Raw genomic sequence first — 68,121 nt, 5'->3', positions numbered from 1 at the left:
TGCATGTGTATTCGGTTAAATTGTATTTTGGTGAAAAGATCTTCGTAGTTTTGAACATGACATATTTATAGGGAGTGTAGTGGAGTCCGAGCAGTTAGTTCGCCACTGACCCTTATGGCCTCAGCTAGCCCATAGTCCATAACATCGAGTGTGGAGCCCGTGCACATGTAGGAGGGACAGGCATGACCAAGGAACTATAGCCGACCACCCATAACGTAGAGCGCGGAGCCTGTAGCATGTGTAGGGAGAGATCAGAGACTGGGTCTTCTCCAAACAAAATAGGGCAGGACATGTTCTGCTCGGCGGTTATCGAAATAACTTGGAGATATAGGTAGTATAAGCGGCATCTGAGCAATTAGTTCTGTGCTGAGCTCTCGGCCTTGGCTAGCCCGTAGTCCATAACATCGAGCGCGGAGCCCGTGGATGTGTAGGAGGAATGGGTGTGACCAAGGGACCGCAGCTGACCACCCATAACGTGGAGCCTATGGCACATGTAGGGAGAGATCAGAGACTGGGTCTTCTCCTAAGAGAACAGAAAAGAAAGTATGCTGCTCGCCGATCGATGAAATCTCTTTGAAGATTTGGAGTAAAGTGTTCGGCATTTTTGGAGAGAACGTGTGGTGAAATACGTTGGCAAGTTGAAGGAAACATATTCAGCGCTTTGGAGAAAATGTGTTCGGTGATTTGGAGAAAACGTTTTTGGCGATAATGCGTCGGCGTTTTGGAGAAATCGTTCGGTGATTTTGGAGAAAACGGTTCGGCGATAACGTTGGAGATTTAGAGGAACGTGGTCGGCGTAGTTATTGTGATTTCGTATTGGAGTTCATTATGAAGTAGCATAGAGCTCGGCGACCGCGAGTGGATGTTAAACCACAATAGAGACAAAATGGAGATAAGTTATGGAGACTAAAACTTTATTCAACATAAAAGTGGAGAGTACATATCTAGAGCGTTTCAAGGATATAAACGTATAAGGTGTTCGATGTGCCATGAGTTGGGAACATCGATTCCTTCTAAGTCACTTAGGCGATAAGACCCTAGTTAGGTAACCTCTTTGATGACGTAAGGCCCTTCCCAAGGAGAAGAGAGCTTGTGCATTCCTTTAGTTTTTTTGTTTTCTACGGAGAATGAGATCGTCGACAACAAATGAATGACCTTTAACATTTTGGTTGTAGTACCTCCGCAAGCCTTCCAGATATTTAGCTATGCGGACATAGGTGATTAGGCGTTCTTCCTGGGCCCTGACAATGTCCTTTGTCCAAATAGTTGCGGCCTGCTCTTCATCATAGTTTTCCACCCTAGGTGCTCGGAAGGCAATGTCCGCTGGTAGTATGGCTTCTGAGCCATAGACCAAGAAGTATGGAGTCACGCCGGTGCTGCGACTAGCTTGAGTACGTAGTCCCCAAATTACAGCTGGTAGCTCCTTGAGCCATCTGTCCAGGTGCTTTTCTTCTTTCTGATATAGTCACCTTTTGAGGGCATCAAGGATCATGCCGTTCGCTCGTTCGACCTGGCTGTTGACTCTAGGATGGGCAACGGAGACATATTTGACGGAGATGCAACGGTCTTCGCAGAAGTCCCAGAAGTGATGGCTAGTAAATGTAGTTCCGAGGTCGGTGATGATGCTGTTCGGGAGACCAAATCTGTGGATGATATCTTCGAAGAGCTCGACTGCTTTCTTTGCAGTAGCCGAGATGAGCGGTTTATATTCAATCCACTTAGAGAACTTGTCGATGGCGATATATACATACCGAAAACCACCTGGCACTGGCTTGAAAGGCCCGATCATATCTAGTCCCCAGCATGTGAAGGGCTAGGAAGCTGGGATGGTTTGCAGCTCTTGCGCCGGCTCGTGTATTTGCATGGCGAAAAATTGGCATCCTTCACAATGTCGGATGAGGTCTTCTGTATCAGAGATGGTTATGGGCCAATAGAAACCAGCTCGGAAAGCCTTGCTGACCAGTGTTCTCGAGGCCATATGGTTGCCGCAGGAACCAGAGTGAATTTTGAGAAGTAGCTTTACTCCCTCCTCTTGAGTAATGCATTTCTGCAATATCCCTTCCTTAGCACTTTTTCTCATCAAGTTGCCATCCACCAGCACGTAATGCTTGCTTCAATGAATTAGGCATTCAGTTTCAGTCTTGTCGGTGGGTACCTCAGCGCTGGTGAGGTACTTGATGAATTGCTCCCTCCAATCGGTGGCCGACGAAGGTACTGTAAGTACTAGCTGCTCGATGGGGGGAACTTCCTAAACTTCCTTATCTTCTTTGATGGATGGTGCTAGGAGATCCTGAATGAAGACCCCTGGTGGGATCATGGCGCGAGAAGAGCCCAACTTGGATAAGTGGTTGGTGAGCTGATTTTGGTCACGTATCACGTGGTGGTACTCGATGCCATAGAATTTTCCTTCAAACTTTCTGATTTCGGCGCAATATGCATCCATCTTCTCGCTGGAGCAAGACCAGTCTTTGTTGAGCTGGTTGATGACCAGTGTGGAATCCCCGTACACCATGAGGCGTTTGACGCCGAGCTCGATGGCTATATGGAGTCCGTGGAGACATGCTTCATATTCGACGTTGTTGTTGGAGGCCGAAAAGTGTATCTGGAAAACATATCGAAGCTTATCCTTGGTCGGCATAATGAACATAATGCTCGCACCAGCACCGTTGATGTTAAGGGCGCTGTCGAAGTACATCGCCTAGTGCTCGAGGCAAGTGGCAGCGATAGGCTCTTGAATCTCGGTCCACTCAGCGATGAAATCAGTGAGCGTCTGTGACTTGATGGTAGGCCTGCTTCTGAATTCGATGGAGTAAGTGCCGAGCTCAACAACCCACTTGATGATGCGGCTGTTGGCCTCCTTGTTGCAGAGAATGTCCCCTAGAGGGAACTCAGTGACCACAGCGATCTTGTAGTAGTCAAAGTAGTGTCGGAGCTTGTGCAACGTAATCAGAATTACGTATAACAGCTTTTGTACCTGAGGATAACGAGTTTTGGGTTCATTAAGGACCTCGCTTATGAAGTATACCGGATGTTGCACCTTGTAGGCGTGCCCGACTTCCTTGTGTTAGACGACAATAGCTGTGCTGACGATGCGAGAAGTGGCGGTGATGTAGATCAGTAGAGTTTCATCTAGTCACGGCGCCATCATGATCGGAGGCTTTGTTAGGAACAACCTGAGCTGCTCAAAAGCTGTGTCTACCTCCTCCGACCAGGAGAAGCACTCGGAGGCCTTGAGGAGCTTGAAGAACGGTAGCCCTTTTTCACCGAGGCGTGATATGAAATGGCTTAAGACAGCTACGCAGCCTGTAAGCTTCTGTATATCCTTGACACATGTTGGCCGTTTCATGTTGGTGATGGCGGAGACCTTGTCAAGGTTAGGTTCGATGCCTCAAGAACTGACAATGTAGCCCAGCAGTATACCGGATGAAATTCCAAAGATGCACTTTGAAGGGTTTAACTTCCATCGGTACTTGTTCAAGTTGGCAAAAGTTTCCTCAAGGTCGGCGATAAGATTGTCGACGGCCTTGGTCTTGACGACCACATCATCGATGTAGGCTTCAACGTTGCGGCCGATCTGTTGGTCGAGGCACATCTAGATGACCCTTTGATAGGTTGCTCTAGCGTTCTTGAGTTCAAAGGACATAATTGTGTAGCAGTAAGCGCCAAAAGGCATGATGAACGATGTCTTGATCTGATCTTCTTTCTTCAGGGAAATCTGGTGATAGCCGGAGTAACAGTCAAGGAAGGAGAGCAGTTCACAGCCAGCGGTGGAGTCTACAACCTCGTCTATCCGAGGCAGGCCAAAGGGGCCTTTAGGGCAGTGTTTGTTAAGATTAGTATAATCAACACACATTCTTCATTCTTTATTCTTTTTTCGAATGAGAACAGGGTTTGCTAATCAATCTGGATGATACACTTCTTTTATGAATCCGACAGCTAAGAGCCATTTTATTTCTACCCTAATAGCCTCCTTCTTGTCTTGCATGAATCGGCGGAGTTTCTGCTTGATCGGTTTGGCGGTCGGTGAGACATTCAAGGAGTGCTCGATCTTCTCCCGTGGTACCCCCGACATGTCTGCAGGTTTTCAAGCAAACACATCAGCGTTGGCACGTAGGAAGGAGACGAGCGCGCTTTCCTATTTGGGGTCAAGGTAAGCCCCAATCTTCACGATCTTGGAGGGGTCATCGAGGCCGAGGCTGACCTCCTTGACTTCCTTTGACTTGGCGAAGGTGCGAGGAGGCTCCACCTCTGGGATCTCCATGTCTTTAGCAGGCACCATCTTGGCTTCAGTGACCACACTAGCCATCTAGATGAAGAGGTCGGTAGCTTCAGTGAGGGTGAGACTCTCTATCTCGCGGGCATGATAGAGGGGTTGGCCTGTAGGGCCAAGACTCCAGTAGGCGAAGGCATCTTCAGCACCAGATAGACGTAGTGTGGCACGGCCATGAATTTGGCCAGAGTTGGCCGACCAAGTATGGCGTGGTAGGCGGTGTCGAAGTCGGCGATATAGAAGTTGATGTGTTCAACGCGGTAGTTGCTTGCCATGCCAAACTATACTGGTAGGGTAATTTCTCCAAGCGGTTTGGATGCCCTACCAGGTACCACACCCCAAAAGGAGGAGTCAGAGGGTGTGAGATCTGACAATCCGAGGCCCAACTCTTTTAGGGCTCCAGCGAAGAGGAGATTTAGAGCGCTCCCACCGTCAACGAGCACTTTTCTAAAGAGCACCTTCTGTACGGTTGCATCGAGGATGAGGGGAAAACACCTTGTGTAGGGAATATCCGCCCACTGGTCGGCCCTGCTGAAGGTGATGGGGACCTCAGACCATAGGCGATACCTAGGGTTGGTGATGGCGTCTTTCGTAGTGATGGAGAGCACCCGCCGTGCGGTGAGCTTCCATTCTCTTCTGCTCTTAGTGGAGGTGAGGCCCCTGAAGATGGTGGCGACCACCTTATCATGGTCCTGGAAGGCATTGTTATTGCCCCCGGGTGGTCAGCGACCTCCAGCTCCATCATTGGCGTCGTCGTCTAGCTTCTTATCGTGGAACTCCTTAGCCAAACCGAGGCAGTTCTTCATCATGTGTTTGGCGTTCTTGTGAAGATGGCATGGGTCATCGAGGATCTTTTGGTACTGTTCATCGTAGTTGCGCTTGGCGCGAGGTTGACTGACGGCGGCGATGATGTGGTCTGGCCGGCTCCAATGATTTTGGCCAAGCCTGGGTCCTTCTATTTGATCATGGCCACTGCCACGATGGTAGCTGTGGTCGTCGGGGCGACGGTCGCTGTGGCGTCGATCGTCGGGGCGATCGTTGTAGCAGCGAGATGGGCGATGAGTGCCCGCATCCTTGTTGAAGCGCACCTCGGCTTCCTCGGCGTCGGCGTACTGGTTGGCCATAGTGATCATCTCGTCGATGCCGGTGGGCGGCTTGCGGTTGAATTTGGAGCGAAGCTCGCGATGGTGGAGTCCTCGGATGAAGGCGGTGATGACCTCAGCTTCCGTGATGTTGGAAATAGAATTCCTCATCTCAGAGAAACGTCGAATGTAGCTATGGAGGAGCTCGAACGGCTTCTGGTTGATGCGGTTGAGATCATGCTTGGTGTCGGGTCGAGTACACATGGCCATATAGTTGTCGGTGAAGACTTTCTTCAGCTCTTCCCAAGATCCGATGGAGTCCAGCGCAAGGTTGGTAAACCAGCTCATGGCGGGTGCCGTGAGCATAACGGGGAGATAATTTGCCATGGCACTAGTGTCTCCTCCGGCGGCGCGAACAACAATGGCGTAAGCCTACAGCCACTGTGTCGGGTTCAACCTTCCTTCGTAGGGCTCAACCCCAGTGATTTTAAAACTATAGGGCCACCAAAGTGTTTGGAGCGCCCTTGTGAAAGCTAGAGGCCCCTCAGGTTGTCGACACTGTCGTCTGCAGCATTGCCATCAACGATAGGCTCGAGGGCTGAGTCCGAGTTGCCGTACTCCTACTTGTACTCCTGGCGGTGACGTACTTCGTCTTCATGGCGATCGAAGCGACATTCCTCGATACGCCGTCGTGCATCCCGGAGGTTGCTGAGGTGCACTCGAGCGTCCTGTTTGACCTCCTGGTCGTGTTGGCTATGGTGTTCGGCGCGGTGGCCCCGGCTCCCCCTAGGGAGGTAGCGACTAGTTGGCGAAATGGCTTTGGCTGGGGCGACGATTAGATCTTGGTGCAGCTGATCGACGAATCATGCTCGTAGAGCATGAATGTCTCTGATCCTCATAAATCTCATTAACCTGACAGTGTGCCGCTTTAAGCATGGCGGCGACCTTGGTGAGCTCGGGTGTCTGCGGGAGGCGAGCGAGCTCATTGGCGACCACTGCCAGATTGACGCTTGGAGTCTTAAAGACATCGTGGCCGTCAACGCGGAGAAATTCTTCATCGAGGTCATGGTGGAGCGGGAGTAGTCTTCCCTGTGAATCGAGCCGATTATTCCGAGCAGCCTCGGCCATCACAATGGCTGCCTCATTTTCTCAGCGCTGCACGCAGTTGACGTTTTGGTTCTCCTGAGCAACGCGCTCCTCCTCGGTTTCACCATTCCGAGGAGGGCTATCGATGCTGACGTTGAAGATCGCACCACCCCGGAAGGGTGGGAGAAGGAGTTGCTCGGAGAAGGTTTCGGCGAGGGTCTCCGTAGAGCCCTGAGACTCGGAGCCTAGATTTTCCTCTGGGATGGTCTGGAGGGGCACTCCGGGGCACCGGCCTAAGTATAGCATGTTGACGGCTGGCGGAGGTTGGACGGCGATCTGGTCGGCGAGTAGATGGGCGCATTCCACCTGGTCAGCGAATTTGCCCCTTAGGGCGTCTTGGCAAGTGGCAGCGATGTTGGTGAGCCCGAAGGGCAGAGCCGCAACTCCTGGAGTCTTCTGGGCAGCCTCCGATAGATTTGGATCGGAGGGTGGTAGGCGCTGAACCAAAGTGTCCAGAGCCGATTCGGCGATGGAGAGACAATCGACGAGCTTTAGACCGACCTGATTGATGGATTCGATCAGATCGTCGTTGTTGATCTGCCTCTTCTGGTAGTGAGGAAGCGGGCAGCGAGTTGTTGATGAAGGAGGCCTTGGAAGCGGTTCCGAGATTGGATCTGTGCAGTCGCAGGTGCGGGGATGATCGGAGCAGAATCGATCTGCACCGGCTCAAGGAGCTCTCCGAGTCCGTCAGCGTTGATGGTCCATGAGATCGATCCGACCGTGAAGATCTGGTCGGACCGCGGGAGGGACGAAGAGCCTGCGGAAAAAGCTATCTTGTTTGACAAGGAAACATCACGCTCACCCCTACCTGGCGCGCCACCTGTCGATAGAATATCGTCGGTAGTCCTCCGAGGGGTATCCCACGAAGGTAGATTAATCGGCAGAGGAGCGTGAGATCAAAAATAAGAAGGCAACAGAGACACATGAGTTAGACGGGTTCAGGCTGTCAGTACGACGTAATACCCTACTCCTGTGGTCTGTTGGTTTGTATTAGCTATCGTATGATATTACGTGTGTTTGGAGGAGGTCCCTGCCCACCTTATATAGTCCAGGGAGCAGAGTTACAAGTCGGTTAGATCTGAGAGATAATCGAAAAGTAATAACTGATTACAGGAATCTTGAGATCATACATATCCGAACAGATCTTGTAGTATCTTCAGGATATCTTTCAGATGTCTTGCGGAAGGCGTCGACCAGGATCGTGCCCCGCAAGGCTTCGTCTTGTGGACTGGGCCGCCCCTGAGGGCGCAACCCATATAGTTTACTCTGGGTATCCAGGGTCGTACCCCCACATGTACCGAGAACTCGATTGCTATATTTATTGATGATTGATGTTGCAATATACCGGTAACTAATTCAAGTCGCAAAAAAAAAAACCCGATAACTAATTCGATTTTTTTTTTTTTGAAAAAAAACCCTAGACAAACTACACATTCGCCACCACGCCCTCACGAAGTCCTCCGCCCCTCCCCCGGGGCCCTGCTGGCCCCCTCCTAGCCTACCGGTCACCGATCCAATCTGCGCCGTCCGTTCTCCCGCCGCAACCTTCGTCTTGTCCTCAAGGCCGTCGGCGGCCACCTCCCGCATACACCATGAAACCACCGCGGCTCCTTCCCCTCCTCCGCCGCCACCTCTCATCCGCCGCTGACGCCGCCGCTGACGCCGCGGAGCTTGCCAGCGCTCTCTCCGTGGCGCCCTCTCCCGATGCGAAGCGCGACCTTGCCATCCTGCTCCGCCGCCTTGGCGGCCGCGGCCTCGCCTCCGCCCTCTCGTCCTTTCCTGCCCCGCTTCCCGTCGCCTCCGCCCTGCGCCTCCTCCAGCATATTCTCTCCGACGCCCACGCGTCCGCCTCCCGCCACGCCGAGGATCTCCTGTCTCCTCGCGTCTCTGCGCTCCTCCTCCCATCGCTCGTCGCCGATCGCGCCTCGCTACCGTCCGCGCGACGCCTCGTCTCACGCCTCCTCTCGTTCAACCCTCTCTCCGTCGCCGCAGCGGCTATCGCGGACTCCGACTGCACTGCCTCAGCGGACCTTCTCGTCCGCGCCTGCCTCAACTCGCCTGCCCCCGGATCCCTGTCCCGTGCCGCCGATGCCTTTCTCGAGCTTTCCACACGTGGTTCATCGCCGTCCATCAAGACATGCAATATCCTTGTCGAAGCCCTAGGTTGTGGTGGCCAACTGGACGTGGCCCGCAAGGTGTTTGGAGAAATGCGGGATGGCAAGACTGTTGCTCCTGATGTGCACACATACACGGTGATGATTAAGGCACTCTGCAGGGCTGGAGAGATTGATGCTGCTTTTGCGATGCTTGCGGAGTTGCGGCGGTCTGGGATCCAGCCGACGGTTGTCACTTACAACGTGCTAATGGATGCTCTGTGCAAGAGTGGGAGGGTGGAGGAGGCCTTTCGGTTGAAGGGGAGAATGGTTGAAGGCAGGGTGAGACCAAGCATTGTCACGTTTGGCATCCTGATCAATGGTCTTGCAAGAGGCCAACGGTTTGGGGAGGTTGGTGCAGTGTTACAGGAGATGGAGGGTTTTGGGATCACCCCTAATGAGGTTATTTACAATGAGATGATTGGTTGGCATTGTAGGAAAGGGCATTGCTCAGAGGTGCTTAAGCTGTTTGATGAAATGGTCTCAAAGGGGATAAAGCAGACAGTGGTGACTTACAACTTGATTGCGAAGGCTCTGTGCAAAGAAGGAGAAATGGAACGTGCTGAGCAGATATTGGATGAGATGTTGTTGGCTGGGATGATGGTTCATTGCAGCTTGTTTAATAGTGTGGTTGCATGGCATCTTCGAGGAACTGGAAGACTGGATTTGGCGCTAAGGCTTATAAGAGAAATGCTTGCCAGATTTCTGAAACCAAATGATGCTCTGATGACAGCTTGTATCCAGGAGCTTTGCAAAAGAGGGAAACACGAAGAAGCAGCTGAAATTTGGTTCCAAGTATTGGGTAAAGGTTTAGGTGTCAATATTGCAACATCCAATGCGTTGATTCATGGGCTTTGTCAAGGTAACAACATGACAGAAGCTACTAAGGTTCTAAAGGCTATGGTGAATAGCGGGGTTGAATTGGATAGAATTACATATAATATAATGATTCAAGGCTGCTTCAAAGCCAGTAAAATTGAGGAAGCAATACAACTTCGTGATGATATGATCAAAAGAGGGTTTAAGCCTGACCTTTTCACTTTTAATACTTTCCTACGCGCTTACTGTAATTTGGGTAAGGTGGAAGAGTTCCTTCACCTGCTGGATCAGATGAAAAGTGAGGGCCTTAAGCCAGATATTGTGACATACGGCACTATAATAGACGGTTACTGCAAAGCAAAGGATATGCATAAGGCGAATGAATGTTTGACTGAATTGATGAAAAATGGGTTAAGACCGAATGCTGTCATCTATAATACTCTTATTGGTGGTTATGGTAGAAATGGTAACATTTCTGATGCAATTGGTGTTCTTGACACTATGAAGGATAATGGCATACAACCAACACCTATAACTTACAGTAGCCTTATGTATTGGATGTGTCATGCTGGTCTTGTTGAAGAGGCCAAGGCAGTTTTTGCGCAATGTATAGTAAAGAACATTGAGCTTGGAGTAATTGCCTACACAATTATAATTCAAGGTTTGTGCAAAATAGGAAAAATTGATGAAGCTGTGATGTACTTCAAGGAAATGCATTCCAGGGATATACCTCCAAATAGGATGACCTACACCACTCTGATGTTTGCCTATTGCAAATCTGGCAACAACGAAGAAGCTTCCAAGCTTTTTGACGAGATGGTGAGCATAGGCATTGTTCCTGATAGTGTTTCCTACAATACACTAATTTCAGGGTTTTGTGAGGTGGATTCATTGGATAAGATGGTAGAAAGTCCTGCTGAAATGTCCTCACGAGTTTTGAAACAAGATGGCTGTTTGTACAGTGCTTTTGTTAATGGAATAACTACACCCTGGTGCCAGAAAGAGGCTGTGTCTAGTGCTGAATGATGTGTAACCAAGGTACCATCAGACATGACTTCTTTTTGTGACAGTTATTGTCAAGCATGAATAGGAAGAACTCAGGAGAGTATACGGGCTTCCGCCTTGCCTTTGGTGGCTTATGCATCTAGCAAACATGTATTCTACTCTGCCTTGTTTGCCTTTCTTGTTAGCCATATATTCTACGCTGCCTTTTCTGCTCATATGCTCTACTGGTGCATCAGCTTTCGGTTAGCACTACGGACTGAGAATAAGAACCTTAATGTGCACCCTTTAGTTCCCTTGCATTCTGACATGGTAATGCCATGTTCTGCACACTGATTTTTTTATTGGTTGAAGTTGATAAGTTAATCTTCCTAATGTTGGTTTACTGCTAGAATATGTTTGCTCGCAGTACTGAGTTGTTAATGCAAGCTGACTGATTTACTCTGTGTATTTTACTTCTATACAAAATATGTGCCTAATTATTCTCATGGCATGCAAAGAAATTATACTGATTCTGGCGGTAGTATATCTATATTGTATGCTCCTTTGTAAAACGAACACTATAATTAATGTCTCACGGTAGTATATATATTGTATGCAGGATGATGTAAGAAAGGAGACTCAAACTTTGAGCTTGATAGATCACCCTAATGTCATCAGGTCTTACTGCTCATTTGTTGTGGGTCATAATCTTTGGTGGTAATGCCATTCATGGCAGAAGGTTCACGTTTTCACCTAATGAAGGTTGCATATCCAATGGTTTTGAAGAGCCAGTTATTGCCTCTATTCTAAAGGAAACACTCAAAGCAGAGACTACCTCCATAGGCAAGGGCATATTCATCGTGATGTGAAGGTTAGCTCTGTAGGATTTGTTTGAGATTAGTTTTGGCAGTGCTTTTTCTCAACATATCATTGTTGCAGGCAGGTAATATCCTTATTGTAATCCCGGTGTAGTCAAGCTTGGGGACTTTGGTGTCTCTGCTTGCATGTTTGATAGGGGTGATAGGCAAAGGGCTAGGAATACATTTGTTGGAACACCGTGCTGGTAACTATGTTTCTTTTCTATAAATTTCTTCTGCTAGTGGTTCAATAGAAATTAATTAGTTTATGCATAATTTGACATGTTTTTCTTGTTTTACTTGGTGTTTAGGATGGCTCCAGAAGTTCTGCAGCCTGGAACTGGATATAATTTCAAGTATGTGGTGAATATCAATACCTATCTTATATTTTTTACACGCACATGCTTAGTTCTGCGTCACAATTTGCATTGCTTAATAAACCTGAGATCGAGCAAATACTATGTTGGAATTTAGTTTTACTTGTATTTAAATATGAGTGCATCACATCATCAAGTTGGAACTCTTCCCAGAAACTAGGTGGTGACCAGGTTCTGGTTGGTTTCCAGTTTAAGGTTTATGGGAAAACTTCCCTATTATCATTTTTCACTTATAATACTGCTTAAGTTTTACTGATCTAATGATCATGTTTGTTCAACGCTTGCAGCTTTTTTATGTGTACTTTTACTTTTCTTAGTTGCTATTGTTAACGACATCTTCTAACAACTATCAGCTCTTTGTACAGAGCTGATATATGGTCATTTGGAATAACTGCACTCGAGCTGGCACATGGACATGCTCCCTTTTCGATGTACCCTCCTATATGAAGGTAATGGGTCATTTGCTCTTTGCAAATTAAGATTTTAAATCTTTTTTCCTTCTTGCTCTTATGGAATATAGCAATCTAATAATAGTTCCCATGGAGCGTGAACGCTTGATGATTGATTGCATCAGTTTTATTTTAATTTGAAATTTCATGAAGTAGCTTATTTTGAAAGTTAGAGTGCAAGCATATGTGGTCTTAATCATTTTGCCATCCAATCTTAGTATTACTAATTAGATACTCTTTTTGTAGCCTCCACATTAATCCTCACATGACACGATAGCGAAAGAGAGAAATCTTAGAAATTCTCCCATGGGCACACATTCTTTCGTGAATTCTTATTTAGACTTGCAGATTGTCACCAGCTTGCAGAACTATTATAGGCGTCAGATAGTCTTATCCATGAAGTTAGCTATCCAACTTTACAAACTTTCTGGCTCTAACTATTTCCATAGAGTTCACCTAATCACGTGTGTGAATTCAGTGTTAACTGGTGATTTCCTTGGTGGCTTAGGTTCTTCTCATGGCGCTCCAAAATGCTCCTCCAAGTGTGAATGCTTTCTGATTATAGTTTTCTGTCACAATCTTTCTGTTCTAGGATGCTGTTTCAGTCATTATTTGTACTGAGTCTGGACATTAGGTTAGATTATTGTGGTTGCTCTTCTAATCAAAGTTTTTCACTTGTAATCAGTCCTTCAAGGAAATGGTTGCAATGTGCTTGGTTAAAGATCAAACAAAGAGGCCAACAGCCGAAAAATTACTTAAGCATTCTTTTTTCAAGAATGCACAACCTCCGGAGCTAACTGTTTAAGAGCATTTTAACTGATTTGCCCCCTCTTTGGGATCGTGTAAAGGCACTCCATTTTTGTTTCTATGTATTTTTTTTTCTTATTTCTGTTTTACATAATGCTTCTGATAGTTTTTCTTAGTGAATGACTTTGTATTTCCAGCTAAAGGATGAAGCACAGCTAGCTTTGAAGAGAATGCCTGCTTCAGAACAAGAAGCACTTTTCATGCTTCGTGAAAGTGTACTTTGCCTAATTTTCTCTACTCAAACTTTATTTTTCTTCCTGAAGCAGGCTAGATGTATCCTTCATATTTGTGAATCTTACGCTTCATTTTATTTGGACCATGTTAACATTAACGATATGGCTTCAAAACAAATTTCGTAAAAGATCTACATGAGCAAAATGGTTGCTTTATAAAAAACAGAAATTTAAATTGTGATAGTATTATGTCAATGGCCGAGTATGCTAGTATTTCCTAATTTTATTGGTTGAACAAGGACTAGGGGAGAGTAATTAGGAACCATGCTACAAAATAAGACTCATTTCACAACCCATACGATGTTAGTTTCTTAGGGATAAAATTGATGCTATAAAATGATCGCTCGTAAGCTATATGATGCAACTCTTTGTGGTAAAGTAGATGACTGCTAAAACATGTTTTAGCAGAAGCAATGGTTCATATGAAATATCTTTTTAGCTCGTCAGGAAGTTGCAAACTCTTTTGTTCTGGGGAGACGCTTCTATTCCCTACAATGCGTATCTTTCCAGAGCTGCAGAAATTTGAAACACAAACCAAGATGGATTCTGAAAGCTAAGCCCTTGAACACCCCAAGATCTGTGTGACTCCAGTATATGGATACGGTGCTCACATGACTATCAACTACTCATTTCATATATAAACAATCAGCTAACATTATGTTTAGTTGCTTAGATAGTACCATGACTACTCACAAGATGTATTTTGCTTACTGTATTGTTTCGTTAGCACACCATTACGTATTTTTATAGGCATAAATGCAATATTTACTTTCGCCCTTCAATCTGTATATGTGACTATTTTTCTGAAGGTTTCATGGTTTATGTGACAGGGTGAGTACCAACGAGGGTCAGTGCATGGAACTTCGATATTGAGGATCTAAAGGCTCAGGCATCACTGGTTGATTTTCTTATCTTCTATCGTTGTGACACCTTACTCGTATGTTTTAAAGTCAGTGTTTTTGCCTTACAAGTAAGCTATATAACTGTTATGAACCTTAGTTCATATCGGGGATAGGGAGGATAACCATTGCCAAGAGGAAGGCCAGGCAAAGTCGGCGTGGAGGGAGACTAGAATATTTGGGGGTAACTGGATTGTTTGTTGTTCATTGCTTGATTCATCATAAGCTGATTACAGGGGTATAAATAGAGCTGCCCAGCCTCTAGGCGCCCAGCCTCTAGCACCTCGTTTCTCTCCCCACCATTAACTCTAATCTCTCAATCATACTACTAATTCTCATTGATTACAGCCGCATGCTCTTACTGCTGTGCTTCTGGCAGCTGCATGCGCCTCTATTGCTGCAGCCATAACTACTAATCCCCAACCATCTACTAATTGCTATTTGTTGACACAGAATTTCGTCCCGTGCCGAGGACACACGCAACAAGCCGGAAGGGTCCGCTTGATGGAGCAGATCCGCCTAGCTTCAACGCAGGGGTGGTCGATCCTGCGCAATCCTTCCGAGACGTGCCAGTCAATTTGACCCTGCAATTGACAATGAGAGAAACTTCATCAGTAATTAAGGGGAGAACTTACCGGTGTTGCCAGACAGTTCCGAAAGTACGGCTATGAGAGCCGGTATGGAAGGAAATCGGCTAAATAGCCGATCCCAGTATATCCATGAGAATAAGTCAGTTAGAGCTCATGGGGTCATGTGAAGAAAAATCGGTTATCATTCAGAATAAATATCATTGAAGCAAACATTAATCAATGGCAATAAGATATCGATGATGATTGGTTTATACTGAGCCAATGATTACAAGTAACCGAACTCCTGTTTATGTAAAGAAACAATTCAACACCGCTTAACCATCTAATAAAGATAAATCTAGTGAACATGCTAGATCTCATCTATTGCCATGACCAGTGGGGTATGAGGCAGAATCATGCAAACTCATTACTAATATCAGTGGGGCATGAGGCAAAATCATGCAGGCCGTAATACAATAACAAGATCATATGGCTAACACATCTTTCAACTTATCTCTACTTCAACGATCTCGTGATGTGAACTGTTTGTGAAAGCATTCGATATCGGCTAAACAGTTGATTCAGGCATAGCACACAGTTAAGGTCATGCCTTCTTAGGAACGGATCTACCAACTAACGATCCCCACTCCATGGTGCCAACAGTGGGGTGAGAGGCAGAATCCCATAGGCCATGATGACGAGTCATGGAACGGTTCTCGCTAACCAATAGATCTATTCAAGATCGAACATGCCTTAACCGCACGCTATGCACGATTAATATTAATATAAAATAGCCAATAAAAACATAACTCATCGTTTAAGATGAAGATTAGATCAGTTTAAAATTAGCAAACGATGGGTTAAATAAGATATAAGGCTGATCCAGATCAATCTCAATCGGGCAGAGTGATATTGCTGTAATTAGATAAACAATGAAAGCAATAAGCAATATCGGTAACTCAATGAATCTACCAAAGACTGCCATTCAAAGTTAGAGCCGATAACTTAACCTTGATCTAGGTGTGAGGCAGAATCACACATGCCATACTTGAATTGGGCAAGAGTCGATAACTAGCTTATACCAGAGCCGCAGTGGAGGTCGACCGGATCGATGCAGCCATACGAACAGAGGTATAAACCATGACGGTACTTACAACAAGCAGTGGGGGTCGACCGGATTGATGCAGTCGTACTTGCTGAAGCACTCGCCGAGATCTACTCTACTCCTACTCCTAAGGGGTGGCCGGAGCCGAAAAAGTAATTGACTTATATTTGATTGATTGGTTGTCTCTTACAATAGCCGGTGTTTGGTATTTATACCCGGAGTCTAGACATGAATCCTACTCGAGCACGATTTGTTACAATTTTTTGTATGAAAGAAATATTCCTATCTTAAGATAACTTGGACTCTAATCTTTCCCCTTTTTTAGAGTCCGATATGTATCCTTTTGACGCCAGTCATATCCCATCATCGTCATCTGCTGACGCTATTTGGAAAGAATCGATCCAGTGTCACATTTGATCCAGCAGATATCAACCATCGACTCCTTGATTGGCATGATTCTGGAAGCCTACGAGTTCCCGCGCTCTTCTCCCAAATTTTGGTGTAAACACATGCCTCCCAATTTTGGGATAAAATGATTTTATCCTGAAATTCCAGTTCACTGGTTTACCACGCCGCAACTGCACTATCCAAGATATACGCGTGACTCCTGACTCCCTGGCCCGAGCTCTATATAACATCCCAACAGTATCTTTTGCAATCCACACGGCCTGTCTGCTTTCTCCTTCCTGAACCGACTCCAACAGCCGACACCGTCATCACCAAGGCCTCAAACCCTAGCAAATCCGCCGTTCCCTCGAGCCATCTTTCAAGCTACCTTTGTCGGATCCGAACCTGCTCCAATCGTAATGGCGACCAACGACCACGTTTCTGAGGTATGTTTTCAAATTTCCACTCTCCAAGTGCCGACAGTTACCCTGTATTCCTTCTCCTCTTGAACTTACTTTATTCGATTTCTAGGAAATGAGGAGTGAGATCTTGATTTCATCAGCTGTTGTCCCCAATGCTTATTTCCTTGGGCCTATGGGTGATCCTGATCCATCCGATTTTATCCGTCAAGAAACCAACCAGATTCCCTTTAAACAGTCGGTAGTAGATTCATCTTCCTGGAACAAAACTCCCTTTAGAAACTGGCCCAAAGCGCCTAAGGGGTGGAGAAATTGGTTTTGCAGGGTATCCGCGAAAAAGGGCGGAGACTGGGAGCTTTATGATCTGAACCAGTGCTTAACACTTTCGTTGTCTGAGATGGAGAGGAATGATTCACTCTTGATCTCTGCTTCTTATTTCTGGTCTAATGCTCTGAATGCTTTTGCTTTTTTGCCACGGCCCAATGACCATTACTCTGGCCGATGTGTATATGTTGACCAGCCTTAGAATCACTGGACCAGTACAACCTTATGAGTACTTGGGTGCCGGCTCCAAAAGATTGGCCAAGATAACAGACTGTACCGGATGGGCAAGTTATATTCTGAATCATGTTGAAGACGAATCATCTATCAACGATTGTGAATACGTGGCCTTTCTGAATATGTGGTTGGAGAAATTCGTCTTTTGTGGGTCGTCTTGTGGTCCGACTTACAATCACAAACTTATGGCGGAGCTCCCGGCATTAGGCAAGGGTATCCCTTTCGGAAAATATCTGCTAGGAGCTGTCTATCATCTGATGTACCAGGTGACTGTCCAATTACTAAAGAATGAACCGATGCAGGCTATCAGCGGCCCCTGGTGGCTGATACAATTGTGGCTCAATTTGTACATGCACAAGATTGTAAGGCCTGATCTCAAAGACTTGAGCTTTCCTTCCTCTACTTTTGATGAAGAATATAGAGGCGAAGGAGGAAGAATTCGACAGTGTACGAGCTATGGTGAGGCTGCATCGGTCATAACCATTGACTTCGATGTTGGCCACCTCTTCAATAAGTTTTACAGAGGGTTTGATGCGGCCGTCCTGACTTGACTATCTTATAATGAGGATGATGAATTGACTTTTCCATTCACATTCCGATTTGAATCCGGTTGTTCAGATGAGACGGCGGCTGCGATCTTCAATTCCTTCATCAAGCCCTGTGTTCTCGCAGTCGAATTTCGTCACGGTCGTGGCAAGATCATTAAAGGTTCCTCCATCTCAGGTAATCCTCCAAATTATGAGTTTTACAACCCTTCTTTTGTGGCCCGACAGTTTGGTCTTGGTCAACTTCCTCCTTGCCTATTCTTTAAGAACATTCTGAAGCCGAGAGAAGATATCAGCGATGTGCTGGAAGCTTCCAGAATCTTTCGATTGGGATCAGACTTTCCTTCCTTCTCCTTACATGACTGGGTCAGGGTCAGCTTTTCTTCCAGTCTCTTTGATTCCTGGTGGCAAGATTGGTGTTCCCATCTCTTTTGTGGATCAGTCCACCCTTTGTGCATATCTCTGGACGGGGAATTCGCTTCTGATAGTGAGGTAACCTACCATTCCCTTTTTAGAGAAATCATTTTGATGAATTCTCTTGCCAATTGCTCTAAAATGACCCTTTCAGGACATCGAATTTGATTCTCCAAGCCTGGATAGGAGATGGCGTTCTATAGATTACCAGCCGCCATGTCTAGTTTCAAGGATGGGATCAACTGCACCTTCCCTGAAACAATTGATAAGAACCCATGCTGCTCCCACGATCATGACATGTCAATCCCCAAAGCGCAAGGCGGTTCCAGGGGCAACTCAGAAAACTACCACTGAAAAAAGACTTCGTAGAACAAGACCGTCAGTTGCTCAGGTAAATAGTTCATCTTCTTCTAAAAAATGAGATTCAATTACTGATTTCGTTCTCTTTCTCAGCTATCGAGCATTGCGTCCCAACCTGCCCTAGGGGCGGAACTGCTGTCTCAGGCGTTCGACTCAGTACTAGCTGAACCTTCATCGGCTGATCCGCGAAAGGAGCCGATCTCGGTTGAAACAACCGATACTTCCATAACAGCAGAAAACGTGAGTTTTATCCTTGACATTCAACTTCCCGATTTACTCAGTTTTCCATTCTTTATTCGACTATTCGTCATGTCAGATACTCTCTGAGGAAACACCTGTGCAAGAACAGGAACCTGGCAGTTCACCTACCAACAACAATCTTGCTGACGCTGGGAACAACCCTGTTGTTGATACTCATACTGCCGATTCTCCGATTCGGCATACACTTGATGGTGAGGAAACTATATGCTTTGTCCATTTCTCTGCAGCGAGCATAAATTAAAATCCTTTCGATGTTGCAGATACCGACATTGAGATTTCTGAGCCGATTCAACCAGATATTACTGGTGTATCGTCAGCTACTCCCCTTCTTCTGATAGAGGCTACTGCAGAGAAGGTACTGTACCTTTTCACCATTCATTCTGCGATAAGTCAATTCAAATATCTTAATCAAGACTTCCCCTATCTATATGCACTCGATCCTCCGGCCCAGAGTTCTTTCAATCTCGAGGAGTATTTTGATGAAGACGAAATCAGATCATCAGCCACTTCCTCTGCTGAATCTTTATCAGAGGAGACTAGAAATCGGTTGAAAGATATACTACCCATATTTGAGAAGAACATAGCCGATTTGGTCCAAGACACTGAATCAATATAGAAAGTCTTCTTGACCATTAAGGGTGATCCATCTCCAGCTCTCTCCAAGGTCTTGTCGTATTTGCCAAGTTTCGAAGATCAGGCCTTAAAGGCGAAAACGATCCAAAGGAACTTGTCCAATCGTGAAGCCTTGCTGGCCAGAAGGGACTCCAACATGCAAGAAGTCAAAGAGCTAACGCAGTCGATCGATGCTTTGAAGAATTCTTCCCTCGGGACCGATCCAGAGTTGTCCCAACTGGAAGTCAAGCGTGCAGAACTTGAGAGGGAGCTGAATAATGTGAAGGCTGCCATATATCATCGCAAGTCCATTCTGGTCCAAATACCCGATGTCATCAGACAGAAGAAGCAGGAACTGTTGGCCAAAGTAAAAGAGAGCAGAACCATCCGTGGCAGCCTTGAGAACGTTTCTGGAACAGCCGAAGAATACGAGCACAAGGTTGCAGAAGCTAATGCTATTCGGCTTACAATTTTAAAAGTCATTTAGGATATTCCGGACTTGTAATTTGTAGGTTAACATACATGCCTTGTGTATGATAACCATACTTGTCTCGTTGTATTTCCTCTTTTCGGCTGAAGAGCCGATTGAAAACAATTGATTTCATATTTGCGACCCAATTGATCCCGAAAACGTGGCTTAAGAGAGCCCCTTGATCTTCTGCCTTCAATCGCCCAACGCCGCATTTTCTTTGGTATTAGCGAAGTGACGCTCCGCCTTCTATTAATGGCGATTACCCTTTGCACTTTCCTGAGGCGTCCACCTCTTCGCTTCGCGGCTTCACATACCGGCTGAGGGCCCCGGCCTCAAACACATCTATACTGGCAACCGCTCCTGTTCCTCTGCATCTCTCCGCCTTCAAGTCCCTATAGCAATTTCCTCCCCTTTCTATAGATCCAATCGATTCCATGACCGGCGAGGATAACCGTGGCAAGCGTGCGGCGGGGGAGACCCTGGAGGAGAACATGCCTGTGAGCCAGCGCCTCTGACGCATGAGGTGAGATTGACGTCTTCTGCTTATGGCGACAGTCCATAACTTTCTGTTCATAGGGATGAACTTTTGTTTCTAGGTTTGTTGTGAACGACAGACTTCGTCCTCTTCCCAGGGCTGGCGAACCCTTCGATGCTGCTTCTTCTGCGCCAGCTTCATCGTCGGATTCCTCCGATTCATATAATGGCGACGATGCTCGGCGCTTCCTTCGGGAGTGGAGGGCGGCCCAGAACCGCTACTCTGAGGTGACCGAGAGAACGGCCAGCTCGAGATTCGTCTCGAGGTTTCTCAGGCCGCTCTTCATGCGGCCGAGGAGGCCAACGCTGTTTGAGCGCGGTTGGTCAAGTCTGACGCCGCGGTGTCAGGTAAGACGGGCTTCAGGGATATCTTTATTCTGATTTCAACAGTCTTTATCTTGATAGTTCCCCCATTTCTGTGATCATCAGCCTAAACGATGCGGTTAGAGTCTCTCCAACTTGCGGCAAACGCGGCTGTGGATGCCATCAATGCTCGCGGCTCCTTCATCGATGCTCGTCTTCACGACGTTCCGGCTCACGTTCAGGAGGTTGCCCTCCACGGCGTCCGTCATGGCACGGCGGTGGCGCTGACCGCGGCGCAAGTTCAGACCGGGCACGAGCTCCATGCCATGGAAACCGGTTTCCCAATGGGCGATGGCCCTGAAGAACATGAAGACTTGCTCGAAGAGTTCGTCATGGCAGCGGAGGCCATAGTGGACATCACATCCGCCCAAGATGTGGTGAACAAGGTCTTCAATTAGTTTGTATTTAGGATAAACCAATGAATAAAGACTCCTGTTCTTTTATGATAGTGCCTCAATGTAATGCCTTCGTGTATGACTACGGATCTTTGTGTTTTTTTGCTCTATAGACGATACATATCGTATCGACTTTCATTATCTTTGAAGATGTTTACTTTTTGAACTAGAGGCGATACCCTTACGGTACCGGCTATTAGAGCCGAGAATGAATCGGCTATCGAATGTTGCTCAGACGTCAGGATAACGTCCAGTAGAATTTTCAATATGAAAGGTCAAACGAGTAATCAACCCAGGTCAAGCGTCCTGTTAAGCGAAACAGAACTTCTCTTAAGAAATCCATTAACTCTGAATCACACTTACACTTTAACTCAGCTTTCACATACATCGGCCTAAACCCATCTCCAATACTTAATACTCATTTTCCTTTGATCCAACGACCGACGTGAAGCTGTGACTTTTCTACTAAAACAAACTCTCAGAGCCGATCGCTTGCATCGGCTGTTGGCTTTCATTGCTGATTTTAATTAAGCCTCCTTCACATGTCTTGCCAGAAAAACACTCGGAATCTCCTAGTTCCCAAAAGACTGGATCGGCTGTCGCGATGCTTACGGACTCATCAGCACGAACCAGTTTGACATCATCTCCATGTCATTGAATCAAACACTGATGCATGGTCGACGGTATGCAACAATTCGCATGAATCCAATCACGATCGAGGAGTAAACTGTATGATCCTTTCCCATCGATAACGAAGAATGTGGTGAGCAGAGTTTTACTCTCGTTTGTCAGTTCGACGTTTATTGCCCCCCGGGTCTTAGACGTGTTACCTCCGAAGTCTCTGAGCATCATGTCGGTTTCCAATAGATCTTCTGGTCCTTTGCCAAGCTTACGAAAAGTAGTATAAGGCGTAAGATTGACAGATGCACCTCCGTCCACCAACATCTTGTTCATCGGCTTTCCATCAATAAAACCTTTCATATACAACGCCTTCAAGTGCCGATGTTTGACTGGTCTGTCAAATATCGCTTGCTGCACGACTGTCAACTTGGCAACCATCTCTTCATACTTCGATTCATCGAAATTCGAATAAACTTCTTGATTTGCCGGAGCTCTGAACTCTGATGACAATAAAAAAACTATTTGGATATTAGCCGATGGTTGCCTCTTATCAGCTATCTGCTTGGTACGCCATACTTGAGTTTTATCGGATACTTGAGCCGGTTCCAACTCTTTATTCTTTAGGTGCTGCACCATTCTCTTTTGGCTTCTCGTCAAATCTCTTGGGCACCACCGGTCTTCCTGCCACGTGTATATTCTTTCAGCGTCTTACTCTTCATGATCAGCCTAGTTATGTCCAATAACTCTTTTCCCCAACTGATCATGAACACTTTTGTTTTTTAAGCGCCGATCCATGTTGTTATAATGATATGCATCTAAGCATGGATAGACCGGCGGTTGGTTCGAGATTGCCTATACTCCCGATATTGATTGCTACATTCTGGACAGTCATGTCTGGTAGGCAACTTTAAACCTTCATTCCAGCAATGTCTAAAGAAGGGACAATTCCAATGTAATTCAGTTTGTTCCCTTTCATACTTCTCTTCTTCTAATTGATACTGGTATACTTGATCTTTTAATCAACGCTGATAATCCTTTTTCTTCTGCCGCTGCCATTTATTCAATAGAATCTGAGACGTGACCCGCGGCTTTGATGTCTCTGCTTTCGACGTCTTCTCCTGCTCGTATCGGCTCTTTTGTTTGGCACGACGTCTTCTAATCTTTCTGTACTAATCAGCCGATATTTACATCTTGGGATCAATTGTTCCAGGTTCTTTTGATTTGGCCGATGTTAGAACCTTAGTTTTTTCTTTGAACAGCCCAGCATCAACCATGTTCTGATCTCCTGGGAAAGGATTATCATCGACTTTCATCTTCCGAGGTGTATCGAATTTGAGCCTCCCTTGCTGAATAGCTCTCTGTATATGCTGCCTGAAGATTCTGCATTCATTAGTGGAATGAGAAGTAGCGTTATGAAATTTACAGAACTTCTTGTTGTTCAACTGATCAGGGGGCAACATGACATGACCATCGGACAACTTGATCTGCCCCTTCTCAAGCAAGAAATCGAAGAGTTTGTCCGATTCGGTAACATCAAAGTCATAACTCTCCTCAACTCCTCTTCCCCAAGGATTTGGCAACATCACTGTCTTCTTGCCCCAATTTCATTCAACTGCAGCAACCTCTTCTTCATCTTCATAGCCGTCATTGACTGAATATGGATCGTAAGCTTCGGCCACTGAGGTACTCTTCTGGAATCAGGTATCTCTGCGTATGCTCTGGAATTGGCTATTAAGTGCTGTCACCCATTGAGCCAATTGACCAAAGTTGTCAAATTCCTGTCCTAGCAATTTCTCTTTCCATATCGACAGCATTCCTTGGACGGCTAAAGCAGCTAACTGATCATCGGCCAAGCTCAATGAGAAACACAGATTCTTAGTCTCTCAGAATCTCTGAAGAAACTCAGTACCCGATTTATTAGTCCTCTGTCTCATAGTTGTCAAATTGATTATTTTCTTCTCTCCAGTCTCAGTGTAGAAATATGTATGAAACTTCTTCTCTAGGGCAGCCCAATTGGCAATGGAGTTGACTGGTAGTGATGAGAACTAAGTGAAGGACGGCCTTGACAGGGACAAGGAGAAGAAACGAACTCGATGGGCATCTCAACTGACGCTTCGCCCAAATGTGTAAGATACCGACTGACATGTTCTATTATGCTTGTACCGTCTTGACTAGTGAACTTGACGAATTCCGGGAGCTAGTAATTTATAGGAAGAGCGATCAAATCGTACCACTCTGGATATGTACGTTTGTATGAAAAGGTCAGCCCTTTTGGCTTCAGGCCGAACTGATTCTTCATCATCTCGGTCACCTTCAGCAGCAACTCATCAGCTTGCAGATTTGGATTTCTCGGTACTCGCTGACCCATCTGTGGATTAAAATCCCGCGTGCCTTGATATCCTGGATTTGGTATCATATGGAGGGTGTTATAATCCGTGCCATAATGATAGCCTTGTGGAATCTCAATCTGTTGGGTCCTTTGCTGGCTTGCTGCTTGAAGTCTGATTATAGACATAAGGATCTATATCTCTATGAATTTTCTGAACAGATGGTGCTATCTTCTGAGCCGACGACGGTATGTGGCCTGATGTGCCAAAATTGATCATCTGGTTCTGACTTTTTCCCCACCGGCTGTTGCACATGCTGTATTGACGGTCCAGGATTGTACTGTATCTAATTCGTAGTAGCACCTGGAGTTTGTTCAGATGAACCTTGAAGTGCCTGGACTTCACCATTACCAGCTGGTCTGCTTCTTGATGGCTGGTGCCGACTTGATTAGTCCCTTTCATGGCTCACTGGAATGTAGTAACAAGTCGATCCAACCTGACTCACTGGAATTCCATGAATCGCCTCTTTCATGGCGTTGTGAAATGCGTCAATGAAAGCTTCATTGCGGCTTGATAGGGCATCACGAACAGATTTGTCTATGGCTTCCACAAAGAAACGTATGTCTTCAGCTTCAACTGTATCTGTCTGTCCGTGTAATAGAACTCTTGGTAGTGGAAATTTTCGAATAACTGTGCTGTCACGTGTTTTGGTGTAGGACAACAAACACTTCTTCTGAAATTCTTCCGTAGCTTTGTTGATGGTATCCCTATCTTCATCAGGTAGGTCTTCATAATATACCATAAGGATGTTGTCGTTGTTGTAAACCGCCATGACGATTGTGGTGTCCCACCGAGCGTGTCAGAAACGTGTGTCGACACAGAATTTCGTCCCGTGCCGAGGACACACGCAGCAAGCCGGAAGGGTCCACTCGATGGAGTAGATCCGTCTAGCTTCAGCGCAGGGGTGGTCGATCCTGCGCAATCCTCCTGAGGCGTGCTAGTCAATTTGACCCTGCAATTGACAAGGAGAGAAAGTTCATGAGTAATTAAAGGAGGAACTTGCCGGTGTTGCCAGACAGTTCCGAAAGTACGGCTATAAGAGCCAATATGGAAGGAAATCGGCTAAATAGCCGATCCCAGTATATCCATGAGAATAAGTCAGTTAGAGCTCATGGGGTCGTGTGAAGAAGAATCGGTTATCATTCAGAATAAATATCATTTAAGCAAACATTAATCAATGGCAATAAGATATCGATGATGATTGGTTTATACTGAGCCAATGGTTATAAGTAACCAAACTCCTGTTTATGTAAAGAAACAATTCAACACCGCTCAATCATCTAATAAAGATAAATCTAATGAACATGTTAGATCTCATCTATCGCCATGACCAGTGGGGCATGAGGCAGAATCATGCAGGCCGTAGAAATAATAATAGACTCGACGACCCTAACTCATTACTAATATCAGTGGGGCATGAGGCGGAATTATGCAGGCCGTAATACAATAACAAGATCATGGGGCTAACACATCTTTCAATTTATCTCTATTTCAACGATCTCGTGATGTGAACTGTTCGTGAAAGCATTTGATATCGGCTAAACAACCGATTCAGGCATAGCGCACAGTTAAGGTCATGCCTTCTCAGGAACGGATCTATCAACTAACGATCCCCACTCCATGGTGCCAACAGTGCGGTGAGAGACAGAATCCCACAGGCCGTGATGACGAGCCATGGAACGGTTCTCGCTAACCAATAGATCTACTCAAGATCGAACATGCCTTAGCCGCACGCTATGCATGATTAAGATTGATATAAAACAACCAATAAAAATATAACTCATCGTTTAAGATGTAGATTAGATCAGTTTAAAATTAGCAAACGATGGGTTAAATAAGATATAAGGCCGATCCAGATCAATCTCAATCGGGTAGAGTGATATTGCTGTAATTAGATAAACAATGAAAGCAATAAGCAATATCGGTAACTTAATGAATCTACCAAAGACTGCCATTCAAAGTTAGAGCCGATAACTTAACCTTGATCTAATTCAAGCAGTGGGGTGTGAGACAGAATCACACATGCCATACTTGAATTAGGCAAGAGTCGATAACTAGCTTATACCAGAGCCGCAGTGGGGGTCGACCGGATCGATGCAGCCATACGAACAGAGGTATAAACCATGACGGTACTTACAACAAGCAGTGGAGGTCGACCGGATTGATGCAGCCGTACTTGCTGAAGAACTCGCTGAGATCTACTCTACTCCTACTCCTAAGAGGTGGCCGGAGCCGAAAAAAGTAATTGACTTGTATTTGATTGATTGGTTGTCTCTTACAATAGCCGGGGTTTGGTATTTATACCTGGAGTCTGATATGTATCCTTTTGACGCCAGTCATATCCCATCATCGTCATCTGCTGACGCCATTTGGAAAGAATCGATCCAGTGTTACATTCGATCCAGCAGATATCAACCATCGACTCCTTGATTGGCATGATTCTGGAAGCCTGCGAGTCCCGCACTCTTCTCCTAAATTTTGGTGTAAACACTATTGATCACATGCACCTCTATTGCTGCGCTCCTGGCAGCATCTTGAGCCCTGGAGTGGCTTGGTATTGTCGCCCCCACAACAATAACATTGCAGATTTGCAATGATGATCCACCTGAATTAAAAGAAGATGATGACATTGCTAGAATAACTGACATTGATGAAGTTTGCTTGACTCCTTTTTCTTTATTTTAAGAAATACCTTTGTCCTATCTACTAGGAATAATGACATAAATATGATGTAAGCTTCACAGGAAAGCTACACAGAGTGATTGAAGAATTCATAGATAAAAGCATCATCTTCATATGTATATATTCACCATGTGTCTTTCAATAAAGAAGAGAAAATAGATCACTATATGTTGGATTCAGACAGTAAGACATGTTTAAGTGGGGCCGAAATGGTTCTGTGTAGATGCGTTTCTGGATTCCCTCCATTGGGTACTTGAAAAAAAAATTATATTTCACAGTTTTTCACTATTTGAATTTTGAAATAGCAAAAGACATCTGCTTGTTCTGTGTGTTTTTATATGCAAGAGAAATCTATCTGCTTCCTATGGATTTGGAAGTCCAAATGCTGCAACAAACTAAGAGTTTTCTCCTCACTCCTAATGATGGACAGGCTCAACACGAGCAACATTATTAGGAGAAAAAAGCTCAAGCTGGAAGGCAACAACTACAATTGTGTCCTATGCAATGTGAATGTTGAAGAAATGGTCTTTCACCTTTTTCACTTGTTCTTTCAGCCAGCTCTGTTGGCAGTTCCTTGGCATTTAGTGGAATCTTACGTCAGATTTCTTCCAAATGATAATACAAGCCAAATAAGCTTTTCCATATCCTTTCTTCATGGAAGTGTTCATTATCTCTGCATGGCAAATCTTAATGCAGCACAATAACTTCATTTTTAACAGAGGCCTCCAGCCTTCTCTTCTTGGAGATGTCTCAAAGATGAAGGTCGACTACAAGCATATAGGATTTCTGAAAACAAGCGACCTATTTTTCTCTCCTGGGTTGATTCTTGTGTATAGTTGTTTTTTGTTTGTTTGTTTGGTTTTTTCTTGTTCTAGCCGAGCTTGGGCTTAGCTGTAGTGTTTCCTTTTGTTTTGTACAGTTGTTGTTTTTGTGTTTTCATAAAATCTAACAGTGGGGACCCCAGCTGTTTTTCTGGTTCAAAAAAAAATTTCTGAATCAAACAGTGGTTCAAAAAAAATCTAACAGTGGGGACCTCAGCTTGGTCAGGGAGAGCGAGAGACATTCGAAGAGGCTGCGGAGAAGGAACCTGAACCGGAACAGGAAGAGAGGAAAGAATCGTGACTTTGTTTCGTGTCTCATCCATTGCTGTGAAGGGTCGTTGGTTAAGTGTTGCTATCAGTCACGCGAGAGACCTGCTCATCTATGAACCCTGATGTGCCTCATTCGTTTCCATGTCCTCCAGTTTTCAGTTTCTTACAAGCTTTTTTGTCCCAACCCGACAGTCGCATTCGGTTTTGCATAAGTGTGTTTCATCAGGTTCCAAAAAAAAGCACTACTCCAGTATACTTAAGTTTTCTGAAGCTTAGTTTGTTAAAAGAGATAAACTAAGGACGTACTACCGATATTTTACAGATCCAATCTATGAAGTCTTCGAGACGGTGTAGACCGGCATATATTTTCATCGAGCCAGAGTGGGTTTCAGCAAGTGTTTGTTACTTTGTGTTCTCGGTGTCCAGCAGCAGTTTTACAGACCAAAGTTTGCATTCGTCAAGGCAGGCCCATAACTATTTTGAAGTTCTTAAGAGAGTACACTAATTGAACGGCCCAGATACTCTACTCCAGAGTCCAGTGTACCCGCCGCAAGGACTTGGTGCCGGAGTAGCACCGGGATCTGCCGGACAGGTCGGCGGTGGTAGGCGAGATCGGCGTCGACAAGGAAAGGATGGAGACGTGGAAAAACTGGGCATTTGCTTTCCTATGCGATTCTCTGATTGAATAGAACCTACTTTCTCTATCCTAAATTATAAGACGTTTTGACATTTTTAGATTTCTAGATTTTATTACGTATCTAGACATAATATTTCTAAATACTTAGCAAAAGCTATTAATCGAGAAAAAACAAAAAGTCTTATAATTTGGAATGGAGGATAGTTGTTTGGGTAATGCTGAGCCATGATGGTTGTGTAGCGTGCATCGCTATTGCAGCCTCCATTGTGTGTGTCATCCCACTGTTTGGAAACATCATGCATGCTTTTGTTGCTGCTACCTGGCTTGATCCACACCTTAACATCAGCACGTAACATCTGAATGGAATGGCGAACCAGTAAGGTTACTGTTGGATGCAGATAAACAAGGAGCCAAAACTGCCAGCACCGTCTCGTTTGCCAAACAGGAAACAGCCTATGGCCGGGTAATGAAACGGAAGTGAGACCAGACTTTGCATAATCTCCAGAGAAGAGATATACAGGCAAGAGATTCACAGCTTATCATCGAAATTATAAACCTTCCAGATTCTAGTGTTACTACAACTGCATGCCGATCACCATGCATCTTGATTCAATTCAACCAAACAGCAACATGCATTCAGTCAATCGAACGCCCGCACACACGAACTGCAGTACACTCCATTGAACACGCCCGAACGATGCAGCGTTCACACAACCCGAACGATGCAACGTTCACACAACCCGATCGCATCGATCATCATCGGCACCACCGGGCGCCGACGACAAGCCTAGCAGCACGCGAGCTGCTCCTTGCCGGCGTCCTCCACCTGGGCCCGGCGGTCGCCGAACAGGCCGGCCCTGAAGGCCAGGAACCCCGCGGCGTGGCCCGCGACGGCGGCGAGGAGCACGCCGCCGTTGAACGACATGAGCGCCAGCATGAGCAGGTACGCCACGCCCACGCGCAGTGCGTGCACCACCGCGCGCGCCGCCCCCGCCGCCACGCGCCGCCCGCCCCCGGCCGCGGCCGAGGGGAGGAGCGCGACGTCCAGGCCGCGGGAGCCCAGGAACTCGAGGAGGAACGCGAGCGCGAAGACGGCGACGAGCGCCAGCGCGTACATGCCGCCGCGCTCGCCTGGCCACCCCGCGAAGAGGATCTCAGAGTCCTTGCCCCAGAAGAAGGTCATATGGGTGTACCGCATCCGCATCCGCATGCCGCCGTGCGCACCGGGTGGGGACGGCGGCGGCGCCATCGCCATGCCGCCCATGCCGTGCTCTCCTCCTCCCATGTCCATGTCCGTCCGCCTTGGCGCGCGTGTTGTGTTCTGTGTGGTTGCGTGAGAGGTGAGACTGTGTGGGGGGCGGCGGGGCGCTGTGCTGTGCTGTGCGCGTCGATCGGGGACGGGATGTGCTGCTGCGGCCTATATAGGCGGTGCGTCGTGCAGTGCAGTACACGACGCGACGAGAGGGGGGGACGGCTAGTGTAGTACACCCGCGTGCGCGTACACGGCGGGGCAGAGATGTGTACTGCGGCCCCGACCCCGTTTTCCACCTACGGAGTACGGAGGGAGAAATCGTTCGGTGCGCGTGGAGTGCGGCCGTGCGGCGACGGCAGGGCGCTACACCTACAACGCAAATCTGCAATTCTCCAAAACGGCGGCCGCGTGCACGGCTCGGCAAGCAGCTTGCTATGTTTAGGCAGGCAGTCTGGCAGTGGAACGAGTGCATTGAACCGCGTGCCTAAAACAAATTATCCGATTGTTTCCACGGATGATTCTCCGTCCGAAGATGGATATATACATGGTCGGTCACATGGACGCTGAAGGTCAGCAATTCTGAAGATCAGCGACGAGCTTTCTTCGGAGGGGATAGCCCCGACTGTTATTTTTTCTTCAAAAAAGCAGTTTCGTGCTCCATCTAACGACAGAGAAAACAGAATACCAAATGTTTAGATATCGAAGGACTCATCGGGGCATGTTTGCGCAATTGCACTTAACATCAATCGTCATGTAGCATCAAGCCATCGCCCATCGCATAGCCCATAGCGTGTTCTCACCTGAACGGTGAACGTTGTTAAACCCGTACATAATTGTAATTCATTAATCATGCACGGAAAATAAAAATGTCAGTAAATGTAGGTCGTCATGTAGCATCAAGCCATCAGTCGCTTCCTTGCATGTTTTTGTGTACACCAATGAAGAGACGCAGATTAGGTAGGCGCACTGTGTTTGTGCAATTTATTTGGGAGTATTGATTAGGTGGTATCTCAATCAAAGAAGAAAATATCTCGAGGGCATCAGATATGCATGACAAAAACTCTGTTATATGCCCTTTTTTACATGTCATATTAGGTTTATCACAAGTCAAGTACTATTATCTTTGACCACCTATTCTAAAAAATCTTTATAGTTTTACAACATATATGAACTATATATGATGAAAGTATTTCTCATAGTAACTCTATGTCAAGAAACTTTTTTTTTAATTTGATGGTTAAAAAAATACAAATTGTTTACTTAGGTTGGTCGAAAAACTAATACAATATATAAATAAAAACGGAGGGAGTATTTTCTCCGATCGTGCAAGTACTTGTTTATAGTTCTCTTTATATATATATATATATATATATATATATATATATATATATATATATATATATATATATATATATATATAGGGAGAGGCTATTCAGTAGCCGGCTACAAAATAAGTTATTCTGTAGCCACCTTCATTTACCATAATTTTATATACTAATTTACCATAATGTCAATACATATTTACGATAGTTGGGTTACTATAACATATGGGGATATTTACCATAACGTTTATAGTAAACTACTTTGTAAGGAGTTACTATAATCTCGTAAATTCACATAGTAATTATCGTAACTCAAAGTGGCTACAGAATAAGTTATTTTGTAGCCAGCCACAGGATAGTAGTTCTATATATATATATATATATATATATATATATTTCTAATATTTTGGTTTATTTGGTTGATTGTAGTATCCTCTCTCCATATACTCTTGTTGCATCCACATAAACTCTAATCAACCATTCATTGGTTTAAAGCTATTATCGTTGTCATCTCCTTCTCTTCTTTTTTCCCCGCTCCTATTATAAGGTAGCCTTCAATGAGCTCCTCTCTATCTTTATTTCTATCTTTATCTCTATATCTTTTCTACCTCTTCTATCTTATCTTATTTTATACTCGTCTACCTAGTCATGGTGAAACCCTAGTCGCTGATTTTAAACTGGCAATTGATTCCTTTTCCCGAAAAATGAAACTGACGATCATGTATGTATCATCCTTTCTTGTGACTAGTACATTGTCTGCGGCGCAAAATCACTAATCGACGCAAGTGCATTGCCAATGCACGGGCTTTGACTACTCGATTAGTAGAGGACGAAGATTGTGAGACATAGGGGATGGTGAGGGGCGTACGTCTCCAACAAGACTTGGTAACAAGTATAATTGATTAAATAGGTGAAATCCCTCTCTCGATTTGTGATTTTCCCGTCACCTAGTACAAGACCTCCGATCTAGAGCAGATCTGGTGCAAAAAATTTCAGGACCAAACCAGATCTGCAGACTGGTAATAGTTTTGTAAGCTCTATTTTTTAGAACTCATATTCACTTCTTTTAGATGACATCTCATTCTTTTAAGGGGGTTCGACGATCGTGGTTCACCAAGCAATTGTGGCGGTTCGATGGGCAACGAGTGAGACGATGTACACACTGGTGAGTGGGCGGCAGAGGATAGCCGGTGGGTAGGGCTGGCGGCAGGGGCGAATTGAAGTGGTGGGGGTGGGCACGAGACCACAAGTGACGTGGCCGGGGGCGCCACTAGTGATCAGGCATGCTTAAAAACAACTACAGTTTAATACTATAGACTTGGTTGATATCATAAATTTGAAAATGTAGTATCATAGAGCTACTGTAAAGGCAATACTTATATTATTGTTATGATTATGATGACACATTGACGTGAAGTACTCCTACGGGTTACGACAGTGGAGTACATGTACAAGTGAAGTACATGCAACTTATTTTTTTTAGGATTATAGTACATGCAACTGATTCAAATGATACATTAGGAACTTGTCTTCTTTTTGAACGGCAGTAGGAATTTGTCTCTCTTTCTTTTTTTGAGTGGAAGTAGGAATTTGTCTTCTACTAATTAGGAAAGCGATCATTGGCGCGGCCCATCCGTGCACGAAGCCATGACAGATCGGGCCCATATTGTTATAACCATGGCCGACACCTATCCATGTAGAGCACCGGTCCAGAAACTAGTCCTGCCTCTCTTCTTACTTCTTAGCTCGCCGAGATGGCGCACGGCCTCGCCGGCGGCGTCGGCCCCCTCCGGTGCTGTCCCTCCGTGTCCTCCTCCTCCACCACCGTTCATCACACCCTGGACTCTCCCTCTCGTCGAAGCTTAGCGGTGTGCGCCTCGACCTTCCCTCCTCCAGCCGCGCCCGCCATCGAGTGCCGCGACGTCGGGCTCTCGGTGACCACGCGGCGGGGCAGGGTGTTGCCGGTGCTTAAGGGATGCTCCCTCCTTGTCCCGCCCGGGAAGCTCTGGATGCTCCTCGGCCCCAACGGCTGCGGCAAGTCCACCCTGCTGAAGGTTCCTCTTCTGAACTAGGAGGCAGCATCTCGTGTTTTTCTCTCCCACTTTATTCGTGCAGGCCTGAGAATTGAAATCGGAACTGAATTCCTCAGACTGGTGCTTGCCTTAAGCGATTGGTTTAGCACCTTTGTTATCTGCATTCGACAGTAAAACGTGGAATGCCTATGTTTCCTCCAATTTGAAACGAAGAAATAGTTTCCTGCTGTGTGTAGTGCCCAATTTACTTGGTTGATATGAGTTAGATACTGTCAATTATGTCCGGCAGTGTTTGGTTGATTTTTCGATTAGAAATGAAAATAGGATACAATCTGGATAGAATCGAGGTCCATCCCCTCAACCTCTGAACCTCGGGAGTTGCGAGCACAGATTTGTGGGGAGAAGGGGTAGTTGAACTTCATGGAAATGTTCAAGCAAGCCTTTGTACCTTCGGGGGACCCAAAATTCTCAGGAAAGGTTTTGGTGACTTGTGAATGTGCATGTCATTTAGTGTACTGATGCAACTACATATTGCTCGACAAAATTTTCAGTTTCTATCTGGGATCAATAGAAAGTCCACATTAAAAGCCAATAAGAAAATCTAATAAAACCTTTGTACAGATGCCATGAATGTCAATTCTGTATCTCTTTTGTGGTGTGGTGCATCATCACAAAGCAAGAAAAGGGTTGAGCACTGGAGCAACAAATGACAGTAGGCAGAGTTAATTTGCACCCGTTGTTTTTTGGGCCAGAATATAGTTTGTTACTTAATTATAAAAAAGAATCTAGTAACTGTTACATTCATATGGAAGAAACAAGCATGAATTTGTTTTATCTACTTGCCCTTGTAAAGTTGTTAGCTACATGCATTGTGCTCATTTCTGATTACTCGGTAACAGACCTTTGAAAATTTATTTATTCATTTATCATCACTGTCACTGGGAATAAATGCCAACAACATGTTTTTCTAGGTTTTAGCAGGTTTTCTAAATCCATCGGCTGGTACAGTGTATATAAACAGACCATGCAGCTATGTCTTCCAGAATCCTGATCACCAGGTGGTAAAACTTCTCTTTCTTTAATAGTTTTCTAACTGGTTTATTGTCAGGTTTCACGATATATTTTAAGTGGAATCTGTAGTATGCCAACACAATTAACTCACATAGCATCTATTGAATTCAGTTTCAGTGTAACCTGTATCAGCATATGTGTTAAACTCTGAGCAGCTATTGGCTATTTTACTTTGTATTGGACGAGTAAATAATGTCTTTGGTTAAACGATATAAATTGATGCTTGCAATTATACATTTAATCATGTGGCTCAATATATGAACTATGTCATAGACACGGACAATTTGTCACAAAAGCTCTTCCATGCATATCCTGCTGGAGCTCCAAATTCACACAATATCCACTTAAATGCACACGGAGCTTAGTTTTCAGGTGAGTCATGTCATGCAATCTGATTATAATATTCTTGTTCCATGCTAGAGAAAAGGTGCCATCACTTGTGCATCTAGTTCTGTGTTCCTTAGTAGCCTTCTTTGTTGGGGACATCACATTTACAGGAGTCATGTTGAATCAAATCTAACTCACTATCTACTAAACCATGAACTTTGTGATCTTCCTTTTTTTTTTGGCAAATCATACATTTATGTTCACAACTCAAATGCACACATTGGAATCAAACAAGTTCTAGCATTACGAAAGCTTCCACCTGGCCGTCAAGCCAAGAACTGCAGCCCCAGACTGTCCATGTGCCCGTCTTTGTACCATGTCTTTATATGGAAGAACTGTGGTTTTCTCAGTTCTGTCCTTTGGATGCAGGTTGTGATGCCTACAGTGGAATCTGATGTAGCATTTGGTCTTGGTAAGCTCAAACTTCCATTAGATGAGGTCAGGTTAAGGGTATCAAAATCTTTGGATGCTATTGGGATGTTGAGCTACTCTCAGGTAGGCAGCTAAAATCCAGCTTTCGGAGCATAATCTAATGTCTTCATAATGTTCATAAACCTGCATTCAAACAGAGGCCAATCCAAACTCTGAGTGGTGGGCAGAAACAGAGAGTTGCAATTGCTGGGGCGTTAGCTGAAGCATCCAAAGTATTATTGCTGGATGAACTGACCACATTCTTAGATGAACATGACCAGGTACGAATCTCCTTCATACTCTGGTTTGTATGATTCTGTGAATTTCTTTTCCATTCGTTGGAGCTTATCATCGTGCCGCCTTATATTAGTTTTGTCTAACGTGCACTGTAACGTTTTATGGCAAATGCTCTGGTAAAACTTTTGTGTTCCTAAGTCATTTTGCTGGCTGTGATAGACGTGAGTGACTGTTCAGTTCTGCACTCTGACCTCCGTTTGCTGCAACTGCAGATAGGCGTGATAAAGGCAGTGAGGAACTCTGTGGCTGCTGATGGGGAGGTTGCTGCGTTATGGGTGACTCATCGGTTGGAAGAGCTGAAATATGCAGATGGTGCCATTTATATGGAAGATGGCCAGATAATCATTCAAGGCGACGTCTCTACCATATCAAGATTTATAAAGAGAAAACAGGCACGCTACTTTGGTCATTTTGAACTCTAAATCCCGGAAGCTTTTTGGCAAAGCTTCTCTTGTGTAAATGGACTAATTGCAAAGCAACTTATTTTGTTATTGTCAACTGTAGTTTTGCTGGAGCATCGATTTTAGGCATTTTGCAAAGCAAATCATGTGCGGCATGCTTGGGTGCTTGCAACGTTGAATGTCTGCCTGTGATTCTATTCAATTGCAGACATATATGAATACGGCTTGGCCTGGGAAAAGCCTGGTCCCTTTGGACCAGGAGTCGCTGCTCGCACTAGGTAGATCGATAGATCATTTTTTTTTTACTTTGGTTCAGGCCCGGTCTGGAAGAAGCCTGGCGTCTTTGGGTTAAGTTGGGTTCGTGCTCAGTCATCAAGCTAGTTTAGTCAACTGTGGGAATTGGGAGTGAACAAGGCTGAATCTCGATAATCCGTTATGCTTAAACATGGGAAGCCAACCGATTATTTATTTTGTTGGAGTTACTTAGTAATGCAACGGAGTGCGCAACTTCATAGTAATTCTCACCTTCTGCAACATTTATCATGGTTCTTTTTGCCGAATTTTTTTATTTTTTTGACCCTTTTTAAAAAAAGTTTTTCACAAATCTGCCCCTAGAGGTATGCTTTCACAATTTAGACCCTCATCTCGGCGCCGAGCTTACACGTCTCGGTGCCAGTAAAATTGGCGCCTAGGTCTTGGTGACACGTAGACGTCGACGCAGACGTGGCAGCTAGCACGGCGCCATAGATCTTGGCGCCGAGCTTGGCGATCTATGGCGCCATGCTAGCCTTATAGGTGGGCCTCAACCCTTCCTTTCTCTCTTCCTCCCTTTCTCTCCCGTTCTCTCTCAGCTCTCTATCTCCCTCCCGACCGCGCGCCGCCCCGCCGCGCCCGCCCTGTGCCGACAAGCCGCAACAGCACATGGGCACTGGAACACCACTAGGCAGAGGCAATGGGTCGAAGGCATTTCCGGTCATCCGGCCATAACTACAATTCAACCAATTTCGTTCTAAAAATTGAAAGCAATTAACATTAAACCCTAAACCTAGGGTTTTCCATTTGATGCACAACAATGAGTCCATAATATAACAACATGCGCTGAGGTTATCTTGGTTTGCTAACTTTTTCACGCCCATCCTACGGTTTATAATACAAATATTAAAAATTGTATGAAACCTTAAGTAATGATGACCGAAAAATATGACTAATTTATACTGAATCGATGCGAAAAAAAAAACTAGGAGGGGACCGAGGATACCTTACTCTCGAAGATCTACGGATCAAATCAAAATTTCCAAGGTCCAATATGCCGATTCGTGAGGTAGCGCAAAGTGGGGAGAGCAAAAACCCGAGGGAGGAGAAAGAAAAGGAAGAAGCCTCGGCCAGGAAGGTTGGGCGCTGGTTTAAAACACCACCTCGGCGCCATAGATCTTGGCGCTAAGCTCGACGCCAATGATCTCGGTGCCGAGGTGGCTGCCATGTCATCACCACGTCTGCGTCGCCCCAAGACCTTGGCGCCAAATAACCTGGCGCCGAAATGTGTAAGCTCGGCGCCAATAACAACGGCGTCAAGATGAGGGTCTATATTTTGAAAGCATGCCTTCAAGGGTAGATTTGTGAAAAACTTTTAAAAAAAGGCAAAAAAAAAAACACAAAAAATTCGGGTTCTTTCAGTATCATTCATCGTATATATGTAGAACTGAAAAATAGTAACAAAACAATAGCAGAGACACAAGCAGATTTTGGAATCGTCCACACTCACCAATGATCACAAAATATGACATCATTTCGTCGTTAAGACAAGTCAAGAAGGTTAAACTAGTACTAACAGGGCAGCAGAAACGCTGTTTCATAAAAAAGGCAGTTCCTACGCAGGAATGGAAGAATCCACCAACGCACAAAATCAAAAGATACAGCAATTCGCTATCTCGAGCTACAACAAGTTAAGGAGCTAAATCGATCTACGGCGTGTTTGATCATGCGTCGTCCGGCAGCATCGGCTCATTGCGAGAAGTCAACAGGTCAGGCAAAGAGTTCATGTAGTCGAAACTGTCGTCATCCACCAACGTGGGCAAGTCCTGATCATAGCCTGCTCCTGCGTCCTCCACATCAGCGGGATTGGCGCTGACAACATCCACCGCCACCGCAGGGAAAGCAGTGAGGTACTCTTCGACGAGCAGGGCAGCGTCTTCCTCCGCGGCACTCCAGGTAGCGGTGGCGATTGCTCCTGCTGCTTCATCATCCACTTCCTCCTCGTCCTCGAACTCGTCGTCGTCGCCCCTATGCTGCGCATCCCTGCTGTTCTTCTTGGTGTTCTTGCCGTGGCCACTGAAGCGGATGCAGTACACCCTCACCGGCGACCGCGCGAGCTCGGGCGGGGCGGTGATGGAGTACTCGTGCATGACCCAGCCCGTGCTGCCCTTGACACCGTGCTCCTGGAAGTTGAGCCCGTACTTGTCCCACTCGATCTCGATCTTCTCGGCGCTGCCGTGCACGCGCACGCGCAGCTTCTTCTTGACCTCCTGCCCTTCTTCCTCCTGCTGGCGCTTCCTCTTGCCCTGCCCTTGCCAGGTCCCATGTCCCACGCAGGTTCGCTTCTGGCGGTTGCCCTTGGCGTTCATGGCCTGACACGCCGCGAAGAAGAAGGCCAGGTGCTTCCGCCCGTGCTTCTCGAGGAGAGCCCACGGCGGCGCGCTTAGCGGATCGTCCTCGATGATGTCGTTCGGCAGGAGGGGCTGGTCCTGGATGCGAGGGAGCAGGCAAAGCTCGACCACCTCCTCGTCAGTGGGCACGAAACGGTAGCCAGGAGGAAGACCATGCTCCGTGGCCATGGACGGTGGCTCTAATGCTCCTGCCGGCGGCGGCTCGCTAGGGATTATTGGCGTGGCGTGGCGTGGTGCGGCAGCAGAGAGGAGAAATGAGAAAGGATCGGTGTGGGCGCTAGAGGAGAGGGGATCGGAGGCATTTATAAAACGGCGGGAACCAAAAGCGCGTTCTGGATCCAGCCTTCTCAAGACGACCCTGCAGTTTGGAACAGAGTTTTTTCATACGAATTTCATAGGACCCTTGTTCGTCCATTTTCCTAACGTCATTGCCGGTTTGGAACCAAGGAATGGGCGAGAAATTTTCAATAGGTTCAACAACAAAACATTTACTCTCGGACGAATCAACAAAATGAGCCGGAGAGCACTGTTCTAAGAACCAAGGAATCAGACTCTGTTGCTCTTCTTCCTCACCGGAGAGCTACAGTTCTAAAAAAGAACATTATCCATTTCATTCGAACCATTTTAGGAAAGAGAAGACTAACAATTATGCCACATTTTTAAGCAGATCGAGCTGATTTTGAACTCGAAATATACATAAACAAAAAATGCTAAATCCAATGCCCAGAAGTAAAAATCAGGAGGTGAGAAGCCGTATACCTGCTTGGCGTCCTTCTCCCCTATCCTTCACCTTCGATTTGCTGCCGCCTACACCACTAACGAGTTGGGCAATGGTGAGATTGGGTTTTTTATTTCCTGTTGTTGAGAGGCATGGACGATGGAACCTGATGAAAGGGATAGATAAGGACGATGACATTTTGCACACTATCTGACACACTCTCTCTCGCTAAGTCTAGTGGAGTATCTGGCAAATGTCCTGGCCTTTATATAGCATATAAGTGTTAGAACTTATGATTCATAGGATGTTAATTAGCCTAATCCGGTGAACACCTAATCCGCACTTAGTAATTAATTAGACTTAATTGTACTTTAGTAATTAATTAGACTTAATTGTACTGACCTTAATCGGAGGTGCTCATTAGAGCCGCTGAAGTCCACGTGCCTGCTCGAGTAGCAGGCATGACGTCGATCTCCTTCTCCAATGGGCCTGGGCGACGAGGACGAGAGAGACGCCGGCACTGAGTGGCTGGTGGCTGGATCCGGGTCTTCAGGACCACTCCCGAGCTCACCTTGATCGGTAGGTCTTAGGTTAATTAGAGCTAATTACCATCATCACTAATCACAGAGATGCCTCCATCTTATATAGCTTGGTGTGGCCTGGGACCAGGCCCATTAGTCAGTTATTAGGGTGGGCCCCCGATCATGGAACTATTAACGGACTATTAGTCCCTAATGACTCGGTCAGTCTTTGACTAAGCCGACATCATTCCAACATTCAATTTTATTATTAGTCCAATTCTCAATAGAGTAGTGTACTAAGATGAAAAATCATAACAGGCAATTAAGCACCATTAGATCAAGCATATGTAGTAGACCACCCTATATTAAATAGAACAATCACTTACACTTATTAGAGAGAACTTATGGGTAGATAACACTATGTATTTTAAACCACTCTTTCAATAGAACAATGCACCAAGATAAAACGATTGCAACAGTCAATTAAGTACTGATGAATCCCGCCACTATAGCGCACCATTCATGTCTCAAAATAGTTCATTCTTAGTCTTATGATGGCCTCTTTATGATCCTATTATGCAGTTTGTTTTCACTTATACCTTTGTGCACATACAGAGAATTATTTATACTTCCAGAATCACAATTTTGAGATCTCAATCTTATCCCATATGGTAGGCTACCAATAATCTTAATGCCGGCAACTTAAGGTAGGCCTATGGTGGAAAAACTTAAATTGAATATGGTGATCAACACTTAAACTTAAACACTTAAAGCTCTAAACTTACATAGTGAGCACCGACATCTTAAACTTTTATAATTAACTTTGATTCTGGGTTGGTGTTTCACACTATATTTGGTTTGGCAAAAATCTCTTGACATGTTACTCGAACCAAAATAAAGCTGCACTTCTTATGTATAATATATTCCGGGATGAATATCTTATGCTAAAAATAACTTATAAGGATAACTTTATTCTTAATAAACTAATATAAACTTAACTTATATTAACTAAACATGCTATAACTTAGTTTAACATTAGAACTTATACTTTAAAGATAGGTTGAAGCCATTCCACAGTATGGCTCCCCCTGACAAGATTGTTGATAAATACTTATGTGAAATTCTTAATATCAACACATCTTGCAAAAGAAGATTAATGTCATAGTAACCCATAACTTAGTGGTTACTAGACTTCTTAGTCATGAGCATGTAATACTTTTATATGCATAAAAGCAAGAATGCTTTATAACCTTCCAAGGGTCCATTCCTAGACTATGTTTGCCAAGAATCCCGGTCATTAGCTTTAAGGGCGTGTAATAACTTAGTCATAATATTTATAGCTTACTTATAATACTTATGACTTAATTATAGTACTTATATGTAATGCTTATGTCAGCGTATATCTAATGAGAAAAGCTTATCGCCCTTAAATTGGAGTATGACTAATTTTTCAACTTATGGAATAATTTCAAATACTCCTTTTTTATGGACCCATCTTGGTGATTCTTAGTATTTAAATAAGTATAAGAGACATCACCAAGACAAACTTATGTAATATCTCTATTCCTTTACTTATAGTCAACAAGATAAAATAAAATGATTAACTTTATACCTCTGCTTATCTTATTGTGATTATAAAATAAATGGTAAACAATAACCACTTATGATTTTCTTACTTTATTATGGAGAGCTTATTATCTTTTCCCTTTAAAGTCACTTCGGTTATGTGGACCCATAACAGGCCATTGTTTTGACTCCATCAGGACTTTATATTATCTTCAAAATGAATGAATGCTTAAAAGAATTTAACTTATGATACTTAAAAGTGCTTAACTTATTATTACCTTATTGACTTAAAGGATCACCTAATGAAATGGATTATTGTGAAAACTCCAATCTACCCCTCGAAATGTGAACCAAACAACCGTGGCACATTTCAAAGTCTTATATTAAAACCACTTCATCAGGTTATTTTATCTTTTAGCATGCACATTTCTTTTGAGCTTAATCTTAATACTTCAAACTTAAGCAATTGATCAAAGGAATTGCTCCCCCTGATCCTTACCATCATGAAACTTTTTATGATAAGAACTTAAACTTTTCTAATAAGTGCTTAATTATGTGCATAATCTTTGCACTTAAACTTAAGACAATAATCTTACTTTATTCTTTGTCACGATACATATAAAGCAACTCAAACTTATGGTTGCGCTTAACAATAGAGATACATAATCTTAAATACAAAAGAACTAAATTAAGAGTTCAACATGGTATTAATCCTACACTGATCAGATCAATAACATGTCAATAATACAATTAAAAGAAAAAATGTACTTAAAATAGATGACACATGAATACAATCACCGTTGGGCAGAAAGTATCTATACGCCAAGTCTTATGTCTCCAACCAAGATTTCTCGTTGGTTCCATCTTAATTAGAGACATATGCTCTCTAACCAAAACTCCCCGTTGGTTCCATTTTGATTAAAGAGAAGCAACTTAGTGACCATGTTGATAAATGCTTGAGATTGCAACTTCAGATTAATTAAATGACAAGTGACTATAAACAACGGTGGTCATAATACAACCACAAGACACAAAAACAATCATATAACTTATCAGGTCTCTTGCAAGTAATAACTTATCGGAGTAACTGGTCAACATATACTTGATTGCAGAAGTGTAAAAATAACTTAATTTAATAATGAGGCTATTAAATTTAGTCTTAGTGTAATCCTAAAAGGGTCTTAAATATTTCTTATAGCCTTCCTTAAGAATGTCCAAAAGCTTTATGTTATGCCCAAGAAAGGCCTTATGAAAAAGTAGCTTAGGATAATATAGCCAAAATATTAGTGGGCAATAAAATTGTGACAATCAATAGCTATAAACAACTTTGGTCTAAATATAACTATGAAAGCAACTTAAATAAAGCCCAAAACTTAGTTACAAACATTTTAATTATGAGTAAAAACTAGAGAATAAATAAATGCTTAGAATTAGGGAAAGAAGAATACTTATGCATTTTTTAATAACTTAAATAGCCCATTATTTAAACTTAGTTTAAATATGCCCACACTTAATATGAACTTTAATTTCTGCAACTAAATTTTCCCATTGGTTCCAACTTAATCGGAGAAAAGAACTTAAACTTATGGTGGGAATATATATTATACTTAGAAAATAAAACTTATTCATATATATACTTATGAAAAAACTTAAATAAATCCACTTAATAATTAAACTTAGTCTTAGTTTTATATATAAACTATAACTTAACCATTGGCACACTTAAGTAAATAATTCTCAGATTAAATTTTCCCATTGGTTCTAATTTAACCAGAGGACATATCATAATTTTTCGTAGCGTAGTTAACTTATATTCATTTGCTAATTCTTAGTCTTATACATTTGCTAAATATACTTAAACAGTGCAGTAAATAAAATGAGAAGACTTATTGAAATGCACTGAAAAGAGAGAAACTTATTAGGCCCAGAAAATAAATTCGACCTAGCTTAGCTCGGCAAAGGCTAACAGGCCTAAACCTGGGCATGGGCCAATAAATGGCCTTCGGGCCTCTTCATCCTGCCAGCCCAGCAGGACACGTGCATCCCTAGTGAAAAGTCCTAATATGACGAGAGGGGAGTGAATAGCCTATTTATGATCTCTACAAGGCACTAGAGTAATTGATTAGTATAACAAACGGTGTAATATAATTTTGCTCTAGCTCTACAAGGGTTGCAAGCCACCTATTCCAACAATTCTAGTTACTATGATCACTAGCACACACAACAAGCTATGTCACAACTCACTAAGCTAGTGTGCTCTCAAAGACTAACTAAAGAGCCACACTAACCAAACTAATAAGATGTCAAAGACTAACTACACTAAAGAGCTTGACAACTAGTTTGCAAGGAATATAAAGAAGTGAGTAGGGTGATTATACTGCCTTGTCGAGGAATGAACCAATCACAAGATGTAGACAATCCAATCACCAGAAGAAATCCAATCACACAACAGACACAAGATTTTTCTCCCGAGGTTTACGTGCTTGCCGGCACACTAGTACCCATTGTGTCGACCAACACTTGGTGGTTCAGTGGCTAAGAGGTGTTACACAAACCTCGTCCACATAATTGGACATGGCAAGACCTACCCACAAGTGAGGTAGCTCAATAACACGAGTAATTTACTAGAGTTGCCTTTGGCGCTCCACCGGGAAGGCACAAGACCCCTCATAAGCAACCGATCGAGGCCGGAGACAATCACCAACTCCGCACAATGATCCTCCAATCATCGGGCCATCTAGATGTTGGTAAACACCAAGAGTAATAAGCTCACAACCAGCCCAAATCACCCAACTAGTGCCACAAGATGATGCAACTCAATGCAACGCACTAGAGGCTCTCCAATCTCGCTAAAGATGATGAAATCAAGTGAACAAGTGAGTGGAGTGTGTTGCTCTACTTCCAAAGGGTGTGCATAAGTGTAAGAGGTGCCAAGAGAGTAGCCAAGGCCAGCCACACCCTCTATTTATAGCCACACAAGCAAATAGAGCTGTTACCCTTGGAGCTGCTTTTTGTGAGGGCACCGGATAGGGCGGTGACTGGTACCAGACAGGGTGGCGGTGCCATCCAATGGTCGAATTCCAATGGGGGCACCGGACAGCGTGGCGGTGCCGTCCAATGGTCGAATTCCAATGGGAGCACCGGACAGGGTGGCGGTGGCACCGCCATGAGGGTGGCGGTGACCACCCAGCCGAGCCTCTGGTTTACCCTGCTCTCTGGATAAAAGGGGCGGTGCACCGCCGTGCCCATGGCGGTGACCTCCCTTGCTTGTGCTCGTCTCAAGAGAAAAACAGTGGTGGCATCGGACACCCAGTGGCGGTGACCAGGCGATGCACCACCACGCCCGAGGCGGTGTACACCAGTGTGTCCAATGACCACCCCAAACCAGCCGCTCTCAGCCCTTCTCTACTGAGCCCAGGTGGGCAACACCCTAGGGGTGGCAGTGCCACCAGATAGGGTGTGACGGTGCCACCCAGGCATCTCCACTAGCTCACCGAGTTGCAAACTTTTGCGTGATTCGATCAACGTCAACTCAAGCTACTCCCCCTAACTCTCAAAGTGTTTTCTCAAAACATGTTAGAGACAAGTTAGCATTTCTCAAAACATTTTTGATAAATATTTTTGCCTGCTCTCCGATGTGCACTAGGCCTAAATGCAATGCATGAAGTCCAACACCTAGTGACACTAGATGACCGAATTGTCTAGTTAAGAACCCCTCTTAATAGTATGACCATCTATTCTAAATGTGATCACACTCTCTATAGTGTCTTGATCACCAAAACAAAACCCCTATTTATACCTTTGCCTTGATCTCGAAAGGGTTTTATTTTTCTCTTTCTTTTTTCCAAGTTGAGCACTTGATCATCATCACATGTGGCCATTTTCATCATTTCATGTGATCAACATCACCATATGAGTGCCACCATGCTCCATACTTGGATTTGCACCAACCTAGCTCATATCATAACTCATGACAAACATTAGTACATAGGTTTCATCAATTATCCAAAACCAAACTAGGGCTTTCAATCTCCCATTTTTTGTAATTGATGACAACCTATTGACAAAGATATTCAATTAAATCATTTTTGGATTCATGTTGGTTGCCCAAGCATATTATCATGTGTAAAGGTTATGGACAAGTTTCATCAACCCAAATTTGTAGTATTAGCTCCCTCTACATATGTGCTAAGTGTTTGGATTTGAAAGCTTGCACATATGCATGGATTTGAAGTTTGGGAGAGTAATAGCTACCAAATGATGCTAAGGTGTAAAGAATGGACCTTTGAAGCGTGATACTAATCGGAGTTGCCATTTGAACACCATCCTTAGCACCATGGTTACTTAGATAGCTCTTGCACAACATAAACACTAGATACCTCATGAGATCAATATTATAAGCAAGGCTCTAGTACCACTTGTAAAACAAACAAGGCATATCTAACTATCATCCTATGCATGCTAGTTTTCATTTCATCAATCATATTCTATAATCTAGCATACACCACACAAGCATAGATAGGGAATTTTAGAACTTGTGCATGCAAGCAAACATATGTAATGCACATACAAATGCAACATACAAGTTTATGAGCTTGCTCCCTACTTATGTGCTTCAAATTTTAATTGATCCTCTTACAATGTCATTTCATTTGTTTGCTCCCTGTCTCTTACTATCTTTGTGAATTTCTCTCCCCCTTTGTCAACAATTAGCATAAAAGGTGAGCTCAAATTTTTAGATAGGTTGGGGCAAAACCATGTTGTAACACCCTAAAATTTGCCTCTTTTAAAAAAATAGGTTTAAAAGGATTTATTTCTGAATTTTGTGCTCATGAAATATAGGAAAATAAAACTTTTTATTAAATTAAAATTCATCATAAGGTTTAGCAACATGTTTGTGCATACATGCCCTTGCATTTGATGCATTTGGTTGAGTGGCTTTGATTGAAAATTTGAAATGGCTTAAATTGCTTTTGGAAAGAAATTAAAAATGGCTTTGAAGTAAAAGAAAAGAAAATTAGGAAATCAAAGCATTTCAAAAGTTGTAAAAATTTATTTTTGACAACTAACCAAAATTTCTCATTTTTATTTGAATTGAAAAGCATATTCAAAATTCTATTTGAATTTGATGAAGGATCATATTTGCATTTAGATTGAAAAAAAAAGAAAATGGGCAAAAGAGTTTCTTTACTCCTCTCTCCTTCTCTCTCTGTTTCAGCCCAGCAGCCATCTTTTCTTTTCTTTTCCCGTGTGGCCCGCTTAGCTCCGTAGGACTGCAGCCCAACCCGCTCGGCCTAGCTCGGCCGTTTCCCTCCCTTTGGCCCAGCGCGCGTCGGCCCATCTCTCGTGCACACGTTCCACCCTCCCTCTCGCTGACCCCATTGGCCCACATGTCGGAGCCATCTTCCTCGCATCATGTCCAAGCCAAACTCCATCCCCGCCGAAGCCGTACGACTCCGTATCCGCTACACTGCCGTCCTAAGCCGTGCTGCCCAAGCCGCTCTACCCCTTAAATATTGGATGCCCGTGCCCGCCGCGTCCAACCCCATAGCAAGCGTCGCCCCTGCCCGAGCTGGGGTAGCCAACCCTCGCACCGCCTCGCCTCGAGCAAACTTTGCACCATCGCCGAACCTGCATCAGCTGCCAAATCATGTGTGTCGCCGTCACCGTCCCTCAACTGTTTCAACATGTACCTCCATCGAGTTCTAAGTGTCTCCCTCCTGCTCCTCGTATTTTTTCCCGTGAAGTTTCGTGGTTGGAATCACCGAAACCGTCTGGAAGCGCCGTTCCGGCCATGGTGCCACCGCGCCGGCTACTGTTCCAATGGCAGCCTCCTCCCTCTCTCTTCTTGTTTTGATCCTGGCCGTCCAAATCTAGATCAAGGGCTAGGAATAGAACTTACCCCTTCGCGTGGCTGTTTTACTAAAGAGTCCCCGCGCTTTTCAATAATTGAACCCGCAGTCCAAAACATTTTTCCTGAGTCCATTTTCTTCTTTTGAAAGCGTACTTTGTTTCGGTTAGATTGAAAATACGTTTTCACTTATTTACATATTTGTCACTGATTTTGTTTTAGCCATAATTTCTCTATTTTAACTCTGATTTGATCCGTTCAACTTGCATTAGGTTTGTAATTTCATAATCTACATGTTCATACTACTGTTAGATATGTTTTCAACTTTTAAAATTTGAGGTTAGATTTAATCTATTATTTTATTAATGGAAATCTTGTTTAAATCATATCTTCTGCGTTTTAGATCCGAATTGACCCATTCAAGTTGCATTAGATTCATAGCAACAAGATCTACGCGTTAGTAACAATGTTTATCATATCACTATTTATGAAATTTCATAGTTTAGATCATATATTGATTAATAATTATGTAACTGGGTTTTGTAAATAAAATATGATTTGTTTTATTTTAGTTTTATAATTCAAATCTAAATTTGACTTAATTCAATAAGCTTCTATATAGTTAAAATAAATGAAGCCTATAGTTTTCTTTTCCATATATATAGTAAATCTATCGGTAGATGTATCTTTTTAATCGTAGTTCCGGTTAGCATGCCTCTCGTGTTTGTGTGTTCGTAGCGATGCGTAGAATCGTATTTCAAACTCTTTCACTTATTTTTCTATGATTGGTATACTGTTCTAATTTAGATCTATTGTTTTTTTCGTGTATGATTGTATGGATGCTTGTGTGGTGCTTTATGATTTCGTCCAGTCGCTGAGATATACGTGGTGATCAAGAAGAAGAAGAAGAAGAACATTGAAGATTAAAGCTTACCGAAGGATCGGTGTTTTAAGGCAAGTATAATATGAGGCTCCTTGTTACCTATTCACTTTAATGCAATCTCAATTCATGTGCATGTGTTAATGAATTGCTTGGAGTCTACCTATCTTGATATTGATTATCCTATCCTTGATATACCTATGGGTTTTGCATGTGGGTAGTATGCTCAGTTTGCTTTAACTAATGTTGATTAAAGAATACAATTAAAGATACATGCAACATGATATTAAAAGATGCTTTTTAGCAACATGGAAACAAGGGGGCTAGAGCATTGGGCCTTTTCTTAGGATGCTCTAGTTTCTCTCCATAAAGACTTATCTTTAAGTGACAACCCAGGACTTACAGTACAACCATGAGGACTACATGGCTCTGGTCTTAGTCTAGTACCTTGCTCTTTCTAGTTTGTAGCAGTTTACCGAAAGGGCAAGAGGGGCATACCGGGCCGGGTATGGGCCTCATCCCCAAGGTGTGTACTATGCTACGTGTATCAGTGCCACTTTTGGAGATGACTCCATAACACTTGGGAGATGGAATCCTTAGTGACTGCTCCTTATTAGAATGACTATGGAAAAGCTTCATAGTGTACCCTGCCTGCTCACCTTAGAAGTGTTTTGGGAGTTGCAAACCCGGGCATATGGGTAACACGACTCGTGGTGAAAGTGTACAACCTCTGTAGAGTGTAAAACTGGTATATCAGCCGTGCTCATGGTCACGAGTGGCCTTGGAACATTTATGGAATAGATGATGAACACTGATGATACTAATGATAAAGATGCTCACTAATGATTATTGTTTATGCTATTCATTATTCATGTTTACCTAATCATGTGTTTATATGGGCTTGTGAATAAACTTGTTGCCACCCAATTGCTAAAAGATGACTTATTAAAAGCTAATCACAGTTAACCAGTGTCAGCCTTTTGAGCCTCATGAACCCCATGTTATATTTGTTGAGTACGACATGTACTTACGCTTGCTTTATTTTTCAAATATTTGGATGAAAATTTTGGATGGGTACCGGATTGCTAGAGTTTGGAGAAATTAGGCTTGTGATCAGCCAGTCAGTTGTCCCTGTGGATTTGGAGTCTTTGCCTGAAGATCAAAGTTGTCTTTCCGCTGTCTATACTCTGAGGTTATATTCTCTATACTAAGTACATTACATATTGAGCATTGTCAATTGATATTACCCTTATTTGTAGCTATATGTGATATTTGACTTCCTGGGCTCACATATGGTGTGTATCTGGTTTGTCCTTAAAACCGGGTGCTACACATGTGAAGTGATGATCATTTTCCAAATTTGGTTCAATCTAGATCACTTGTAAAAGATATTTAACTCGGTTTGATCCAAGGGCAAGCTTCTTCACACCTCCAAATAAGGGTTATCATGCACCATGTGGAGTTAAACACTTATAGCTCATTTTCTAGATCAAACACTAGGTTCACAAGCCCACAAACATGTCATATGCTACCACTAGATCATTTCAAGCATACAAACAATAGTGGTACCATACAAGGATCAAATTCATTTGATTTCATGAATAAGCATAAGACATGATAGGAATAACTAGATGCACTAAACAAGTCCTTAGCAATGGATGAATGACATGTCAATCAACTTTACCTTGTTTTGCTCAAAGGAGAGACATGTCATATAATGGAGGGTGCATCAACACATATTTGAGAAGTCAAGTATGTTCAATTCATTCCTTAGCTTGTAAAACCTCTTCTCATCAAGTGGCTTGGTGAATATATCGGCAAGTTGATCATTGGTGCCCACCCTCTCAATGCATATGTCCCCTTTTTGTTGGTGATCTCTTATGAAATGACAGCGGACATCTATGTGCTTTGTTCTTCAATGTTGAACCAGATTGTTGGTGAGCTTCATGACACTCTCATTGTCACATAGCAATGGCACTTGTTTGAATTTGATTCCAAAGTCACTCAAAGTAGCCTTCATCCAAAGTAACTGAGCACAACTACCGGACAAGATGTACTCCGCTTCGGCGGTTGAAAGTGCTACCCTATTTTGCTTCTTTGATGGCCAAGATACAAGTGATCTTTCCAATAGTTGACTTGTGCCCGATGTGCTCTTTCTCTCAACTTTGCAGCCCGCATAATTGGGAGTCCGAATATCCAATCAACTCAAATCTTGCTCATTTGGGATACCACAATCCAACATTTTGTATATGCTTCAAGTACCTCAATATTCTCTTTGTTGTCTTCAGATGACTTTCTCTTGCTGAGGCTTGAAATCTAGCACACATGCACATACTAAACATCACATCTGGTCTTGATGCAGTCACATAGAGTAGGCTTCCAATCATAGACCGATACATCTTTTAATCCACCATATTGCCACTAGCATCACTATCCAAGTTTTCATTTGTCCCCATTGGTGTACTAAAAGCTTTAGCATCATCCATTCCAAACTTCTTGAGCATGTCTTTAATGTACTTGCCTTGACTCACAAATATGTCATTCTTCATTTGCTTGATTTGAAGACCAAGGAAGTAACTAAGCTCTCTAATCATGGACATCTCAAACTCACTTGCCATCATCTTTCCAAACTCCTCATAAAAATCTTGATTGGTTGATCCAAATATGATATCATCAACATGGATTTGTAATACAAACAAGTTTTTACCAATCTTCTTGGTAAAGAGAGTGGTGTCAACCTTGCCCATAATGAACCCCTTAGAGAGTAGGAAATCTCTCATACCATGCTCTTGGTACTTGCTTTAAACCATATAAAGCCTTCTTTAACTTGTAAACATGGTTGGGTCTCTTCTCATCTTCAAAACCGGGAGATTGCTCAACACACACAAGCTCATTGATGTACCCATTGAGAAATGCACTCTTTCCATCCATTTGGTACAACTTGATGTTATGGGCACAAGCATAGGCTAACAAGATCCTAATTGCTTCCAATCTTGCAACCGGAGCATAAGTTTCTCCAAAGTCAAGACCTTCAACTTGAGTGTAACCTTGAGCCACTAATCTTGCTTTGTTCCTTACTGCTCTCCTATCTTGATCTTGCTTGTTGCGAAAGACTCATTTGGTTCCAATCACATTATGATCCTTAGGTCTCTCAATTAACTCCCATACTTGATTTCTTGTGAAGTTATTTAGCTCTTCATGCATAGCATTGACCCAATCAACATCCAACAAAGCTTCATCAATCTTATTTGGTTCAATGGATGACACAAATGAGAAATGTTCACAAAATGATGCCAATCTTGATCTTGTTTGCACACCTTTTGAGATCTCACCAATTATAGAGTCCAATGGATGATCTCTTACAACATTGGTAGGTTAGAGCACTTGCACTTGATTGCTTGCATTTGATTGATCACTTGGTTGAGATGATGAACTAACCACGTGTTGTTGATCTTGCACTTTGTCATCACTAGCACTTGCTTGAGCTTGATCATGAGAACCACTAGCTTGCACATTTGAGTTAGAGAGCACTTAATTCTTGTCATCTTCAACAACAATCACCTCTCTAGGCTTTATATCACCAATGTCCATATTCTTCATTGCATTGACCAATTGAGTACCTCTCACATCATCTAGATTCCCATCTTCCTCTTGGAAACAATTGATTTTATCAAATTCCACATCATGAACTTCCTTAAGAGTACCACTAGTCAAATTCCAAACTCTATAAGCCTTGCTAGTAGTTGAGTAACCAAGCAAGAAACCTTCATCACATTTATTCTCAAACTTGCTCAACCTAGTGCCTTTCTTCAATATGTTGCATTTGCAACCAAACACTCGAAAGTATGCAATATTGGGTTTTCTATCATTCAAGAGCTCATATGGGGTCTTCTCCTTCAATGGATGACAATAGAGTCGGTTGCTATAGTAGCAAGCCATGTGTCGGTGAAGAAAGTGACCAACAAGTAAATATTTGTAGTTTTACCGTACGTTGTGATCGGAGGTGGCCTAGCACTCAATGACACAGGGTTTATACTGGTTCAGGCAACGTGCCCTACGTCCAGTTTGAGTTGGTCGGTGACTTTATTCCTGAGCCTAGGTGCTCGAAGTTTGCAGTGGGGTTACAAACGAGAAGGAGAAAGATGGGGTGCACGAGGTCCGATCGGCTCCGGTCGAAAGGGCTGAGAGCGACAGGAGCTCCTCTATGAGCTAAGTGTTCAAGCATGTGCTTGAGGTCCAAACCTGGCTGTTCTGTGGTTGTGAGCTAGTGAACTTGATCAATCTAGATTAACTTGTATAAACTTGAATCCACTTAATGCTGGGAGAGAGCGCATCCCCTTTTATAGATGAAGGGGATGGCCTTACAAGTGAGTGGGAGAGAGTTCGTATGCTTCTAAGCCTTGTTGCCCACATTGGTGGGTATAGGAGGATGGTAGGCACCCATAACAATGTTGGATGTCGGTTGTATGTGGGAGGTTATGTTGTCTTGTTTCGGATATGGCAGATGTCGGCACCTGCATATATTGTTGATGCCCAGAGGCATGTGAGGAGTTTCACCATGTTCACTCGGTACAGTAAATCCCGGCACCCACAACACTGTCGATCCCTAGAGGCATATGGGGGGCCTTACCGTATGGGAGTTAACGACGCCCACAATACTATAGCAAAAAATATCGGCGCCTATAATACTGTTTATGTCAGGGCGGTTGTAGAGTACTATTCCTGCAGGTGACAGGGTATGGTCCCTGGTATCATGGTTTGACTTGAGCACCTTGCCTTGCTTTCTCTATTCGTTCCCTGGTCCTTTCTGGGCGGGCGTCCCCGGTCGGTTGGTCCTAGTCAGCTCTGGTTGCGCTAGTCGGAGAAGAGCAGTGAGCAGGGTCTTTGCATACCCCGGTCGGAGACATGGGGTCAGAGCCGAGGTAGTGCTTTGTCAGGCCTTCCGGTCAGAGAGACTGACCGGAGGCAGTTGGAGACCAAAGTGAGCGCTCCGGTCGGAGAGGTGGGCTAGAGTCGACAAGCGAGTGTTGTTCCTCCTCGGCTAGACCTTCTGGTCGGTGACTGGACTGCCCTTCTGGCCTATTGTTTTAGACTCTTGGGCTGGCCCATGAGTTGCGCACTGTCTGCTTGGGCCAAGCCTTTGTGAGGAAGCCCATCTACGAGGGACCCCGGGTTTATGAACCCAACAGGAGCCCCTGAGCCCCCGGGCGATTTGGGCAGAATCATCTAGGGGATTTTTGTCTCGACGGCGGGTGCGCGCGAGTGCACCCACGGGTGTAGCCCTTGAGCCCCCGGGCAGTTCGGGTAGAACCGTTTGGGGAGTTTTCCATGTTGTCAGTGGGGGAGGTTTTTGTTTCATCGGTGGGTGTAGCCCTCGAGCCCCTAGGTGGTTCGAGCATAACCGTCTGGGGGGTGTTTGTTAGTGGGCGTGTGCGCGTGTTTTTTAGTTGAGATGGAGTTGTTTAACCAAGGCATCGTTGTGCAGCCAAGGTGGTTAGTTGTTTTTAGGGATCAGGTGAGACAGAGCTCGAGGATCCTGGCGTCGATGCGTGACGTGGGATCAGGCGAGGCAGTTAGTTTTTTAGGGATCGAACGAGACAGAGCTTGCAGATCCTGGCGTCGATGCGCGCTGTGGGATCAGGTGAGTCAGAGTCATGGATCCTAGCCTCGGTGCGGCCCGCGCAATTGAGGTAGTTAGTTTAGTTAGTTTGGGATCAGGCGAGCTAGAGCTCATAGATCCTGATGGGGTGAGTTCAGGGTCGCAGACCCGGGTGTTTTGGAGTGTAGTTGGAGCGTAGCCGAATGGGGCGAGTTTGGGGTCGCAAACCTAGGTGTGTGGAGCGTAGTTGGAGCGTAGCCGGATGGGGCAAGTTCGGGGTCATAGACCCGGGTGTTTTGGAGCATAGTCAGAGCGTAGTCGGATTGGGCGAGTTCAGGGTCATAGACCTGGGTGTGTGGAGCGCAGTCGGAGCGTAGTCAGATGGGGTGAGTTCAGGGTCATAGACCTGGGTGTTTTGGAGCGCAGTTAGAGCATAGCCAGATGGGGCGAGTTTAGGGTCATAGACCCAGGCATTTTGTGTCTTGAGCCCCCGAGCCCTATTGGGCCTTAGTAGGGGTCGGTGTGAGTTGTGTGTGTTACCCTGTCCTCGGTTCCTCACAACTAGAGGGGCTGACTTTTGTCGCTTGTCCTGATCGCTCGGGCTCGAGTGACGTGCTCAGTGAGTTCGCTAACGGGTATGATCGAGTGGAATCTAGGTCTGTCGTTCATGATAGGGTCGGCGTAGCCCTCTTGTGACATTCTACTGCTCCTGTACCTACAACCTAGTAGATGCCTGAGTCCTTCCAAAGACCGACCCGGGTGGCCTAACGGCCTCCCCTCGATGGAGATTCTGTGGGCATGGCAAGAGGTTCAAGATTGAATGAGAAGGTTGAGATGACCCTGTCTGCTAGACTAGACGAGGGCCGCATAGGGCTCATCTATGTTTTCTCCCCTGTCTCTGTTGTTGCTCATGTCGAATAAGGCAACTGCCGCTTCGTGACGCAACACGGAGCGTTATGATGCATTTCGCTACATGTGCAATGCTTAGTTCTCGAGCCCTGGGGCGGTTCAGGGCCTGAATCATCTAGGATGCATAGGCATATGGAATGAGTGCGCATATGGATGTATGAAATGATTATAAAGAAATGGAGGGGGTTGGTAGTGTTTACCTTGATGACTTGAGTGACGGGGTTTGGAGAGCTTTAGTCGGAAATGTCCAATCGGGACCCGTGCTTGTCGTTCGTGACAGAGTTGGCATGGCCTACATGGGGCGTTCCTTTGCTTCCTACTTGTCTCGGTGTGTTTTTCTGAGCCGTTCGATTGACTTAGGAAGCCTGATGGTCTCTCCCAGTGGAGATCCCATTTTGGGTTTTTCCATGTCCCGCCTGGGGATGCGGAGAGCTGCCTACGTGTGGTGATGTTTCGGTTTTCACGCCTGGTCATGCGATAGTGGTGGGCCATTCCTAGGCCACATTTCATCTCACCAGGCAGTGTTCTGTCTGACCTGATGTTGTTCCATCGGCCAGCGTGCATCCCATCGATCAAGATGTGTCCCATCATTTCCCATCCACATTGAATGGGGGAAGAGGGGGAGTTTTTTGCTCTGATCTTTTGCCCCTCTTCGGCTACCACGTTTCTTCCTTAAATAGGGGGAGGGTGAGGGCTCTCCATCGTAGTCCTTTGCCTATTCTCCAACTATTGTCTCTCCTCCTTCTTCTTTCTCACTAAGAGTGCCTATATGCCGCGGCAGTTCCTAAGTGAGAGAGGGGGTGAGCGAGGGGGAGGACTTATAGATCCTTTCGTGAATCCGGAGCACGATGTCAAGCTAGAGGCTGCTCGGGGCAGTGCTGGATTCATTTGCGAGGCCTTCTTTAGGATGGAGCCATGTGTGGACTTTCTCCGGTGGATCCTCACTGGGCGAGCCTTGTCGGAGGGGAAGTTGCTCAGGATCGTGTCGGTGGAGGGTTCTGCACCTGCAGCTGTTCAGGTTGGCCAGTTCATAAAGTTTGATGAGATCTCTTCTAGCCATGGTGGCCATACCTCGGTAGCAGCATCCCTAACTAGGAGCTACCTCGACTGCATGAGAAGGTCAGGAGCTCCATGCTCTTCTACTGAGCATCTATGGGTGCGACGCCCTATAGCTACCTATTGCGCTCGCTGGAGTCAAGGGAGCAGAACCAGGTGGGTCCCTTGAGGTACTCGTTGCGCTCGGTGAAGTCGAGGGAGTGGAACTAGGCGGGTCCCTTGAGGTACCCATTGCGCTCGCCGAAGTCGAGAGAGCGGAACCGGGCGGGGCCCCGACAGAGGTGGTTCTGTCCGGTGGCGTGTGCTGTGGTTTCTCCTTTGGCATTCAGGTGATGTCGTCGAGTGGCCACAGTAGTATTTGTAGTAGCAGTAGAAAATGTAATAGTTGAGTTCATGGGTGAGTCCCCATGTGAATAGTTTTTTTGTATAAATGAATACATCAGTACTGTTTTTTGATAGAATCACTATTTGTTCCTTGTTTTTATCCTATCATATCTTTTGTTTTTTGTCCTTTCTTTTTCGTACCTACCCGTTAGTTTTGTAGGCTGTAGCTTTTTTAAGAGCATGGGCATGGCCCGTGGGGCTCGGCTGCTCATAACCGTAGGTCGTGGCGGGGTGTGTTCGGTTAGGAGTAAGAACAAAAGTTACGTAGGGCAATCAAAGGAAAAGGAATGCGCTTCCGTTCAGGGATGAAGTTGTTTACCATGTGACAGTAAAAAAAAGAGTAAAAATGAGAGGTAGTATTCAGTATTGTACCCTTATGGAGCCCCCGAGCGCCCTGGGCTGAAAGTGTTTGGGCTAGGGTGCTTTTACAGGGGCAAGTGTTGACTAAAAAGTGGTTAGACTAAATTTAGGGGAAAACGACGTAGGTGTTCAATGTTCCAAGTGTTGGTGAGAACGTTGCCCTTGTTGTCCTCCAGTCGATAGGTGCCTGGTCGGATTACTTTGATCACTGTATAGGGCCCTTCCCGTGGTGGAGAGAGCTTGTGTTTTTCCTTCATTGATTGGGCCCTCCGGAGTACGAGATCGCCGACTTTTAGTATCCTCCCTCTGATCTTCCTTTCATGGTACCTGTGGAGGGTTTGTTGGTAGCGAGCGGAGCGGATGATGGTCATCTCGTGGGCCTCTTCGAGCAGGTCGACTGTGTCTTGTTGAGCCTCTACGGCTCGTTCGTGGTCAAAAGCCTTCACTCTTGGGGCACCGTGGTCGAGGTCGGAGGGCAGCATTGCCTTAGCTCCGTAGTCTAGGAAGAAAGGTGTGAACCCTGTCAATTGGTTTGGGGTCGTTCTTAGGCTCTAGAGGACCATTGGGACCTCAGCAACCCATCACCGGCATACTTGTTGAGTCGGTCGAAGATGCGTGACTTAAGTCCTTGGAGGACCATGCCATTGACACGTTCGACCTGACCGTTAGTTCATGGATGTCCGACCGAGGCCCAGTCGATCCTGATGCCATATCCATCACAGAAGTCTAGGAACTTCTTTCCGATAAGGTTAGTCCCATGGTCAGTGATGATATAGTTAGGTATGCCAAACCGGTAGATGATGTCGAGGAAGAATTTGACTGCCTCTTTTGAGCGAATGTTGGTAATGGGCTTGGCCTCCATCCACTTGGTGAACTTGTGGACTGCTACGAGTAGGTGAGTGAAGCTGCCTAGGCCCTTTTTGAGGGGCCCCACCATGTCGAAGCCCCAGACCACGAATGGACAGGTGATGGGGATGGTTTGGAGCTCCTATGCCGACAAATAGGTTTGCCGAGCATAGAACTGGCATCCTTCACACCTGTGGACGACCTCCTCTGCATCTCATAGCGTGGTGGGCCAGTAAAAACCTTAGCGAAAGGCTTTTTCGACCAGCGACCTTAGGGCTGCGTGATGTCCACAAATCCTGGCACGAACCTCGAGGAGGAGCTGCTTCCCCTGGTTGGTGGGACGTAGTTCATGAACACTCCTGACGGACTCTGTTTGTAGAGCTCGTCTTCGAGTGCGACGAAGGTCTTGGCGTGTCGAGCAATCCATCGGGCTTTAGTCCTTTTAGGCGGGAGAACCTCCTCGAGGAGGTAGGGGAGTAGCAGTGCTCACCAGTCGGTTTGATCGAGTGTCAATACGGCGATGTTTGCGGGTGACATCATCATGGAGGTACTTGGATCGGAGCCCCCAAGCGCCAGCTTGGCGTTGGGGTCGAAGGCCTCGGGTGCTGACTTGGCATCGGGGTCGGAGCCCTCGAGCGCCGGCTAGGCGTCGGGGTATGTCTGGATTGGACCTTCCAGGATGCGGGCGGATGGCTCATGGACGTCGTTGATGAAGACCCCGCTTGGGGATGGATCCCTCCTAGCAGCCAATTTCGTAAGAAAATCGGCAGCATCATTGTCCCTTCGAGGGACATGATGTAGCTCGATCCCCTGGAATTTGTCCTCGAGCTTGCGCACCTCTTGGTAGTATGCTACCATGAGGGGGCTTTTGCAGGAGGACTCCTTCATGACCTGATCAACGACTAGCTTCGAGTCACCGTGAATGTAGAGTCGCATAGCACCGAGCTCGATGGCGATGCGTAGTCCATTGATGAGGGCCTCGTACTTCGCGGCATTGTTTGAGGCTAAAAAGTGGAGCTAGATGGCATAGCAGAGCCTACAACCGTCTGGGGAGATCAGAACCACTCCAGCCCCCGAGCCGGGCGCCATTACAGATTCATCAAAGTACATTGTCCAGTACACGTGGGTGGCGTCCGAGGTCAGTAGCTGTACCTCTGTCCATTCGGCGACAAAATCTGTGAGAGCCTAAGATTTAATGGCGGTAGTGAAAGAGGTGCCAAGGCTGGCCACACCCTCTATTTATAGCCATACAAGCAAATAGATCAGTTACCCCTTGGAGCTGCTTTCTACGAGGGCACCGGACAGGGCGGTGCCTGACACCGAACAGGGTGGCGGCGCCCTCCAATGGTCGAATTCCAATAGCTACAAACTAGCTGTTGGGGCACCAGACAGGGTGGTGGTGGCACCGCCATGGGCGTGGCGGTGACCACCCAGCCGAGCCTCTAGTTTACCCTGCTCTCTGGATAAAAGGGGCGGTGCACCGCCATGCCCATGGCGGTGACCTCCCTCGCTTGCGCCCGTCTTTGGAGAAAAATGGCGGTGGCACCGGACACCTAGTGGCGGTGACCAGGCAGTGCACCGCCACACCCGAGGCAGTGCACCGCCACACCCGAGGCAGTGTACACCAGTGTGTCCGTTGGTCACCCCAAACCTATAGCTCTTGGCCCTTCTCTGCCGAGCCCAGATGGGCACCGCCCTAGGGGTGGCGGTGCCACCGAACAGGGGGTGGCAGTGTCACCCAGGCACCTCCACTAGCTCACCGAGTTGCAAACTTTTGCGTGATTCGATCCGCGTCAACTTGAGCTACTCCCCACAAGCGATGCTAACTCTCAAAGTGTTTTCTCAAAACATGTTAGGGCCAAGTTAGCATTTCTCAAAACATTTTCAATAAATATTTTTGCTTGCTCTCTGATGTGCACTAGGCCTAAATGCAATGCATGAAGTCCAACAACTAGCGGCACTAGATGACCGAATTGTCTAGTTAAGAACCCCTCTTAATAGTACGGTCATCTATTCTAAATGTGATCACACTCTCTATAGTGTCTTGATCACCGAAACAAAACCCCTATTTATACCTTTGCCTTGATCTCCATAGGGTTTTGTTTTTCTCTTTCTTCTTTTTCAAGTTGAGCACTTGATCATCATCACATGTGGCCATTTTCATCATTTCATGTGATCAACATCACCATATGAGTGCCACCATGCTCCATACTTGGATTTGCACCAACCTAGCTCATATCATAACTTATGACAAAGGTTAGTGCATATGTTTCATCAATTATTCAAAACCAAACAAGGGCTTTCACCTGGCCGCCGGATTCAGATTGACGACTGTTGTTTTCCCTCTCCTAAACAAAACCGGCAGCAGCCAGAGAAACCCTAATCATTTGCTTCTTCTCCCTCCGCATTTCACGCAAGCGCAGTTGTCACACCCCAAAATTCCCACTTTGGCATGTGACTTAGAAAACACTAAAAACAAAACAAAAGAGTTTTATTATTTTATAAAATGTTCCAACTTTAGTTAAGTTGTTGGCAATTTATATGTTGGAAAATGTGAGTATCTAAAATTTTGTAATTTAATTCATTGGTTTGTTGCACTCATGCCTTTGCATTGTGTTTATGTGTGGAAAATGAATTTCAATGTTTCTAAATGCGCTTCAAGTTTGATCCAAAACTCATCTTTCAAAACATGTCCATATCTCTAAAACCCTAAATTAAAATCAAGCTCGATCAAATTTCCAAACCCCTAGTCCTATTCATTTGAGTCTTCTCCAAAGACCTATATTCGTGCTAGATGACCAATTGTTGTCTCTCTTTACATGCCTCTCATCAATCACTCTTATCTTTCCCTCCCTAATTGCATGAGTAAGTTGTCGGGCATCAATGGCATGCAGCCATTCATCCTCCGTGGTCGCCCTCACTCCTCTTCCTGCTGCTTCTCACATCCTTTCCCCACCATGCAAAAATAACAGCACATATAATTCTTCCTCCTTCAATCCTTTGGACCTAGATCAATAAACACCACAATTCCTCTCTCTAATTTCCCTTCTTAACTCTATTGAAATGCATGGTAAAGAATAGCCCCTCCCCATGGCCAGACAAATTCTCCTGCTGCTCTAACACCCTCCCTACTCCTCATCCCAAAAAAAGATGCAACAATTCCTTCCTTTAATTTCTTGGACCCACCTTGTGCTCCTTTACTCCTTTAATTGTTTTCCTTAACTCTCAATTGCATGCATGCTGAAGATAAAACAGCAGCCCCTCTATTCTCCTATGCCGCATCCTCCTCTCCCTCCTCCTCAATGCCGGCCTCCCATTGTCACACCTCTATTTATTCCTCTCTTGACAGCACTCCTTTACCCCATCAGTTTCTCTTTCAATTGCATGCATCCATGCAGAAAAATAGCCAGCCAATTCTCCTTCCCTCACGCACAAGCAGAAGGCTGTGCCTTCATCTTTTTATCCCTCACCTATAAAGTGGAACCCCTTTGCCCCCATAGTTCATTTTGCATCTTTGCTATCCTCCTCTCCTGTCGACAGAATACCATCGACAGTCCTCCGAGGGGTATCCCATGAAGGTAGATTGATCGGCAGGAGAGCGTGAGATTAAGAATAAGAAGGCAATAGGGACACACGAGTTAGACAGGTTTAGGCCATTAGTATGACGTAATACCCTACTCCTGTGGTCTGTTGGTTTGTATTAGCTATCGTATGATATTGCGTGAGTTTGGAGGGGGTCCCTGCCCGCCTTATATAGTCCCAGGAGCAGGGTTACAAGTCGTTTAGATCTGAGAGATAACCGGAAAGTAATAACTGATTACAGGAATCTTGAGATCATATATATCCTAACAGATCTCGTAGTATCTTCAGGATATCTTCCAGATGCCTTGTAGAAGGCACCGACCAGAGTCGTGCCCCGCAAGACTTTGTCTTGTGGGCTAGGCCACCCCTGAGGGCGTAGCCCATGTGGTCTGTCATGGGTATCCGGGGTCATACCCCCCACAGCTAGTCCCCGTGCACCTTGTACCCGTTGTGCAACGCCATCTTGAGCTTGTCCGAGCAGGTGCGAACAAAGTCGAGCAGTCGAACTCATAGTCCGACCACCGCGATGAGTTGCCGAGCAGTTGTGAGCAGTTGTCGAGCAGCGTGTGCTGTTATCAAGCAGCACAAACCATAGCCGAGCGGCATAACCCAAGCACAACTTGCCATAAGGGTGTAAGGAGCTCAAGTTCATGATCGAAAATTTCTTCGCAGTGGACCAAGTGTGCCCGCTTAAAGTCCGACCACGAGAGAAGGAATTAGTCTTGTTCAGCTTTGAGAGGCACGGAGTCTTCCAGAAAAAAAAGCAAGCACATTCACCGCGAGGTGAAGTGTGCCCACTTAGTCCCTGAGCCGGATAGTAGATGACGTAGTTATTTGGTGCCAGGGTCCAAAGTAGAAGAATAGATGACCAGACGAGTAGACAGCCAGTCCCTAGGCGTAGACCCAAAAAGCACATTCACCGCAAGGTGAAGTGTGCCCACTTAGTCCCCGAGCCTAACAGTAGGTGACGAAGTCACATGGTGCCAGGGTCAGAAACAAAGAAATAGTGAAAAACTAGCCGACCAGGCAGCCAGTCCCCGAGCCACAAGCGGAGGTATCAGAGGAATCCAACCATGGAGAAAGAACCGAAGGAATGACTGTACAGTAATAGTTACTGAGCCTCAATAAATGGTGGAAAAGTCGGCAATTATTTGACAAGTAACAACTGACGGCGGCGATAAATGAGCGACGTGGGTTGTGGTTGCGTGAAAGCCTAGGTTATGGCCCATTAAGCTGTGTCGAAGAATTCAGAGGAGCGCAAATCACGGGAACGGTTTCCCAAAAACCCTCGAATGCGAAAGGGTGAGGAAAAAGCTTTATAACGATGTTGTCGCCCCCTTACTTCCACCTTTGCCACTTCGCCAATTCATCCTCTGCCTTAGCCATCACACTTCTAGATTTGCACCCACACACGCTGCCGACGCCAGTCCCCATCTAGATCTAAGAGATGGCACCAAAGAGGAGAGCTATGAACCCAAAGAAAGCGAACCCAAAGAAGGCAGGTGCCGGAACCAGTCGTGACAAAGAGTGGGCGCCGTCGCGCACGGGGGAAGCGGAGCTTGAGAGATTGGTGGCGGCGGGCCTGCTTCCTAACTTTGTGACCACTGGATGGCGGCCAGCTAGTGGTGAGCCCTTCCCAATGCCCAACACCGATGAAGTTGTAGTCTTTGAAGATTATTTCTGGCGTGGGTTGAGGTTCCCTGTTCATCCTTTCCTTCGAGACCTTTTGGAATTCTGGTCGATTAGTCTGCACAATCTCCATCCCAACACCATATTGCACATCTCGATATTTATTCATTTTTGTGAGATGTTTCTGGGGGTTCTGCCGCACTTCAACCTCTTCAGACACCTATTCTGGTTGAAGAAGAAAGGCGACAGTGGCTCCAAGGTGGTCGGCGGCATATATCTGCAGCTCTGGGATGGAATGGCCAGCGAGTATATTAACGTACCGCTGAACACTTCTCTGAAAGGGTGGAATTCCAAGTGGTTCTACATGAAACAGAGCCACCCGACAATCCACTGCGACGTCCACCATATCCCAGAGAACCAAAAGAGCTGGTCGGAGAAACCGAACAGTGCTGACATGGAACAAGTGAGGGAGCTCCTCGACTTGATTAAAGTCGTGGAATTTGAGGTGAACTGGTGGCAACAAGCTTCATAGTGCACCGTGTCTAGCCCTACAAGGAGAGGGCCCACCCAGGCTTTGACTACAGAAGTGATGATGACGGGACCCAGAAGAGGATGGAAAGACTGATGAAGAAAAATGTCCTAGAGTGGGCTGCAGAGCTGTTCGCTCCCAATATTTCGTTCGCCTAGCCAAAGCAAACGAGGGCCTTCAATTGCACATATGCGCCTCCTGAGGTAATCATCATGATTTTTATTCTCGATACTTTTAATCTTGAAGCATTGTCGAGTAGTGATCTGATTCACTTATGCAAAGATCCATTCGCAGGAAAGAGCGGTGTATTTCTCCGGTGTGCCAAGGGGTGATTGGCCGAGGGGAGTAGATGCTAGTCCACTGGCTCATCCTGAGGAGGATACGACCAGCGCCTCGTCAGAATCCAGAGGCACCGACGCTGGTCGGACGGAGAGTTCGCCCCTGGTGATAGAGAATCCGGGGAAAGAGGGCAGCGGCAGACGAGCTGGCCTAGAAGAAGAGAAAGACGGCAGCTGCTGCTCCTGTCAAACTGGGCGGCATCTCGCTTTGTGGTGACCAGACCACTCAAACGTGGAGGGCCGTGGTGATCGAGTGGTCTGATGACGACGAAGATCCAGTTGCCCCTCCTCCGAGCATGCAAGCGCCTCCACGCAGCACACGCGTGGAGGAGCAATCAAGGGGAAGCGAAGAAGACCCCAAGCAGTAGGTGGGGGGATTCCTCGAGCAGCAGACGATAGAAGTCCCCGCTGAGCATGCGATGGGAGTCCCCGAGCAACAGGCGGAGGTAAATCCAGAGCGACGGGCAGAGGAAACCCCGGAGCAGCAGGTGGAGCAAAGGTCAACTGTGGAGGAGGCGAGACCTCCACCCAGAGCATGGAGGTCGACCCCACAGCCACACCTGGGGGCTCGGGCAGGCATTGCCGATTCAAAAAAGTGCACCGACAGACCAAACGGTAAGTATCCTTGTGTTGGAGTTACTTTGCTATCTTATCTTAGCTTTTTTTGGTGCTTGACCAAATGATCTAATGCAGTGCAAGGCATACAGAGGGTCTAGACTAGGTCGCCCAGACTGACGAGCGGCCTCGGGCTGATCCCAGGGCGGAGGTAACGCCGATGGCTCTCATGTCGGGGTCCCCGGGTGCTGGGCAGCCGGCGGAAGAGTCAACCACCACTGCGGGTGGACTTGGAGATGGCGAGACATCGGTGATGGTGGAGGATGGGTCGGCAACAATACCTGAAGCAATGGCTGGTACTGCTGGGCCCTCAGGAGCTGAAGCTGAAGTTGCCAGCGATGCACCAGAGTCTAGGTCGGCAAAATCAGTGACGCCCAAGGAACTAACGGTGCCCCCTAAGGTGTCGCAGGGTATGGTCGGACCCACTATCCGGCCACAGAGCACCCCGGTGGTGTCTCCCGCTGCTGCGGAAGAGGAGGATGAGTTGGAGGAGATCGTTCATGTTGAGCCTTGAACCCAATCCATCCGAATCCTCCACAAACGCAGTGATGAGGTGGTTGTTGTCGAGGAAGAGGACACCCCAAGGAGATGAGGAGGCTGAAATCTGCCCTTGCCAGAGTAATAAAACAAATCAAGGTTAGTACTGAATCCTGAGTATTCGTCGTTGACGTTGGGGATCGAATTCCATCATTGTCATTGTGCATTTTCAGGGGATAACTCGGACTGCCGAGCACCGACACCAGTTGATAAAGAGGATGGAGCCCCTCGCCGAGGAAAACCAAAAACTCAAGGAGGCGATGAATCTCTCAGAGGGAAACAACTAGAGGGCCCGGCGCGAGCGAGACCTCATAGAGTCCAACACGTGGGACCTAGAACACTAGAGGGGGGTGTCGGATACCATAAAAAGGGGTACCCTAAGCAGAAACCAAAAAGACAAACGGGGTCTCAGCCAAAATCTCCGATTCGCCCGAGGCCCCCTCGCCGAGGCCCCTTCGCCCGAGGCCCCCTCGCCGAGGCCTCAGAAGTAGTACCGATTCTCCGATTCGCCCGAGGCCTCCTCGCCGAGGTCTGCAATTCTCCGACTCGCCCGAGGCCCCCTCGCCGCTGACCTCGGGCGACCCCCTACCAAAGGCCTCGGCCGACCCCCTCTCTCGTCGCAGGCCTCGGCCGGGCCACCGATCCTCCGTCTCGCGCGAGGCGGGCACGGCAGCACTCCGCTGCCTCTTCCTCCTCCCGTCCCTCTGACAAAATGTCATGTCGTATTAACTCAGCCAACTGCTGCCCCTGACATCAGCCGCATGCTCAGCACAGTACAGCAGAACGACTGACGGGACAGGAGGCAGGACTGGGCAGGGGTTACCCGCCACTGTGCTAACCACCATGCACATGATTGACGCCCGTACCTCACTGTGCTGCCAACTCCCGCTCCGAGAACAACGCGGCGTGGGGAGCCACGTCTGGGCTACTGTGGCCTCGGAATCAGTACCCAGGACCAATAATTCCCTTCAGAGCCTCGGCAGTTAGCCTCAGGGGCTCGGCAGCCTGAGGATCCATGCCCGCCGAAGCCCCACGATGGCTCGGCCTCGGCATCTACAGAGCCACGGCCCCCTACGACGTCATCACACGATGACCAGCACGTCGCCCGCCATGTCCTGCGTCAAGCTGTACGGGAGTCCCACTATGCACAAAGCCGAGTACGACCGGCGCGTCACTTCTGCACGACAAGGATGGGGGCACTCCGTCGACCATGCCACGAACAGTGGCCGGCTACAGGGCTCGGACACGCCAACCCTGTTAATAAAGCGCTAGGTAGTAATATGTGTACGTTCCGGTTTCTCCCTTAGAGTATAAAAGGGAGGGACTGGGGCCATTTCTAGGGGAGGAGGAACGAGCAGAAAGACGAACACACCGATAGAACTACACACTTCTACGCTGCTTGGGAACAACGTCTCAAGCAGCCCACACCACCCTCGCCGAGACCTGGGGCTAGCTCCCTCTCTCACCTAGCTTGTAACCCCCTACTACGAGCACTCCGGTGCAAGGAATACAAGATCGATCTCTCAGACTGGACGTAGGGCCTCGATTGCCCGAACCAGTATAAACCTTGTGTCTCTTTGCATCACCATCCGGGATTAGGGGCACGTAGCACAAATTCACTCGTTGGTTGAGGGACCCCCGGTTCCGAAACACCGACAGTTGGCGCGCCAGGTAGGGGCCTCTGCATGTCAGCTTTGTCATCCTAGCAAGTCCCGGATGGCAGACCCCGTACGACCATTGCGTCTCGGCACCGTAGTTTGGTTCGGGAGCCTGGAGTTCATGTCTCTAGGGCATGAATACGACATGGTGCTCCTCACTCCTCGAGCCCCACCGTCCGACGATGAAGTCACGCCTCGGCAGCCCAGGCGTAGGCGGCGCCCGGGCGGCCGCTCTCGCCGCGCTCGCCAGGCACGGCGCGAGCAATGCCACCCCGACGCTACGCGAGCCCGGGGCGGCACGCCACTCCCCGCCGATACCCTACGACCAGCTGTTGGTACGGGGTCCCTGACTGGGGACCTGCCTGGCCTGAGCATGAATGAAGGAAAATCGCCGGTGGCTTGCGCCGATGCCCAGTCATCTAGCTCCGCTCCACCACTCCCCGAAAAGCCGACCCCGGCGGGGCAGAATATGGAGGCGGCCCCGTCCCCATACCCCTTTGGGTTGAGAAATGCCGCCACCTCTTATGCCTACGCTTACGCTGCCGCTCACGAGCACCCCTCGGAACGCCGCCAGCGCTTTGCTCTCGACCTGAGCGCCCACTCCGACCCCTCGGACGAGGACGAGGCATGGCCCGGGGTGGATTTCTCCGAACTCCACAACCCTGGGGCTTTGCGCCAATTCTTGGCCGCAACCGACTACTGCCTCGGCTATTCCGACTCCGACGATGAGGGGACTCACGATCCATCCCGTGAGTGCTTCCACGTCGGGCTCGGGATGCCAAGGGCGAGCGAAGAGGAGGAGAGGACAGGCAACCATTCCCCGCCCTGAGCAGGGGCGGGCAATGCCACACCTCCGCGTCCTGAGGCCCCGACAGCACGGAACAAGAATCCCGTTCGCAGGGGGCATCGTCGCCCAGACCTGGAGCAGCTCCGCGAGCTTCAGGCCAAGGTCGAACAGGACCGACTCCTTCTGCAACAGCTTCGGGACACTCTCGAGCAGGAACAGCGAGGGTGCGGTGAGGGCGGAGGAGCCCGAGGGAGGGCCCGCGACGTCCATCACCGCATCAACGACAACGAGGGGGGAGAGCCACCCCCAACCTTTAATCGCGCTAGCCAGAATGTTGCAGCGGCTGCGATGCTGGTCCGAGCGATGCCCGAGCCCTCCACCACCGAAGGGCGACGGGTCCGCGGAGAGCTCCGCGACCTCCTCGAGACCGCAGCGGTGCAGCAGGCCGAAAGTTCCGCCTCCCGCCGGCGCGGAGGCACCTCGGAGCAACCCACAGTGCAACCTCGCCGGGGCCAGGATGCCTCGGTCCGTCCCGAGGCCGCTCGCGCACCGATGGTCGACAGGGCCCCCTCGGTGCGCGGTCGTCGTCGTCGTCGACGGTCTCGAAGTACGGGGTGATTCGCAGCTCGTCGTCGATCAGGTGATGAAAGAGTCAAGCTGCCATGACCCCAAAATGAAGGCGTACTGCACGATAGTACGTCGCCTGGAGGACAAGTTCGACGGCCTCGAACTTAACCACGTCGCACGAAAGTTCAACGAGGCCGCAGACGAACTAGCAAAGATGGCGTCGGCACGGACCCCGGTTCCCCCGAACGTCTTCACCAGAGACCTCCACAAGCCATCCGTCGACTATGCCTCGGCAATAGGAGAAGGCCCATCGACCGAGCCCACCGCAGGGCTCGAGGCCCCCTCTACCACCGAGACCTCGCCAGCCAAGCCCGAGGCCATGGCGATTGATGCAGAGCCTCCCAAGGTCGACCAAGGAACGGACTGGCGAGTCCCTTTCCTTGATCGCCTCGTTCGGGGAGAGCTTCCTGCGGACAGATCGGAGGCCCGACGGCTTGCGCGACGCGCCAAGACTTATGTCCTCTGCGACGGCGAGTTATATAGGCGTAGCCCATCTGGTATTCTCCAACGATGCATCACCACCGAGGCTGGCCAATCCTTACTTCGAGACTTACACGCAGGAGTCTGCGGGCACCACGCGGCGCCTCGGACGCTCGTGGGTAACGCCTTCCGCCAAGGTTTCTATTGGCCAACAGCGGTGGCCGACGCCACGAAGCTAGTACGCTCCTGCGAGGGATGCCAGTACTATGCTCGACAGACGCACCTCCCGGCCCAAGCCCTCCAAACCATCCCCATCACATGGCCATTCGCTGTGTGGGGGCTAGACATGGTTGGGCCTCTGCAGAAGGCACCCGGGGGCTATAC

At 46.4% G+C, this 68,121-nt stretch overlaps 5 protein-coding genes across 13 annotated transcripts in view; 3 read left to right on the top strand and 2 right to left on the bottom strand.

Annotated features, from left to right (window-relative positions):
* The first annotated feature begins 7,986 nt into the window (after positions 1-7,986).
* On the top strand, positions 7,987-28,549 carry LOC136450606 (pentatricopeptide repeat-containing protein At4g19440, chloroplastic-like). 8 transcript variants are annotated; one of them, XM_066451134.1, is made up of 10 exons: positions 7,987-10,508; positions 11,074-11,325; positions 11,394-11,517; positions 11,623-11,667; positions 12,054-12,137; positions 12,646-12,679; positions 13,082-13,159; positions 14,008-14,075; positions 27,799-28,077; positions 28,174-28,549. In XM_066451134.1, exon 1 carries the CDS (start codon positions 8,091-8,093, stop codon positions 10,494-10,496), a length of 2,406 nt encoding a protein of 801 aa, XP_066307231.1. In that variant the 5' UTR covers positions 7,987-8,090; the 3' UTR covers positions 10,497-10,508; positions 11,074-11,325; positions 11,394-11,517; positions 11,623-11,667; positions 12,054-12,137; positions 12,646-12,679; positions 13,082-13,159; positions 14,008-14,075; positions 27,799-28,077; positions 28,174-28,549. The 8 variants fall into 8 exon arrangements, with proteins under 8 accessions (XP_066307231.1, XP_066307230.1, XP_066307228.1 ...); XM_066451133.1 differs by having other exon boundaries at positions 27,799-28,549; XM_066451131.1 differs by lacking the exons at positions 27,799-28,077; positions 28,174-28,549 and adding an exon at positions 14,530-14,958.
* Positions 28,550-28,956: 407 nt separating this feature from the next.
* Positions 28,957-30,017, bottom strand: LOC136450609 (copper transporter 1-like). The gene has a single exon (XM_066451141.1). It carries the CDS (start codon positions 29,777-29,779, stop codon positions 29,276-29,278), a length of 504 nt encoding a protein of 167 aa, XP_066307238.1. The 5' UTR covers positions 29,780-30,017; the 3' UTR covers positions 28,957-29,275.
* A 2,730-nt stretch (positions 30,018-32,747) lies between these two features.
* LOC136450608 (ABC transporter I family member 10-like) lies at positions 32,748-35,805 on the top strand. Of its 2 annotated transcripts, XM_066451139.1 has the most exons (5): positions 32,748-33,116; positions 34,067-34,153; positions 34,923-35,048; positions 35,123-35,245; positions 35,474-35,805. In XM_066451139.1, the coding sequence occupies exons 1-5, from the start codon at positions 32,817-32,819 to the stop codon at positions 35,681-35,683; spliced, it is 846 nt and encodes a 281-aa protein (XP_066307236.1). In that variant the 5' UTR covers positions 32,748-32,816; the 3' UTR covers positions 35,684-35,805. The 2 variants fall into 2 exon arrangements, with proteins under 2 accessions (XP_066307236.1, XP_066307237.1); XM_066451140.1 differs by lacking the exon at positions 34,067-34,153.
* Positions 35,806-37,394: 1,589 nt separating this feature from the next.
* Positions 37,395-39,627, bottom strand: LOC136450607 (NAC domain-containing protein 83-like). Its single transcript, XM_066451138.1, has 2 exons — positions 39,446-39,627; positions 37,395-39,209 (listed from the first exon to the last, which is right to left on the bottom strand). The coding sequence occupies exon 2, from the start codon at positions 38,491-38,493 to the stop codon at positions 37,639-37,641; it is 855 nt and encodes a 284-aa protein (XP_066307235.1). The 5' UTR covers positions 38,494-39,209; positions 39,446-39,627; the 3' UTR covers positions 37,395-37,638.
* Positions 39,628-67,363: 27,736 nt separating this feature from the next.
* Positions 67,364-68,121, top strand: part of LOC136455242 (uncharacterized) — a 10,935-nt gene continuing 10,177 nt past the window's right edge. Inside the window, exon 1 of the mRNA XM_066455357.1 lies at positions 67,364-68,085. Within this exon, the coding sequence (XP_066311454.1) occupies positions 67,364-68,085 (722 nt within the window). The remainder of the gene's footprint in view (positions 68,086-68,121) is intronic.

This window comes from Miscanthus floridulus, chromosome 5, assembly GCF_019320115.1.
Source record: "Miscanthus floridulus cultivar M001 chromosome 5, ASM1932011v1, whole genome shotgun sequence".
Taxonomy (NCBI): Eukaryota; Viridiplantae; Streptophyta; class Magnoliopsida; order Poales; family Poaceae; genus Miscanthus; species Miscanthus floridulus.
The sequence above is the reverse complement of the archived record's forward strand: the minus strand, read 5'-3'. Positions and strand labels throughout refer to the sequence as shown.

Coding starts and splice junctions, on each gene's coding strand:
- LOC136450609 (XM_066451141.1), bottom strand. CDS start 29,779: ATGGACATGGGAGGAGGAGAGCACGGCATGGGCGGCATGGCGATGGCG.
- LOC136450608 (XM_066451139.1), top strand. CDS start 32,817: ATGGCGCACGGCCTCGCCGGCGGCGTCGGCCCCCTCCGGTGCTGTCCC. Junction 33,117..34,066: donor GCAAGTCCACCCTGCTGAAG/GTTCCTCTTCTG, acceptor ATGTTTTTCTAG/GTTTTAGCAGGTTTTCTAAA. Junction 34,154..34,922: donor TCCAGAATCCTGATCACCAG/GTGGTAAAACTT, acceptor CTTTGGATGCAG/GTTGTGATGCCTACAGTGGA.
- LOC136450607 (XM_066451138.1), bottom strand. CDS start 38,493: ATGGCCACGGAGCATGGTCTTCCTCCTGGCTACCGTTTCGTGCCCACT.
- LOC136450606 (XM_066451134.1), top strand. CDS start 8,091: ATGAAACCACCGCGGCTCCTTCCCCTCCTCCGCCGCCACCTCTCATCC.